We start from the raw sequence: 72,089 nt of genomic DNA, 5'->3' as shown, positions 1-72,089 counted from the left end.
TGGTCATCATTAACATAACCTATATCTAACATTGCAAGCTTAACAAAAAGGGAAGACAACATAGCAAAAATGTATGAAGGAGGTGAATCCAATGAAAGCCAAAAGATTCCGATGCTAGACAAATTTAAGATGTAACTAACTAAATCTCGTTAGAGCAAACTCAGAGAATCCTAAGAATTCATATTAATATAGGATCCATATAAGCCTGTGATTCTAACACAAGTCACCAATGAATCTTGTGACAGAGAAATAATTAAAAAGAAAAAAATTACCATGGAAGTGGAGAGGGATGCACCATAGATCAAGCAAGTGGTGTTGAACCAAGGCTTGGAAGCGAAGAGGGCATAGAGATTAAGAAGAGAAAGGGGCCATAGAAACAGAAGCTCGAGCCAAACCAAGCCAACAAAGAAGTGAGGTTTCTCAGAAACAAGGTAATCACCATATTCATGGGTGTACCATTGCTTAAGCTGGACGAGAAATTCAGGGAAGTAAGTGAGAGGAAGACATGTTTGTCCATCAATGAGGGGTGCAGCGAATGCTATTAACAGGAAGAACAGGAACAGAACAAAGTCTATCAGATTCAATGCAAACCCCATTTTCTTTCTTACTTTCTTTCTTTTAGGTTTTCTTTGATAGGAAGGGGATCTTGGAGCCCTTTCAAACTTTAACTATACTGGACATTTTCGTGCTTCAGTTTTCACCTTTTTTTTACAAATATAAGAAATAAATTTATATTTTTTTTAGTTTTTAGTTACTTAGTTTTGAGGTTTTTTAGTTGTTTTGTGGTAAAAAAAAATAAAATAATAATCATAGTATAGTTATTATTATAAATTAAAATATACTGTTATACTAAATTTGATTATTTTAGTAACTAAAAGAAAAATTTGAAATAACATGTAGGGTGGCAAATGGGCCTAAATCTGTCGGACCGACCTGCATAACCCACCAAAAAAAGCTAGTTGAGTGGGAAAATTAAGACCGTCAAATAGCAAAAGCCTGCCTAACTTGCACCGCTTAAATCGCGGACTTTGGCGGGGTGGGGCAGGACGGACTTCTTTGCCGGACTTGGTCTTTTTTAGTGAGGGGGTTATTTTTGCAATTTTTTTTGCCAAAATCTAACTTCTCTAAACCTAACTTACAAGAATATGAAGATAAAAATTGAGTGTTTTGAATTATATTTATATTATTTTGGAGATAATATTTATAATTATGTTTTGGATTATGTTTATTTTGCTTTGGAGCAAATATTTATACTTATGGTTTGAATGAAAATTTGGTTTATAATTATGTTTATTAGTTATTTATAATTACAAAAACTTTAATGTTTGTGAATATTTTTTATACTTTTAGAAATTATAAATTTATTAATATGGTTGTGAAATTATATATATTATTTAGTAATTAATAGTTAAAAAAAGAGAAGTTTTGGTGGGTTTAGCCCGCCAGCTCACAGTTAGGCAAGGCAGAATGGGATTTTAAGACCGCCTCACTAGGCGGGGCGGAGCGGACTAGCCTGCCAAAGAACGGGTTTCTGGCGAGGTGGGGCGGGGCGAACTTCTCCACTTGCCACCCCTATATATAGCATATATATATAAATATATAGTAGTTTTTTTTTTGGAACTTTTTTTAAAAAATTTAGAATAAATAATATGAATTAAATTTTATGTTTCTCAAACTAGCACTTTCTAGTTCCTACTATTCTTAAGCTAAAATACTATTTCATTCCATGAAAGTTAACCCTTTTTTTTTTACAAACTTTATATATTTAAGATAAATTTAAACTAAATATTAAAAAAGAAGAAAATAACTTGATCAATCTTATGTTACATAATCTTATTCTTCTATCACCACTTTTATTCTTCCTAATATAATATATGAATTTTGTTGGTAAAACACATCTATGCAATCTATTTACAAAGTAAATCTCCTTTGGCAGATATTGGTTACTGGTTCTCTTTGTAGTACTGTTCTCCAAACTTTGAGAGTGCTAATTTTCAAACTTTTTTTTAGTTTTGAGTCACATACTCACATTAACATTGTTTTAAAATTCTTTATTTTAGATGCTTTATTAGTATATCTTACATCATTATGATTTGATTCTGGTTCAGGGGATATATAAAGCCAATTCGGGAAATATAGCAGCAAATTCATAGTGGGGCAAATGATATCAAGTTTGATGATTTTGTTGTAGCTCGTGGCAGGTGCTGCTCCACTTGATCAGTTTATCTTTTCCTAAGTTATTTACCATATATTTCTTCTCAATAAGATTCTCTTCTAGATAACTTTATTACTTGTTAGCATATTCTAGTATGCTTAATGCAACCAAGTGAAAACAAATAGCTTTCTGAAAAAGAAGTATATATATGTTCATTGTACATTTTATGAGAGATATCATCAATGGTTATTTAAGTAATCATGTATGTTGGATGTGTAATATGTTGGATTTACTGGATCATCGTTATTTGTTAGGTATATTATGTTGTATTTAACATTTTTTTAGTTATTTAAAAAAACCATAAATCCAATTCAATCTAATCTATTTATTTTGGTAGTGAAACATTATATATTTATCGTTTATGTGCATTTTTATTTTCTTCGCTCATAAATTTTGATATTTGAATTTGTTTGTAAATTTTTAATAATAAATTATAAATAAATTATGATGTGAAATTGTGAAATTTTAGAATTTATTAATATAAAATTATTAAATTTAAATATTTAAAATTATATATTAAATTTTTAATAATTTTATTTTATATTTAATTAAATCTGTTTAACTACAATTTAGCTTTGATTGGATTATTGAATTAGTCACTTGACTGATTTGCTAACCGATTCGATTCTCGCACATTAGTTATGAAAAATTACATCGAACCAACTAGGTTAACTAGATACTCGATTGTTGTTTTTTATTTATCTTTGGCTTCTTATCAAGATTGGTCCAATTCACGACAAAAAATTAATTGCAAACAGGTCAAAAATCGAGATAAAAATAAGTAAATTGGTTGAAGCAATCCGTTTTTAGCGATTCACTAGTTTAGAATAATAAAATACAAATTTGTTTTATATATTCATATATAAACTTATTATTTTATCGATTCAATTTTTAAACCTTTAAACTTTTATTATTTTACTAGTTTAATGATCAACCTTCCAAATCATACGCATTGAAGTTGCTCTTATAATACATGACGATCCACATAAACAAGGGAAACTAGGAAACTATTTATTGAGGAGTTTTTGTAACTACCAGAACATCAAAACAGGGTGAGAAATATAATAGGAAACAAAGGGAGTTTGGAACATGGCTAACTTTCTACTACTGTTAAACATGTCCTTATCTCCTTCTTAAGCCTAAATACAAAATTGGTATCACATTTTCTTTCTTCCTTTGATATCTGATAGGACAATTCCTTCAAGTTGAAACCTTATTAGTCCTCTTCTCCTGTTTCCATTTCTTCTTTCTTACTCACTTTCCCTTTTATTCCTTCCATTGTGAAACCAAACCTCATTGCTGATGATGATTGAGGAATGAGGAGTCTCCTTTGTTTTGAAAAGCTACATGCTTTTGCTTTGACTAAACCTAACAACTCGTTTGCCCCGAGATGCGAACGACAGGCATCTCTGGTTGGCCGGTTGCTCCTGAACTTTTTTTGTTTTAGTTACTGGTTTTTCAAGCTTCAACATTCTATGCATGCTGTTATTATTTACAGTTCTTAGAAATCAATGATAGGCTCCCCAACATTTAGATTTCTCTCCACTGTCCATGGTAGGTCAAAGAGTTTGGCAGTGATGAACTTGAAGATCTTGTTCACATTGATGTTGTAGGTTGCACTTGAAAAGAACAAGGGGGCATTGAGGGCCTTAGCATATGCTCTTGCCTGTTGCAATTTCATCAATATAACAGCACATCACATACATTATTCGTAACTTTAATAATATTCAAATTTGGCTCTATTTGAAAAAGGCTTATAGCATTGCAACATGTGTTGCTTATCTTGCTTTGTAAATAAATAGAGGCATGGGGGTGTGTATGTCCTTGTCTACCTAAGGTTCAATCATCATCAAACATGCACTATCAAAGATGGGGTCCAATTTTACCAAAACTAAAATAGATAGGGACCATACCTATTGAAGATCCACAAATCTGAACAATTATGCAGGTGATTCTATTAATGTTTTCAAGAAGAGAAAAAGTTTATGACTGCATAAAATTTGTGTAAAGCTACACTCCTGTAGCTGAAAATTTTGTACGCTAATATTTGTAACAGTTCATTAAAAATCAAATCATAATAACATTTTAATCCTCAAGATATATATTTCAATTTCCAACAGCTTAATCCACCGTTCATAATTTATGTTTCAAAGTTATTAGGAGTGATGATATTTATTATTAATTACCATACTTCATCCTATTTTTTTACATCACATAAACACAAGCTATTTTGACTCAAATGAAGTCCTAACGTTGCTTCTTCATGACTCAAGGATTAGGATAAATCAAAGTTTGAATCTAACGGTACATGTGAGAGATTGCTAAGCAGTGGATTAGATTGCTACAATTTGCAATCTTTAGAGACTAAAGTGTTATGATTTGATTTTTTGAGAGAGACTGAAGTATATTCTACCCAAAATCATAAGTTTCATGACTAAGCATAGAAACTGTGCAATTAAAATTATCTTTTATGTGCCTATACCCTACAAAGATACTGATAATGTGTCTGCATGTAACATGTTAAGAGCTATTAAAGGTTTCTTTTAATGTTGTCTGCAGTAAGCCCTATTAGTCCCTTTCACTTGAGTTGATGGTTTAACCGAAAACAACAATTAAATCATAAGAGCTAAGAAACAAGGAAGGGAGGCTTCATATTGAAGCATTGACTAAAACCTTTCTTAGTCCTTATTCAACTTCATCAAGAAATCATGTACAAAATTGATTCCTCTTCCTCTTGTGTGGATCATTCCGTAGACTTCCATAACTTTCTTTTGACTATTAGATTCTTAAACTGGTTAAATTGAAGGAAAACGTGGTTATTGATAAGTTTTAACTAATTATATTTTTTATTTTAAATCTAAAGTGTGATTAGGAATAAAATTGAATGTGACAGTCAATAAGGAAAATCATTTTCAGTTCTCTGCTGGTTTAAGAAACATCCACCAACATGTTTTTTATTGCAATATAATTTTACTATTTTTTTAAGAATAAAAATTTTTAATATCATATTGAATCCTTCTTTAGAACTTGATTCAAGAATATCACTTTTTTAGGCTTAGCATTTTGGAATTAATTTCTATTTACCAACAGTATTTTATACTGTCAGCCAATGAAATTTAGCAAGAAATGTGCCAAATTAACATATATAGCTATCTATTATAATAACTACTCACTATGATTTTTCACTTGAACTTCTTGGCTAACAGTCTAAACCTTATTTTATACTATGGATAGAAATTAACCTCTTATCAATTTTTTCAGAAATTCATATTTAGTGGTTGATAAAATAAAATAAAATAAAATGGTGAAATTGAAAATATTTACCTCACTAGCAATGGTCCATTGCATATCAATAGGGAGCTGAATGAAATCATCAAATTTGGTTCCTATCAACACTGGAATTGCAGTCTACCAAAAATTGAGCAACGACAACATCATCAACACTTAAAATTCTTAAATTCCTCTGTTATCAATCAATCAACATTGCACAACAATTAACTAAAGATAAGCAGACGGATTAATTATATACCTGGTTCCATTTCCTGGCTTCTGTGTACCATCCTAGAACACTGAATCCAAAACACCCACCACACCATAAAAAAAAAAAGAAAAGTAGCAGAAAATTTTTCTGAGATTAGCAAAGATTATTTAGCTACCCAAAAGCTAGTCTCTTCCCTGATTTAATTTATGAGTTACTAATATAAAGAAAGCACCTGTTTAATGTGAATCTGCTTGTTAGATCAAACATGATTAAGATTGCCACAGAGTCCGTACATGCCACTGGAATTTGCTCTATTGATTTTGAATCACCTGCACAAATATACAGATTATTAATAATTAAGTAATCATAAGTTACAATGATTAACAAAGGAATCATCTTTTTTTTTTTGTAATAATCACTACTTAACCTTGAACTTCCCAGATTGAATACGAAATACGTGCCCCTCTAACATCCAAAGTTTTGTCCATCGGATTCAACCCTTTACCCTGTTGCCCATTCTCATCCCCAACATATTTCACCTTACAAAACCAACAAATTAATTAATAATTAATAATAATTACTTAAGTTGTGGTTTGCAATTGCAACGTTGCTGATGCAGAATTGTTCCTCATTAGTCACATTATTATTTTCACGAGTTTTAATTTCGAAAAATTCGTAAAATCACAATTTAAAACAGAGCAATAATAAGGAAACCTAATCAATCAACAAATAAGACTCACCAAGAAGCTGGTTTTTCCAATTTGAGAATCACCTAACAAAGTGATCTTCAAAGAAACCAAATCGGGATCCAACTCATGAGCATGAAACTTTGGTGGCGAAGCCGCTTCATCCAACAGCCGAGGAGATGGCAATGCCGCCGCATCGGCCGGAAGTACGTGGTACGTGGCGGCATTGGCTGGCTTCGTGTTCTTTCCGCCGGAGCACGTGATGAAGTGGTGGAGCACACGGAGGAAGCACCGCCGTAGAACCACAACGCGCTTCTCGATCCGCCGCCGCAGCGTCGTAGATTGCTCAATTTTCCGGCGTAACTGTGGCATGCTAACAAAAAACGAAAAACACTTCTCTGATCTTTTTCCTTTTTAGTTTATCTGTTCTGTAATTTTTGGATTTTTCAGAGAAATTAAGAAAAAGTTGGAAGTGTTTGAAAGTGTTTTTGTTTATTATTATATTTTTTTAATTTATTTTCTGTTGTTGATGATGGCCTCAAACTCAAGTGCAAGAAGTGAGCCTCTCAGCCATGAAAATGAAAGACGAGGTTGTGTGTTGTTTCATATTTTGAAAGCCCCAGGGGCATTTCGGGAAATAAATCCCTCATTTTTCTAATTTGATTAAATAATAATAATAAATAATAATAATTATAATAAAAAATTATAATTATTATTATTTATTATTATTATTATTATTATTCTGAAGTGTTTATTAGTGTTTTCACTTTTCGGTTACAACTTACAACGACTTTTTTGCTATGAGACGTTACTAGTCCCACTACTTTAACGCTACCGTTGACCGTTAAAGTATGGACACTATGCTTTTCCTCGTTTTTTTTTTTTTTTAAATCATTTTTAGTGGTTATGAATTTTTCTTCTTTCGGTTTACTCTAGAGTCTAGACACATGCTCCAAAGGAATTTATATTCGGAAAAGAAAAAGGGTTTGTTGTGAAATTTGAAAAAGTTGTCTTGAAGTGTATGCGGTATGCTTAAATAGATCCGTGAGAGTGGCTACCGAAGAAAAGAAAAACTGAGATAAAGAGGAGTTTTCCGGAAAGGAGTGACATCAAAAAAGTTATACTAAAATAAAAAATAGAAAAATTATAACTTCAATAGGGTATGTTTATTATTTACCTCTCATAATGTTTTCACTCTGCAATTTGTTTACAACTTTAGTTTAGATGAGTGTCAAAAAAAATTCAGGTTATATGTAAATGTAAGACTAGAAATGAATTAAGTCAATTTGAATTTGATTTGTTAACGATTTGATAAGTTGAATTTATGAATTTGTGAGCCAAATTTTAATTTAGATAAACTCAATTTATTAATTTATGAATTTAATTAATCAATTATTATATATATTATAATATACAATTTTATGTAACAGATTTATATCCATAATTATGGGAGCAAATATTCCAGGGAATTAAAATTTTTTTTTAAATAATATATAGTAATAAAATTTATTTGTTCTTACTATATAATTAAATTTAACTCTAAAATGTTATTGAACATTACCCATCAATTTTAATTATATAAAAACAAATAATAATTCGAAATTCAAATGAATTTATTATAATAATCTTTAAAAAAGTAAAATAATTATAAATTTATTATTTTACAATTGTAACTAATAAATAAATTTAAAGCTTGAAAAACTTAATTATATACTTAGTAAATATTACTATTATGCCGTGTACATAAATTTGGTTATTTATTTAAAATAGAGTTAATTATGAATTTGGTACCCAAAAAATTTAAATGTTGACAAAAAGGTCCATAATAAAAGTTATTAACAAAATAGTCATCGAATAATTTGAAAATACGACAAAAACAACTAATAAATATTATATTTATTATAAATGATAAAAAAATTTTATATTTAACAAACGACTTATTCATTTAATTTAAATTTCGTGCCAACGCTTAAATAAATATTTAGAAGATGTACACAACAAATTTAGACCAAAATTTAATCTCAAGATTTTTTTTATTTTTTAAAAAAGTTTAGTTATTCACAATTAAAAAATTTTACTTGACACAAAATTATAAAATTTTCAGAATAGAAAAATCTTTTTTAATGATAATTGTAAAAAATGACATCAAAATATGATTTCTAAAGTCTTTTTTAGTGTATATATTTAAGATATATCTAATTCTTTTTATTGTATTTTTAAATATTTTAGAAACTTATTTATTATTAACATCTCTTTAAGGTTATTTTTATCAGTGATGTAAATTTTCGAATACTATTTTAATAATTTATTCATTTAAAATAATATATTTTAAAATATCATTCTCTTTTTTATAAATTATCACTAGATTAACATCTTAATTTTAAAATAACAAAAATATTTAATAATCAACAAAATTTAGTCCAATATTTAACTAGATCTTACTACAAATATATAAAATTGTTGTGTTAACTTAATTTTAAATTAAATAAAATAATCTTATTAAAATAATTTTAATATTAAATTAAAAATGACTAATAAAAATATCAATCCTATATTTTATAATAACAAAATATAATTATAAAAATTATTATCATATTATATTATATATATTTTGTCTTAACTTACAATATTTTTTAAATTTGTTACTGTGTATAGACGTATATAATATATAATTTTGTATATACATACGTAATTTTTTATATATAATTATGATAGCGTAAAAAATTATAATCAATAATAGACAACATATATAGTTTATAATTTTTTATATATATAAAATTGTAAATTATATTTATATTATTTGAAATAACTCATAAATTTGAGTCAATTTGTGAATTTTTAGTGAGTAAAATTTGAACTTTATAATTTTTAATTTTTTATATTAAATTCACTTTTGTTCATAGTTATGTATAGTATATGTAAATAAAAAATATATAAATATTCGGGTTATTATTTGACTTAATGCATCATTTAATTGTAAATATTTGATTGATGTGACATCAATACTAACCATTTAAATCCTAATAATGGGAAAAAAAATGTGTGGTTCTTACTAGCTGTGCTGGACTGCTGGTTGTTGCATGTTATTAGTTTTATATAACTGTATCTCCCCCCAACAAAAATATCTTGCTACGCAAACTTACAAGACGAAGCGGCATTATTTTGTAGGTGAATATTCTAATAAAAAATTTATAATTATCTGTATGTGAAAATATTTTTTTAATTACAAATAATAAATTGTAAAATTTAATTTTAATATATTATAAAAATATTATTTTTTATTTAAAATATAACTAAACAAATAAGTTATAGTTAATAAAAAAAATACTTTTAGTATTTTTATTAAAATAGGTATCTATTTTAAAACACAAGTTTAATTCATTCAATTATTTGGAATTAATTATGTCCTTCGTCTCAAAGTAATAAGATAGAATAAAAAAAATCAAAATTTAAATTTTTGTCATAAAAATTTTAAACTGTTAAACAAAAACAATCATAAATAATTGTAGAATTAGCCTACTAAAAAATAATAAACTTTTATATAATTATTTTTATATAAAATTAATAATTAAAAATTATTAAATATAAATTTTACATAAAAATAATTGAATATAAATTTTTACCGAAATATTATTACGAAGCGATTTAATAACCTGGATGGTTTTGTGATTGCCTGGCTATTAGTTGAATTTTGAGTGATTTTGATAGTGACGGTTGAATTACCGTTGCCAAGTGGCATTAGCACGTACATAGATGCATATATTCTTTCCACAAAAACGGTAATTGTGTTTGTGCCACGCATGTAACTTATCTTGATTCCTTAACACATGTCCATTAGAGAAAGCTTTTCATTTCTCCGAGAACTCTTGGTTGCAATTTCAGTTGACTAAAGCCAAGTTTTAAATTGAAGAAAACAAAACAAACAAAATAGTGAGTGAAGTCATTTACCAATAAAGTGATTAAGTGAGGGTTCCATTTTAAGCTTCCTTTATTAAGCAGTAAAATAATCCTGAGATACAAGACATGAACATGCATAATGCTCACATATGATGAACACGTGTTGCCATGGATAACATGCTCAATGGTCCTATATTATTGAGCGGAGCCGCAATGAAACATTTTCAATTTTATTGGTTTATGAAAATATTTTATTGAGATTTGTAGTTATCGCAGATTCATAATGCAATAATGCATAATTATAGATAGAATCAAAATATAGCAAGTTAAAATGGTAACAAATTCCTTCTTCTTCTTTTATTTTTTTTAAATTTGAGATATTAGGTTAATTTTGATTTTAACTATGACATTGGGAAAGAGTTATACCCTTTATAAAACTTTAACATGGCAATAGAATTATCTCTAATAAAGTATATTTATATTCTATAAAATAAATATTTTATTTTTGTACATATCAACAAAAAAAAATTATATGTATCCAATTAAATAGTATTATATTAATAAAAATAATTATTTTTATATTAAATATATAAATAATTATTTAAAAAATAGATATAATTAATGACGGTATAAACTATTTACCTTGATAACGTATTAAAAATAAATTCTAAAATAAAAATATATGAAAGGAAGTTACACAAGAAAATGACTGAAATACGTTTACTTAAGCCAAGTTAAAATTTATATTATTAGATCATAATACACCAAAATGATCTAATAATATAGTTAAAATCTATATTATTAGATCATTTTGGTGTATTATGATGCACAATTTATTTTATTGTATAATATAATAATTATGTAGTAGGGTGGCAATATATATTATATCCGTGGATATTCAATTCAATTCAATCTGATTGAATAGAGTTGTCAATTCGATCTGCATTGAGTAGGATTTTCGTGGAGGTTGAATATAATGCGAGTTGAACCTTAACTATTCGACCAACCTACTCTTTATGTATATACAGAAACGGATTTACTTACAAGGATGTGGGAGCAATTGCCCCCATCAAATTTTTATAAATAAATAATAAATATATACATAAGTATAAAATATCCCTTTAAAATAATAAGTTTGCCCCATGTTTATTTTTTTTAAATATATTTGTGAAAATTCTAGATTATTAAATAACAACATAATGATAAAAATTATCAAATTATATAAATTTAATCTATTTATATTAAAAAAATAAATATGCTTGATTAAATAATAATAATTTAATTAGTTAATTATCCAAAATTAAATTTAGTTTCTCAAATAAAAATGAGACGGTTAATATTTAATAATTTTTTAATTTAATTGAGATAATATATATTACATATCGTTTATTTATTTTTACTATTTATTTAATTTAGTTTTGGTATTATGTATAATAATTATTTTCATCAAAAAAAATTTTACCATGAATATTATAGAGTGTCAAGTGTCAACTGTGCAATTAAATGGCAAAAAAAATTAAATAATTACTTGATAGAAAAAAAAGACATTATTTAAATTTATATATAAAAAATGTGATTGTTTGAGTTTAATTTTTATTTTTTTGTAATTATTTGTGTTTCTTTCTTGAATCTTATATATTTTTTTATAGATTTTTTAATTATTGAGCTATAATATTTTTGTATTATATAAAAAAATCAATAAAATATGAGTTGATGGATATAGAAGATATTTGATAAAAAAAACTTTTAAATTAATATACTTTTTTATGTGTTAATTAAATTATTTAAATTTTTACTAATATATTTTAAATTTTTAATATCTAAATATATTTATGTTAAATTTTTTAATTATTTTTATATATTATTTTTGCCCCACTACTAAAATTTTTTGCATCCGTCACTATATATATATATATATATATATATATATATATATATATATATAATATTTCAATTAGATGTTGAACAAAAAATTCTTAGTCATTAAGAGAATAACATTAGTTAATAATTTAAATATTTTTATATATAAAAGTCAATTCTATTTTAAATTTTCATCAAATTATATAATAATATTTTATCTTTTTTATAATTTACGGATAGAATCGGACAGATTAAAAATGTGTAAGATTAAAGGTGAAATATTCTCAATTTATGAGTAAAATAAAATTAAGTTTATATAAAAATCTCAATTTATAGATAGGATTAGAGCATACCTTACTCTACCTTATACTACTCCTAAGTAGGCTAACTTTTTTTCTTTTTATATTTTTTCAAAAAAAAAAATTAACAAAAATGGGAGTTATATACTTGTGATGGCTGGCTGGTTGCATTGGATCACATCACCAGATAATTAAGCTTGAAATTGCCGCATTCTTTTCATTCTTTTAAAACACAGAACAGTTTGTTTATGACATATAATAAGGCCGGTACAAACCATCTTCCTCGGAGTGGCATGCATCATCCTATTACTCTTTTCTTAAATAAGCACAAATAATATTTTATTGACATGTTTAGTGGTCAGAGGTTATTTGAGTAAACTTCTACAAAAATAGTTTTATATTTAGATATTTTATATAAAAATATTTTTTATTTATTAATTATATTTAGATATAATAATATAAATTTTTTTATTTTTTAGTATTTTTATTTTTACTATTAAAATTTTTTAAATTCACTAAAACTAAAATTTTTTTTAACAACTTAATAACACTTAACCAAACTCATAATACTTTTATTTTTATTATTAAAATTTTGTTAAATACACTAAAAATTAAAAAAAATTCTAATAATTTAATTGCACCCACACAAGTTCTTAATCTTGTTACAAATATAATAAAAAATGTTTAATCATGTCATTATCATGATACTTAGTACTTATTATTGTCGTAGATACTTAATCTCTCGCATCACAGCTAAATTTATGATAGCACGTTACATCAACACTTAAATATTTTATATTCAAAAAATATTGTTTATACAGCACATATTCCTAGCACTTGTATGAAAATACAATTGTTATTAATTAATTAATTGCGTATCTAAAAAATTTTTTATTTAACAAAATAAGTATTAACTGTTAAGTAAATATGGATATTAAAATAGTATCTATTATTAAGAGCGTAATCACAGTACAAATGATTTATTTATATTTGTGTCTAAAGTCTAAACTAGTGCATATTGACATCACAGATTCACAGTCATGAACCATAGTTGATCAAATGTTTATGCAAATTTTTTATTTGTTAAATACATATAGTATATTTAGTTCGAAAATAAAACTGAGATTTTTGTTGTTTCTTTAAACTGTGTTAGTTACAATCTTACTACAGTTACAATTTCTTTGCAAGAAGGTAGAAAATTTTCACTCTGGTGTATAGACTAATATTCTGTGTGTGTGAGACAACATTCTAGTAATATGAACATGGTAGCAAAATAAAGACATAAAATTTCACCAACCAAAATGGTTTACTTAGACTGGTGAATTTGAGTTATCATCTAAACTTTTGCTGCGCTGCCTCTTTCTACTCTTCTGTCTCAGTATCTCTTTAATTTCTGCTTCTCTTTTATCTACAAAAACAATCAATTCCTTGAAGCTAGGAGTTTTGGTTGCCCTTCTACGCCGCCGGACCGGTTGTTGAATCTCCTCGTCGGCTTCTTCGTGCTCTGGGATGAACTTTGTGTATTGACAGAACACTCTAACAAAGAATACAATCAGTGCAAGGAAACAAGTAATGCCACACACAAGGAAGAGGCCCCAGAAGCTTTTCAAAGATAGTTTGTTTGAATCAGCATCATTGCTTGCACATTCCTTCTTATTAAGCCATTTGTCATGAATCCTTTGCAGGTCCCCATTCTCCGAGAGTTCAAGAATCGCCGTTGACATGTCAACGGCGAGGGGAGAGTCCCTCTGGAATGCCTGTAACCAAATGAAACAAAATTGAGTACACAATTTCCACCAATCCCCAACCATATTGACGTCTAAATACAGGAGTAAATTACCATTTCTACCCATGAACATTTTAGAATGCTAACAAATTTAACCATAAATGAACGAAACTAGTTTTGTATCCACGAAAGATGATTTATGTGTAACAAAGTAGCCAAACATTAATTTTATTCATGGTTAGATTTGTCAGCGTGGTACAAAGTTAGTTTTATTTATTCGTGGATAGATAACTTGTATAGATAGTAATGGTAGTTTACTCTAAATTCGGAAATACTTACAAATCCCCAGCCACTTTTAGTGAACTCCTGGCCAACAGTTGTAAACTTGCACTCAGTATTGGCCATCAAGATCTCAATATAAGGAAGTTCATCAACAACCGCCACAACCCCTCCATTGCTCGGCCCACGCTGAAGAGCATCGATATAAGCCTCCATGTTTTTCAATGTAACTATCCTAGATTCTGCTATGTGGAGTTCATCTGTCAGATACTTCTTCACAAATGACCCGTCTTGAATTCCGATTGGTTGACTACTAGAGATCAAGCTATCAATTCCTTCGATTTGTGTCGATAACTGCTGCACGGTTAGGATTGATGTCAAGCTAGCTGTGTAGCTTGAATTGATAATCAACACCACAAATAGCCATATGATTAGCACCAGTCTCCCGAGAGCACTCACAGTGTTCTCTCCTGTGACAAGTCAAAGAAGCAAACATGAAAGAATTTTAAGGATTGTCATACATAAAACTATAAAAAGGGAGTAAATGAGAATCTGAGGTACATACTGTGTGAGAAGAACATTGTTGACAAACTAAACCTGCAAAAAGAGATTTTCATTTGATCAAATTATGTGAGGTACCGTTGAAGTAAGCCATGCAACAACTAAAGCTTAAAAAAGGAGAATAAGGCATAGTTCTATGAGTTTAATTTTGATTCATAATTCTAAAAAGTCTTGCATTCTCTCCAATTAAATTCTTTCTTTTGAACAACCATAAGTAGAGAGTGTGCAAAGTAATTACTTTTGCTGACATGACAATACATAATTAGGAAGGATTTCAAATGGCAAAAAGGTACTAACCAAAAGACTGTTATTAGTTGCTTCCTTGGTGGACCGCGGAACTCGTGATTGAGCCGGTGCTCGAGGATCCACACAACGGTTCCCACGAAAAGAAAGAAAGCACCAGTAACACACCACATTTGAGCTGTGAATGGCTTAAGGAAAGACCAGGGGCTTGACTTCTCCTCCTTGACAGGAACAACAACAACAAGCCCTGATTCCATAAAAGGCTGAGTAAAATCCACAAACCTTGTTCTGTTCATGACAATTGTGACATCTCCAACAGCTGCATCAAAGTTCTGAACATGGAAATCACCAAAATTAACTATCACAATTAAACATGTAGCAGGGTCCCAAATGTCCTTGATCTACTTAAGGAAATCAAATTTTATATTTAAGTTGATCTTCTAGATACTAACATTCATAATTAAGATTTAGAGACTCACATTTTGTGCAACTTGATCTACAAGATCATTGTAGCTAGGATTCCTTTCACCATTTCCATACAATATATATTGTCGTGGGACGGGATAAGCCAACAAGTTCAACGCCGCTTCAAAGACATCAATGCAATAGCCTTGTACTCCTGTAGGACTCTTGTCTTTGGCAACGAGCTCCTTGTAGCTTACTCGATTCGGCACTGCTATCCGCAATGGCTTTCCATTGTTGGGGAATACCCATCCTTTTGGTGTAGTTTTAGCATCTCCCGGCCATATCACACTATAAAGCTGTTGAGTGCTTTTAGAAGAATGGTTGGATGATTTTGCATATGAAATATCAGGAGCTACAACTGACAAACTAGAGTGATTAGACCAGTAACCAATTCTACGCAATCCAGATCCGACAATATTCAGAATATCATATGCCGGACGGATTAAATTCCTATCTGTATCAAACCCAATTCGACCACTCGAACCAGTGAAGTTTGTTCTTAAAATAGTTTGCAGATACTGAGGGCCACTATCAAAAGTGCGAAGTGATTCTAAATGCAAGGTGCTTCCATTATTGTCATGCAATCTAGGGTCACTGGAGAAAGATATATTCCCACCTTCATTGAGAAAAATGTCAAGGGCATAAGCTGCTAACCAGACAGAATCATATGCATAGAATGCATAGGAATTGAAGCTTGAAGTCTGCTTGTCCTTTCGACGTTTCAATTTAGTGATCAAACTCTTCTTCATATCAGTATCAGGAATGTGATTGCGAAAAGCCACAACACCTTCTAGAACATTCATTGTGTCACTGTCTGGTGTCTCGGATGAATCCAGAACCGAAGGAAGCCAATCTGTTGCAATCCAAACATAGCCATTGCTCATCATTCCTAGCTGCTTCGCAACACGAAAGATTGACAAACCAGAACCAGGATTAACATGTAGAACATAGATTCTTGATTCCATTAAGTTCACTTCACTCAACAAGTCACTGACATCACTTCTGTTGGCCCCAAGAGGGAGTGCAGCCTTATAAGAGATCTTGGCACGCTTCGTTGACAATGCATCACCCAACACAGAAATTCCATTCTTTCCATTATCATCATCTACAAAAATGGCAATTACCTCCCTCCATCTGAAATATTCGACAAAGTCAGCGATCGCATACATCTGATAGTAGTCACTGTGAGTGGTTCGGACGAAATATGGATACTGAAGTGCAGATAGAGTAGGATCAGTTGCAGCAAATGATAGAAGAGGTACATGAAGTTCATTAGCCACATGGGAGACGACATGAGCTATTGAAGAAGACTGTGGTCCAATTGTGGCGACGACATCATTCTCCATCAACTGCAGAGCTACATGATCAGCCAGATTAATCAAGCAATAATCGGAGATTAATTACTAATGAAGCAAAATGTTGTTGGCTCACTAAAAGTATTAACAAGATTCATGGTTTTTGCATACTAATTGAAGAACTAAAATCAATAATTTATTATAAAATTGTTTTGAAAAATACCATTATTTAATAACTAAGTATTGAACCAGAGGGAGTACCTTCCATTGTTCCAAGAAACCCGTTGCAATTTGTGTCGTGAAAAATAACCTGAAGCTCAATGCCAGGGAGAATGCTTCTATTGGAGTTAATATCTTCTATGGCAGCCATAACAGCAGGTTTAGCAGATCTTCCAATGATGGAATCCAAAGTAAACAAGACTCCAATCTTCACAACCTTTGGTCTTGAAGAAGAAACAGTGGAATTCACAGTGGTATTAGGTGAAGGTCCTGTTATTCCCACTCCTTCATTGCGGAAAATCCACAAACACAAAGCAAGCATAAACAAAAACCACCTTGTTCCAATAACCATGTCTCCAACAACAGAACCTTCCTTTTTAAGAAAACCTTGAAAATCCTTCCAAGTTCTTCAGCTTACACCAACATCATCAAAACACAAGAACTAAGAACCTTCTGTGAAATGCCAAAAAAATCCTCTCAAAGAATTCAGCTCAACCCCAGAAAACTGAACTGAGCACTCAACATAAAGAAATCTTACAACCAATTGTGGCTAGAAAATCTTATTCTAAAATTAGATACCCACTCTTAAGTCTTACCCATATGGAAATAAAACAAAAAATATATACTTTTTCACATGAGAGTATCCATACTTTTGTCTAAATATGTTCCAATCAAGGTAAGCAGCAACAAAAAGAAGCCACTGAATTTATTTAAATAAGGGTTGGTAGGTTTTTACTTTCTAGTTGAAACTGAAACCCACATGACTAATTTATTAATACATATTAGGTTATGAAAACACAAACAATATTATAATATCAATAATCTCATAATCTAATCTAACAAAATCCTAAGAACAAATTATGAGGGGTTAAGAAGAGGGTGTCTAAGATTTTACCTCAAGACCAGGTTTTGTTGCCAAAAAGCTAGGAACAATTCTGGTCTGGAACAAAGTGGCACCTAGTTACTGTTTCTTAAGTTGAAGAAAAGAATCACTTACTCTAACATTTGAGGCACATTCATTATAATATTAATAAATTTGAGCCATGTGCCAAGACAATATTTTTTAATTATTGTTTTTGGTTTCAATTGTGGAATCATTGGAGAAATGATGCTAGTTTAGTGGAAATTACCATAATGTGCATATGATGGTAGTTTCAATTGTGCATTGCCCCTCATATTTTGTATGATTGTGTTTGTCACATTGTACGGTTGAATTCAAGCCACCAGAAGAAGAAAGGTAGATAGTGTTTTGTAATGTTCCCGGGATTGGCTTGGATTTGCCATCTTTTAGAACTATGCAGATGTCAGACAGAAATAACTTAAGTGGGACCCACAAAGAGTGTTCAAAACTTAAAACACGTGGATTTTGTTTTCTTGTTTTCTTTTGTCTTTTCTCTTTAAAAATATTAAGTTTAAATTTTACATTTTATTTAGACAGATGATAGAAAATAAAAAAATGAGAAGAAAAAAATTAAAAAAAAGAAAAATAAAAAATAGATTGTTTTATGTATTATTTGGATTAAAAAAATGAATAGAATTTGAATAAAAAAATAAATAAAATGAGGAAAAAATATAATAGAAAACAAATTATATTAATATCTTTATATTTTTTATTTTATTAATTAATCAAAAGATGAATTAATAATGTTACACATTTTTCTTTTATTTTATTTTTATCTTTGGGGAAAAAATTTAATGTGTCTCACATTATTTTTTTTATTTTTTTTTCTTCTTCATTCAAATAACAAAAAAAATCATATTTTTATTTATTTTCTTTTTTTTCATATTTTCTTAATTCAAACAATGTGTTAAAGAATGAAAGACACTAGACATCGAAAATATTTTAATATGACAAGGTAGGCCCAAAATTAAAGAAATAAATTTATAATACTAAAAAAGATGTAGCGATGGTTTGACTTGTCGATGTTGTTAATATAGTTGCAATATTATCAAAGTGTATTCTGTATGATTTGTATGGTTAATGCGGTGGTTGTGGTATTTAAAGAATTTTAACATTTAAAATCATAACGAGGATAATTTACATGAATAAAAGATTGGGGACACATATTATATAATTGTCTTATTTGGGATTTGCATACATATATGTCCTTTTCATTTTATGTAATTTGTTGCAACTAAAATCGATTTTCCAATTTACATCTATGGGTTTGGCAACTACCCTAGAACAGGAAAAATATGTTACAACTCTTTGAAAATTTTAATTTTTGATTTGTCTAATTTTTTTTCTACAAACATAAAAGTAATTTTGTTACAAAATTACGTTTACAAAAAGTAATAATTTTAATTTTTTGTATTGCACTAACTATTTTTTAGCCATTAACATTTAACATTTATTTTTCTTTTATCAACTTTATTTTTTATACATATTATTATATTATTTATAGAATTCTTATTATTTTTCTTTATATGAGTTCTTTTTTTTATTATTTATTATTTATATTTTTTATTAATTTTTTATTTGACATTATATATTTTTATAATAGTAATTTTTGTGTATTATATTTATTATTATCTTTTATAATATAATTTATTGATCCTATTAGGTAAAATAAATTAAACAAAAAAATTAACTATAAATAATAATAATAGTAAAAAATTATAGCGTACTAAAAAATAATACTAAAAATATACTATATAAAAACATATAAAAAAATTAAACATATATAAAAAAATACATTATAATTTAATGTCATGTCCTTTTTAATAATTTTCTATCTAAAAATGATTTTAACTAATATTATCTAAACAATATTTATTTTATCAAAATTAATTTTAGTATAAAATTATCAAACATAAACTGTATTAATACAAATTTACTTCTACCCAAAATCAATTCTATAAAATCATTTTGTTTAAACTCTAATTTGACAAACCACAGTCCAAACCGTTTAAGTCACGTTGTGTACCAATTTTGCAAATTTCTACTTTATCACAATGATTTGTGGAGGAGACAGCACAATTCGGTTTGAATTCTACGATTTTGTATTTTAGTAATTTGATATAAGTAAAATTAAAATAATATAAATTAAGAATAATGAGGTTAATGAAAACGATAAATAATTATATTTGATATATTTTATTATCAATAAAGATTTTTATATTTCAAAAATCACAACTTTTTCTTTAATTTAAGTGTTATTTAGATGGATACAAATTTTTTTACACTAAGATGATCATTTATTTTGTTTGGCCATTATATATCTCAATTCAACCGTTTAATAATGAATTCGTCGTGAATTTGAATTCTATTATAATAATTTATTTGGTTAGATAACTAACTATACCAAATTATACCAAAGTTAAGAGAAAAAATATTATACCAATATATTTAGGTCTGTTTTGAAATTTTAAAAGTAATTTTTTGAGTTTTAAATTTATGAAAAATAGTAGTTTTAATATTTAGTATAATTTTTAAAATTAAATTGTAATTTTTTAAAAAAATTATTTAAGTGTTTATAAAAAAATTAAAAAAATAATTTCTGTTATAATAAAAAACTTTGTTAAATTTGAAGAACTAAATATAATTTAAAGATGATGACTAAAACATTATAAATTGGATTAATAGCAAAATTATTTGTGTGATTTGTTGTGTTTAGTGTGCAGAAAATAAATTAATCACATTTGACTTAAAAAGCATGAAAAATAAGCTTATATTGTATCTAATCCAATATTAATTCAAACAAAGCACTTATATCATATGATAAATGACAATAAAAACAAGCAATTTGAACAATAATAATAAAAAAATCTAGCCCAAAATCAAACCTAAGTCCAATTGATGGTCCACACTCAAATCCATTCACTTCACTTAGTTACTAACTAGGTAATTCAATTTTATTTGAAACACACCACACCTCACCCACCAAACCAAACTCTCTCTTCTCTCTCTTTTTCTTTCACATCACATCACGTAAACTCTGAAGCAAAAGAAAGAAAAAGAAAGCCCTAAGTTTGGGTACAATTGAAGAACAAAAAGAAAATTTTTAAATCCAAGCAAAGAAGAGAAGGTCAAAGGGACTATAGCAAAAGGAAAGATCACATCAAAAAAGTAAATCACAAAATGAGGTTTCTACATTTGTGCTTCATTGAAGATTGCTGAAGAAATCTTCTGTGTTACGAGCATCAATCTGAAAAAATGAAGAAAGTAAACATGATGGTACTCTACTATGAATCAATGCTCAAAAATTAAACTTGGGGCCAAAATAAGAAAAAATGGTCCAGATTCAAGAGGCAAGATAAAAAAGGTTAAAAGAGAAGATTGAAGGTATGGTTGCATGTCTGATTTGGTCACTGCTTCTACTCTCTCTCTCTCTCCTCTGTGAACGCCCTACTACGTCTGATTTTGGAGAAGAAATCAAATAAGGCGCTGAAGCAAGTTTCAAGCCCAGAAAGCTTCATCCCTCTATTAAAGGGATGAATGGCCAATAACTGAAGCAAGGAGTAGGAGCACAACATTTGGGTTTTCATAACTTACTGAGCTGTTTATTCTTCTCCTTCATGATTTTCATTGAGTATATTTTTTTTTTCAATTTAGTCTTTCTGTGTTTCAATGTTAAAAAGTAAATTGGTGAGGTTCATATGAAAAATTCATTGAGTGGGAAAATGCAGAGAGTTAGACTTGGAGAAAAAATTATAGTTATCCCAAAAATTCTTTGTAAGTTTTTCTGTTTTATTGTCATGATCTTGAGGGGATTCCCTTACAAGTTGGGTTAGTACTTTGCGGTTGAAAAGCTAGGGTGAGTTCCTAGTAAAATTAGTTTGGGTTAGAAACTGAATTTGTCTAGGATAGGATTGGATAGAATCGTAGTGAGCAAGGTAGTGAACTCGTAGTTTTTACCTCGACTCGTTAAGCTAACTCAAAATCGTAATTCATTGAATCGTAAGACGGAACGTAAATATGACTCGTAAATTATAAAAATTTAGAAAATTTAATAGCAAAAACTAATTTTACAGAAAATAAAATAAATTTTAAATAATAAACTAAATTACCCATAGAATTATAACTAATATATATATACCATAACAAGTCAAAAGTCACAATTCAACACAAATTCACAAATCAAAACACAAATTCACAACTCACAAGTTCACACGACACTAAAATAAATTCAAGTAGCAAATAAACTAACCAAACTACTAGAATAAACAACTAATTAACTAAAATCTAAACAAGTTATTTAATAATCATTCTATTCTTCATCAGTCATAAAATTTTCACGAGTTTCACAAACTTTTGCATTACCATCTTCATCATTATCAGGAGCAGGAGGAAGAGGTCCTTGGAAAAGTTCTTCAAACTCATCATCATCAAGATAAGGAATTGTCAAAGGATCTTTAGATGCACCAACAACTCTATTACCACTTGTTTCATCATTTAAATCAGGATCTGGAATTAGAGCATCTAAATCTTCTTCTTCTCCATCTTCGTCAGCAACAATCCACTTTTCATCAGAGTCCAACTCATCAAGACTATAGTCATAATCAAGACTTCTTCTAGTTTGTTTTTTCTTTGTTAATCTTGAGTTTGTCATCACAAACACAACATCATTCATGGTTTTAGCTTTTAAACGGTTTCTCTTTTTTGTGTGAACCTTTCAAAAATAGATAAAAAATATTATTCAAACAACAAAATAGAATTGAAGAATTAACAACCAAATTTATAAAAGTAAAATGCAACTTATATTTAATTACTAACCATCTCAAAAGCGCTCCAATTACGTTCACATCCAGATGAATTACATGTCAAATTCAAGACACGAATTGCAAATTGTTGGAGCTCTGGATGCTGATCTCCATAAGAATCCCACCATTGAGCTGGAGTTTTATTATAAATTGTATTTTGAGCAACTTTACTACCAAAAAACTCTTTTCGAGTCTTAAAATCTTCAAGTTGAGCATCCATCTTAGTAATTTAATCTGGATTTTCTGTCATCCTTTCCATACAAACATAAAACTGCTTCTTAAGCTCATAAGCAATTTTAAAACCAGAGCTATAATGAATTTGAGGATTCAAATAATAGCCTACAGCATGCAATGGCCTATGAAGTTGGTTGTCCCATCTTGCATCAATAATATCCCAAATAGGTATATAACTAAAACATAAAAAAATTAATAAATTATTTACAAAATAAACAATATTTTCAGAATTGCATTAATTAAAATAATAAAATAAATAAAAAATAAAATAATTAGACACTTTACTTTGTCTCAACTCCTTGAAATGCATCTCGTATTTTCTCCTTTGCACTTGTCATTTCTTTATAAATAAATTCCATTGCCGGCTTTTCTTCTGAATCCACCATACGAAGCACATGAAGAAGAGGGTAGGCAGCCCTCAAGCAAATTACCATTTCTTTCCAAAACACATTATTTAACACCACACTTGCAATTATCTTTCCATCTTTTGTCTTTGCAAATTTACTAGAAGTCCATTGATTAGAAAGAAATATTTTTATTAAGGAACCTTTGTTGTCATTGAGACATTCCAAAGCAAGGTAAGAAGTTGCAAAACGGGTCATACCCGACCTCACCAAATCTTTTCCCTTAGTGTGGATGTGTAGTAGTGCAATAAGAGCAGTTCTAGCATATATGTAAGTAGTAATCTTTCTACCTTTGTAAATTGTGTCCTTGTGAAGTGTTACTTTTTTTTCCAAGTCTTCTAACATTAAATCAATGCAATGTGCTGCACAAGGCGTCCAAAACAACTTTTTCCTCTTTTTCATTAACTTCTCCTGCAGCTTTGTAGTTAGCCGTATTGTTGGTGACAACTTGAATGACATTTTTTTCACCAACCTCTTCAACTACATCATCTATCATTTTAAATATTTTATCAGCTATCTTAGTAATATGAGAGGCATCAATAGATTTTAGAAAAACAATCCCTTTAGGACTATTAACCAAAAAATTTAGGATGGTCCGTCTTCTCTTATCTATCCAACCATCAGTCATTATTGTGCAACCAACCTGCTTCCAATATACTCTATGTTTCTCTAGTGATTGTTGAACAAGCTCCACGTGTTTCTTCAAAAGAGGCACCCTTAATTCATGGTAGGATGGTGGCTTGAATCCTTGTCCATATCTTATAGCTTTCTCAAACATTCTACTATATTCCTCGCTCCTTGAAATATTAAAGGGGATGCCATTGTTGTAGAAAAAAGCACTAATGTCTAAACATACTTCCTCTCTCAAATTCTTCTTAAATATATTGTTGATTATTGTTTGAGTACTAATGCGAGTTTTCTTGAATATGTTGCCATCTAGTTCTTTTCCCTTTCTTTTTTCACCGGTAGTGTCAACTTCTTTAGCAGCTTTCCCTGAACTTACCCCACCCATGCTTGTTTTTTTCATCAAATTCACTTGCAACCCACTCACAACATCTCACATTTGCTTCTTAACTTCATCACTAATAGTTGTACAAGCCCCAACATCTTTTTGAGTTCCTGCTAAGTGGTGTTTCAATCTATAAACTCCTCCTGAAAAAATTTTATGACAATATTTACATTGTATCTTCTTTCCATCTTCTCCAACAGATATCCCGTGCTCCTATCCTACATCAGTTCTATTTCCAAGAGCATTCTTAGAAACTTTTCTTTTACTAGCAATTCCAGCTGTACTTCCTGACTGAGAAGCTAGAATGTTAGTCAGATTTTCACTTGCATTAGCTTGAGTCGATGCCATTCCTGTTCAGAAAAAAAAACTGAAAACAATAAATATTCAATGAATCAATTCAACAAAAAATTAATAATCCAATTTAAATAAAAATTACCAACATAACAAAAATTCAAGAATTATATTCAATGCCACAAGTCCACAACAACAATTCAGAGATATAGATAGTTATCAAATTATTGGGATAATATAAGTGACAAATAATGAAGACATTAAGATATAAATAGTTATAACATGCATGAACTAAATATTATTGCAACAAAACCATAAAGCTCAAATAATGAATGTACACATACAATTTAATTTTATGCGTTATATAGATACATAGATAGATAGCCTTTTTCAATAAATATTATTGCATACAAACCCCACAACAATATAGTGTAGTAGTGTTTATTGTTGCACAACTATTAGTACTGTCATAGTTGCTTATGGTGAAGAATTAAAAATGAAACACATTACAATTCAGCAACTTGGTATAAGCAATTCATTGAAATGCATCAGTTGGAATGGAAGTACAATAATAACACAAGCAAGGCTTCTGAGTTGTGAAAAATAATAAGGCCAGCCATCTTGTTCTTGTCAGGGTTTATTTAAGTGAAAACACCACCACATACATGCTTTATATCTTGAGGTAAATCAACATAAGGCCAAAGATTTAATCGTGCTAGAAATTTATAACTCAACACTTATTTAATTATTGTTATAGTTTATTTTATCTGATAGAGAACAAAGATTATATAAGCATCACTTGGATATCTAATTCAACCAATCATAAAATATGTATGTGCTAATGGTGGATGAATTTAAAATTCTGAGTTAAATCAAATTTAAACATTTATCTATATGCTTAATTATTATACAACAGGCACATAATCTAATATCCCTTATTTATACAAATAAATATACACCAAAATAAGATAAATAAGAAATTCACAAGTACAGGACAATAAACAAGATTAATTAATGGTTAACAAATCTTATCAAAAATAGGTTAATAGATTGAGTTGGTTGAGAGTTGAAATATGTAAAGTTCTTTGTCTTGTCCTCCATAATGCACTAAACCAATGTTGTGAAAGTTATGGTCCCTAACTGAATTTGTGACTTCTAACCTCTAACGGCAAGGTTATATACCACATTGTCAATGGAATATGGGTTATCACTTATCATCACACAAAACTTTAACCCGATATACAAGCCTGAACATTTATAAGAAAGACCTCACTTTTCAGAGAACATGACTATCCAACTATGCAACAACATTCAAGAAGAAAGCATAGCAACACCAGACCAGATCAGACCACTACTTCAACTTTTTCAAACTAGGAAAAATCAAATTCAAAACAGCAGAAATCAAGAGGTCTAAACAAGCATAACATAGGCAACCTATATTGATCTAAATCTCTACACTTAAATACACAATCTGAATTTAAGAGGTCTCTAATTATGTTATAACAATGAGATAATTTTATCATTCTAATCTTCTGCAGCATCATCAATTTCCTCATCCTTAGGCACAGCACGAAGGTAGAGAACATTGTTACATCTAGAAATAAAAAAATAAAACAAAACATACTTATTTTCATTCAAGAAGTTTAGTCAAACACAAATCAAACAGGCCACAACAAATTAGGATAAAATTAGGATGAAATTTTGTCACATATTAACATAGAACCACAGAAGTAGCGTTTAATTATATTACTAGAGTGAGGAAGTGATATGCTTCTTCTTAACTTACCTGATGAACTAGCAGCAAAGGGGAGGGGAAGAGCAGTGACCAGCGATCCAGATTCTAATCCAAATTCCAGAGCCAGAGACAGAGAGGCAGAGTCGCTGAGCCAAAGAGTCTCAATGTGTTGCAATCGTAAAGTGACGCTCACGGCCTCACACAGCCCAACCACCACCAGTCCGAGTCGATAACACCAGCGACAAACCTCACGGAGTCACGGTGAGTCGGCGATGCTCCAAATTGGGGTTTTCGGTCGCGCGAAATTCAAATTTCAGAGGGAAAGAGAGATAGAGTCAGAGATTGAGACTTGAGAGAGGTGGACATTTGAAATTTTGGCCATGGAGAATTGAAGATAAACTGTAAAAGTAAGAGAGATTAAGAGATTAGAGACGGTTACTCTGCTAGGGCTCTTTTTCCATGGTCTTCTATTTAGACTGGGCCATTGGATTGGGTTGGGCTGCAATCAGAGGGCTCAGGGCCAAGGAAAAGAACTTCTTCAACCTGAAACACAACCACGCAGCAGAAGCTACGATTCCGGCGACTCTGCGATTTTCAACGGCGATTTCACACAAAGCAGCATGATTCTGAACGAGAAGCAGAACCGCAACGGAAAGATGAAGTAGAAGCGCATAATCATGCGTTTCCACGAGTTTACACGCGATTCTTACTACCTTGGTAGGGAGAATTGGTGATTGTAATCTATTAAAAGATAGTGAAATTTTATCGCAATTGTGATGGAAACTGGATGTAAGCTACATTGCACTAAGTAGCTGAAATTAAGATATATTTGTGTGTTATTATTCTTTCTATTTTCTGTTTCTAATTTTGCATTAACGAAGACAAAACAAAAATATCTCTTGATTCTACTATCATGCACCTCTTTTTTATTACTCTCTTTGTGCGTTACTCAGTTTTGGCTTCTACCCATCAAGAGACAAAATCACATTTTTTTTAGTTTTCAGTTCATTGTATCTCAACTAAATTTAAAGTTAAAAGCAAAATTAAAAAGAGATTAAAAGTCAATCCTCTTTTTCTTAGTTTTTGATAACAATCAAATTTTTTTTTACATTTTTTAAAATAAGTATTTTTAAAATTAAAAAATCAAATATAAAATAATTTATTTATAATCTATTTTTAATATAAATATTTATTATTTAAATTATTTTTTAAAAAATTTAATCAAACTATTTATTCAAACTGATCTTATAATATGAAAATAAAGTTTAACGTTAATCGAGATATGTCATACAAATTTTTTTTATTTTTATTGGCACATATTGAAATTATTGTTAGTAAAATATTTAAACTTTTTTAATGAACTTATAGCATATAAATTAAAATTTAAAATTTTATATTTTTATAGATTTTTTATTAATAATGTTAACATATGTACTTAGTTAATCCATTTTTTAACAGCTGAATTGACATGAAAAGCTTTAATTCTCATCGATCTCGATGGACAATAATGGTGAGTGTAGCAACTAGCAAGTAGGGACACTGGTGGAATGCATAGACATAATATTAGGAGAGGAGATCTTCTTCGGTGAAAAAACTTAAATACTGTCAAGTATTTAATTTAATTATTTATTATTTTTTTTATTTAATTTTAGTTTCACTTCTAGAATTAAAAGTGAGAGATTACATCTTATTATATCAAATATTTTTTTTATTGAAGAAGATTGATTTCCCTTCTACTACTATAGTAGTTTCTTCCACATGAATAGTTTGGGATATTTTGCATAGTTGAGGCCATTTTCGCACAAATTCTGTTCTTTGGCACCAAAGTCTTCACTCTGAAACTCGTAATTAATAATGGAGCACATGTCCGTAGGACCCTCCAGCTGATTTAGGATCATGACTTGAGCATTAATTATTATAATTATAATAAAATAATAATGAGATATTTATGAACTTATGAAAAAATATTTACTTAAAATTTTACTTTTAATATTTAAAAAAAAATCACAAATAAATCTTTAAAAATTTATACTTCAAATAAATTAATTCTTATAAAAAAATAAAATAACAAATATAAATATATTATTTATAAATTAGTTTTTATACAAAACAACAATAACAACAACAAAGCCTTATCCCACTAAGTGGGGTCGGCTACATGAATCAAACGACGCTATTGTGCTCTGTCATGTATCATGTCTACAGAGAGACCGTTTACATGTAAATTTCGTTTGACCACCTCATGGATGATCTTCTTAGGTCTTCCCCTGCCTTTCACCCTTTGTCCATCTTCCATCTCATCCACCCTCCTGACTGGATGTTCTATCGGTCTTCTTCTCACGTGTCCAAACCACCTGAGACACGATTCAACCATCTTTTCCACAATGAGTGCTACTCCAACTCTCTCCCTTATATCTTCATTCCTTATTTTATCCAATCGCGTATGACCACTCATCCATCTCAACATCTTCATCTCTGCCACACTCAGCTTATGTTCGTGCTCCCCTTTAGCCGCCCAACACTCCGTACCATACAGCATAGCCGGTCTTATAGCGGTGCGATAGAATTTACCTTTTAAGTTTTAAAGGCACTTTTTTGTCGCATATAAAACCATATGCACTCCGCCATTTTGACCAACCTGCTTGGATCCTATGATTTACATCCTGTTCAATCTCTCCATTATCCTGTATGATGCACCCAAGATACTTAAAACTTTTAACTTTTTCTAGGATGTTTTCTCCAATCTTCACCTCTATATTGGGATTTTTCCTTCTCAGACTGAACTTACATTCCATATATTCCGTCTTGCTACGGCTTATGCGCAGAACATACACTTCTAAAGCTTCTCTCCATAACTCTAACTTCTTATTTAGGTCTTCCCTTGACTCTCCCATAAGGACGATATCATCGGCAAAAAGCATGCACCATGGCACAGGCTCTTGAATGTGCTCTGTGAGTACTTCCAAGACTAATGTAAAAAGGTATTGACTTAAGGATGATCCCTGGTGTAATCCTATACCAATAGAGAATTCCTCCGTCACACCACCTTGAGTCTTCACACTAGTTGTGGCCCCATCATACATGTCTTTAATTGTCCGAATATATGCGATCCTTACTCTCCTCTTTTCTAAAACCTTTCATAAGACCTCCCTTGGTACCCTATCATACGCTTTTTCCAAATCAATAAACACCATATGTAGATCCCTTTTATTACTACGATACATCTCCATCATCCTTCTTAATAGGTATATCGCTTCAGTGGTAGATCTTCCTGGCATAAATCCAAATTGGTTCTCTATTACTTGTGTCTCTTTTCTCAACCTACGTTCTATCACCCTTTCCCATAACTTCATAGTATGACTCATAAGCTTAATCCCTCTATAGTTTCCGCAACTTTGTATATCCCCTTTATTCTTGTAGATAGGTACCAAGGTGCTCTTTCTCCACTCATCAGGCATCTTCTTTAACCTTAAAATCTCATTAAAAAGCTTGGTTAACCAGCTGATGCCTTTTTCTCCAAGACCCTTCCAAACCTCAATCGGGATATTATCAGGTCCTACTGCCCTGCCATTTTTCATCTGTTTTAGAGCCTTTTTTACCTCGAAGTCCCGAATCCTTCGATAGTAGTCAAAGTTTTGATCTTCTTCCCTTGTGCATAATCGACCAAGGCTTGGAAGAGTCTTCTGTCCCTCATTAAATAACTCGTAGAAGTAGCTCTTCCACCTTTCATTAATCTTCTCCTCTTGAGCCAACACCTCTCCATCATTATCCTTTATGCACTTAACCTGATCCAAATCTCTCGTTCTTCTTTCCCGACTCTTTGCGATTCTATATATACCTTTTTCTCCTTCTTTCGTGTCCAAAGACTGGTAGAGACCCTCATATGCTCTTGTTTTTGCTTCACTTACAGCCACTTTTGTCTCTTTCTTAGCCGCCTTATATTTTTCCCAGTTATCTGTATTGCGGCATAAAGACCACTCTTTAAAGCATTCCCTTTTTATCTTTATCTTTTCTTGTATACTCGCATTCCACCACCAGGACTCCTTGTCTTTTGGTCCTATTCCTTTAGATTCACCAAAACTTTGTTTTGCTGTTCTTCTAATGACTTCTGCCATCTCCCTCCACATCTCTTCCGCGCTTCCATTTCCATCCCACTTTGCCTCTTCTCCTACCCGCCTTAGGAAGCTTCTTTGTTCCTCACCTTTCATCCCGCCACCACCTCGTCCTTGGGTTCTTCGTATGATGTCTTTTCCTCAACTTTTGCTCAACGCGAAAATCTATGACGAGCACCCTATGTTGTGTTGTCAAACTCTCTCCCGGAATAATTTTACAATTAATGCAAAATTTTCGGTCGACTCTCCTCAACAAGAAGAAGTCGATTTGAGAGCTTGTCATGCCACTCTTATAGGTTATAAGATGTTCGTTTCTCTTTTTAAAACATGTATTTGCGATGAGAAGATCAAAGGTTGAGGAAAAGTCCAAAATAGTTTTACCCTCGGCATTGATCACCCCGAAACCATGGCCTCCGTGAATACTCCCATATCCAGTCACTTCTCTCCCAACATGGCCATTTAAATCTCCTCCTAAGAAAATCTTATCTCCCAAAGGTATGCCTTGAACCAAACTCTCTAGATCCTCCCAAAACCTTATTTTGTGTTGTTCGTCCGAACCCACTTGCGGTGCATAGGCGCTAATCACATGGAAAGCACCTCCCTCCACCACAAGTTTGATAGAGATGATTCGATCTCCCACCCTCTTGACATCCACTACGTCCTTCTTCCACTGCTTATCCACAATTATTCCAACCCCATTCCTATTCTTCACCTTTCCTATATACCAAAGTTTGAAACCAGAAGTATCCAACTCCCTAGCCTTTGCACCAACCCATTTCGTTTCTTGTAGGCACATAATGTTAATCTTCCTCCTTGTCATGGTGTCCACCACCTCCATAGACTTTCCTGTTAGAGTGCCTATGTTCCATGTCCTAAATATCAACCTTCTGTCGCTTCGACCTTTACCTTTTACTTTGTGAACTAGCTTATTTACCCTCATCCGTTCACAAAAACGTGAGAACTCTTGCTCATTTAACACTACATCCGGGTACCGATGCAGCGGCTCTTGCTTTGACACCGTACTCGAGCCATACGGCGCGTTGCTTCCGGACAACGACGTAGCTTTAGCGCAATAATGTCTTTGATTCATGTCATGGGAGTTCGACTATATTTTTATGTTGGTTGCCGAAGACCTAACATAACCCTCCTCCTTTATCCGGGTTTGGGACTGGCTATGTACCACAAGTGTAACATAGATGGAGTTTATAAATTAGTTTTTATAATTAGAATAAAAAGTTTTAATTTAAATTAATTTGTCTATGTTTGTTATTTTAAAATTTTTTTATTAATATTCCTTTTAAGATTCATATATGAAATATAAATTTTTTAAGGTTTATTTATTATTTTACTCCATATTTTATTAATGCAATCACTTATTATTGTTTTTTTGACTAATCTTTGTTTAAAAAATTTATCTATTTATACAATTCTACTATTCAAGCTTACACAATTGCTTGTTGCTGTAAGAATAAAATTTTCTCGAAGCATAATTCTTTTTTATTTCAATTTAACTAGATGACCCGAACTAAGTCAAGTAAACCTTAACTAAATCTGATTGGTTTGGTTTGAATTTGTTTAAAAACAAAAATTGTACAGTGTGAAAAACATTACTTAAAATAAAAAGTTAGTTCAATATATAGATGAATTAGAATGAATTAAAATTATTCTGTCGATCTGTCAAATCAGTCAAAATAGATAGATTAAACTTAAAATTTTAAATTCGCCAAATTTACACTGTTAAACCTATGAATTTTAATGGAATGTGAATGGTCAACTCAATGAATAAACTTGCTTTACTTTCGCGAGCTAGTCCGTTCCTCCTCGTTTTAGGTCGAGCTTTGACAGGTACGATGGGATAACTTGTTTTACCATCTCTAATTGATATATATTTATTTTAAAATTAATTTTTTTTACCTTACACAACACACACTATTATAAGTTCTATATTTCATTTTTCCAGTTTATGAACTCTTTTATTATTTTTTTTGTCAAATAAATTAGACAACTTTTAATTTTAGATATTACAAATGAACCTTTTCAATTTTTGTTAAGTATTTATTATCTTATGATCCAATTTCTAATTTTGCATATCACCTCCTATTATTTGCAGAAGTCTTAGAAAATCAAATCAAAAAAATTATAAGGGTTCTCCAAATTTTTAGTGAAGCATCAAGTCTCATCACAAGTAAGGAGAAAAATGTCTATTCTATTCTCCAAAAATGTGAAAAGAGATACGAAAAACAAAGTTATGAGAACATGTAGTTACAGAGAGGTTCCATGCCTAGAATGATACCTAGGAACCCTACTAACCAATAGCAAAAAGAATAAGGACAACTATAGTAACATCATTGAAAGGATGCACAACAGACTAAAGGACTGAAAAATCAGTTGTCTCTCCCTAGCTAGTCGTATCATCCTTGCACAGTCAATCATTAATTCAGATCTAAATTTCAATATGCAACATGGAAAAATTCCTGTTGGAGTGTGTAAAGAAATTGAAATTTGCCAAAAAAATCTTACTTGGGAGGAAAGAACAAAATACTAGAAAGATTCAAAAATTATTTTTGTTATGGAAAGGTGGTTGGTGTTTTGAGAGATTATTGGGAAGTAGGGTGATATACCGGGAGTGGAGGTAGCAGCCACCACGCAGGGGCGTGCTGTCCAAGCAGCCACGCCGCGTGTCATCGCCCAAGCACCACGCAGGGGGCGTGGTGACGCGGCACGCCTGCAAAAAGCTGACACCACGGGGGGGGGGAGCGTGGTGGAGGTGGCAGCGCAGAGTTCCAACGTGTCATCGCCCAGGCACGACGCAGGGGGCGTGGTGACGCGGCACGCCTGCAGAAAGCTGACATCACGGAGGGGGGATGTGGTGGAGGTGGCAGCGCAAAGTTCCAAGGCGGTCTTCACCACCGGGAGGGCGTGTTGACTGTCCTTCCATACAGGAGACAGCCTTCCACCTCGGGAAACAGCAAGCAGAGAGTAGTGGCTCTTTATAAGGAGCCTCTCGGTTGCTGAAGTGTGTTGTGTTATGGAGAGTAGAAGGGAGGCTGAAGTGTGTTCCAACCACGAGAGAGATTGGTGATCAACAAAGAGGAAAAGGAGGGTTTTAGTGGAAAAAAGAGGAAGATTGGAAAATAGGAGAAAAAATTAGATTTTTGTATTTATTTTGAAAAATGGTTTGTAATTATTATGCTCCGGAGGAACATATTATAAATTATTTGGATCATTCAATTTATGTAAGTTGGTACATTATATTTTTATTGTGTTTTAATTTTCTGTTATTTTTTGTTATTTAACATAATATAATATATTTTTATTTTTTTTGTTATTTTTAGATTAATTTTATGTTATAAAAAGACTATAATATAATAAAATGTATATTATATGATGTAATAAAAATTTTACAATAAAATATATTCTTTTTACAATAAAATATAAAAATGTTATAGTAAAATAAATATATATTCAGTAAATAAATAAATATGTATGTTGCAAATATTCAAAATTTTAATATATAAGTGTTAAGATAATAAATAAATAAATAAATACGTATGAGAAAATAATATATGCATTGTTCTTAAAAAGTAGAAAAATATTAGTTTTTGATGCAGGAGTAAAAAAAATCGCTCATTTATATCAATTTAAAAATATAATAATAACAATAATAATAATAATAATAATAATAATAATATACAAATAATAACAATATAATATAATATATACATATATCTATTTACGATTTGTATACTAATAAATATATGCATAAATTTTTTAAATAGTAAATATTTTAAATTTTTTAACATAAATATGCGTATGTTAATAAATAAATAATATTATAATAAATTAAATAAGTAAGGCGTATAAAATATATTTAATAAATAAATATTATAATAAATAAAGAATTTAAATTTTTAATAAATAAATAAATAAATAGATAAGTTATGTTGAATATTTTAATAAATAAGATATTAAAATAAATATGTGAATGTTTATTAATATATTTATAAGGATTATTATTTAATTAATGTAACAGATATCTTTGTTGATGCAGTTTAACCGAAATTTATTGGTGCGTAAACTGGATCCGCCACAAACGTGGAATCCGATGGTGGAGAACTACTTACGTGCCACAGGATTCTACCACGTCTCTAGAATTGGAGTCATAAGAGGATTTCACCTCATGTTAGCTGCTCTGGTTGAAAGGTGGAGACCTGAAACACACACCTTTGTATTGCTGATCGGTGAGGTTACAGTGACATTAGAGGATGTCGCTCATATATTCGGCCTACTACCCATTGATGGAGAGCCTGTCAGTGGATGGACAGATAGTAGTAGCGAGTTCGTTCAAAGTCAGGGCATAGTGATATTCGGTCGTGAGCCATCAGTTAGTGGTAATGCGAAGTCCTATATAAAGTTGGGATGGGTTCGACGTATCAGAGACGCAGAGCCGTTGGACACTGACGAGTCTATCAGGAGATACGTCAGATGTCATATCTTTTGTTTGTTAGGGTCGACCCTATTCACGGACAAGTCGACTGCATATGCCCATGCGAAATATCTACCGTTGCTTCGCGATTTCGAGCGGATCCATACTTATAGTTGGGGGTCAGCATGTCTCGCCCATCTTTACAGAGCACTATGCCGTGCATCACGATATGATACAAAGGAGATGGATGGCCTTCTAAATCTCTTGTATGTTTGGGCATGGGAGCGAATGCTGTGTCTTGCTCCCGTACCGAGACAAACTGGTGCACGAAATTGCAATCACTCTCTTGCAATTCCGCATAACTAACAGCAAGTGCACCGGATCGTCCAAGTAATACCTTACGTGAGTAAGGGTCGATCCCACGGAGATTGTCGGCTTGAAACAAGCTATGGTTATCTTGTAACTCTTAGTCAGGATATCAATAATTCTCAGGTTTAATTGTGAAGAGTAAAAGAATATGAAATAAATACTTGTTTTGCAGTAATGGAGAACAGGTTGAGGTTTTGGAGATGTTCTATCTTCTGAATCTCTGCTTTCCTACTGTCTTCTTCTTCATGCACGCAAGGCTCCTTCCATGGCAAGCTGTATGTAGGGTTTCACCGTTGTCAATGGCTACCTCCCATCCTCTCAGTGAAAATGTTCAACGCGCTCTGTCACAGCACAACTAATCATCTATCGGTTCTCAATCAGGTTGGAATAGAATCCAGTGATTCTTTTGCGTCTGTCACTAACGCCCAGCCCTCAGGAGTTTGAAGCTCGTCACAGTCATTCAATCCTTGAATCCTACTCAGAATACCACAGACAAGGTTTAGACCTTCCGGATTCTCTTAAATGACGCCATCAATTCTAGCTTATACCACGAAGATTCTGATTAAGGAATCCAAGAGATATTCACTCAATCTAAAGTAGAACGGAGGTGGTTGTCAGGCACACGTTCATAGGTGAGAATGATGATGAGTGTCACGGATCATCACATTCATCAAGTTGAAGAACAAGTGATATCTTAGAATAGAAGCAAGCGTGATTGAATGAAAAATAGTAGTAATTGCATTAATCCATCAAGACACAGCAGAGCTCCTTACCCCAACCATGGGGTTTAGAGGCTCATGCTGTAGAAGATACAATAAGAAATGTGTAATGTGTCATCCGCTAAAGATACAATGTCAAAATATCCTATTTATAGTGAACTATTTCCGGGGTCCACTTAGTGTGTGCTTGGGCTGAGCATTGAAGCTTTCATGTGTAGAGACTTTTTCTGGAGTTAAACGCCAGCTTTTGTGCCAGTTTGGGCGTTTAACTCCAATTTTTGTGCCAGTTCCGGTGTTAAACACCGGGAATTCTGAAGCTGATTTGCAACGCCGGTTTGGGCCATCAAATCTCGGGCAATGTATGGACTATTATACATTGCTGGAAAGCCCAGAATGTCTACTTTCTAACGCAATTAAGAGCGCGGTAATTGGGCTTCTGTAGCTCCAGAAAATCTATTTCGAGTGCAGGGAGGTCAGAATCCAACAGCATCTGCAGTCCTTTTTCAGCCTCTGAATCAGATTTTTGCTCAGGTCCCTCAATTTCAGCCAGAAATTACGTGAACTCACAGAAAAATACACAAACTTATAGTAAAGCCCAGAAAAGTGAATTTTACATAAAAACTAATAAAAACATACTAAAAACTAACTAAAATGTACTAAAAACATATTAAAAACATTGCCAAAAAGCGTATAAATTATCCGCCCATCACAACACCAAACTTAAATTGTTGCTTGTCCCCAAGCAACTGAAAATCAAATAGGATAAAAAGAAGAGAATATACTATAGACTCCAAAATATCAATGAAACTTAGCTCCAATTAGATGAGCGAGATTAGTAGCTTTTTGCCTCTGAATAGTTCTGGAATCTCACTTTATCTTTTGAAGTTTAGAATGATTGGCATCTATAGGAACTCAGAATTAAGATAGTGTTATTGATTCTCCTAGTTAAGTATGATGATTCTTGAACACAGTTACTTTATGAGTCTTGGCTGTGGCCCAAAGCACTCTGTCTTCCAGTATTACCACTGGATACATACATGCCACAGACACATAACTGGGTAAACCTTTTCAGATTGTGACTCAGCTTTGCTAGAGTCCCCAATTAGAGGTGTCCAAGGTTCTTAAGCACACTCTTTTTGCCTTGGATCACTTTTTATCTCTCTCATTTTTTTTTTCGTTTTTTTCTTTTTTTTTGAATTCACTGCTTTTTTTTCTTGCTTCAAGAATCAATTTGATGATTTTTCAGATCCTCAATAACATTTCTTCTTTTCCATCATTCTTTCAAGAGCCAACAAGTTTAACATTCTTTAATCAACAAATTCAAAAGACATATGCACTGTTCAGGCATTCATTCAGAAAACAAAAAGTATTGTCACCACATCAAGCTAATTCAACTAGTTTCAAAGATGAATTCGAAATCCTGCACTTCTTGTTCTTTTGTGATTAAAGCATTTTTCATTTAAGAGAGGTGATGGATTCATAGGACATTCATAGCTTTAAGGCATAGACATTAAATTTTATTAATCATGAATTAAAAACAAGACTCAAAGATAAACATAAGATAAGACTAATAGTAATAGAAAACAAAAATTTAAATGACTCTAAAATAGACTCCTAATGATAGAGGTTATCACAGAGTTAGGACTCAACAACCTTGATCTTGAGAAGTGGATGCTCCCTCAACTTGTGGGGTATTTGACCCTTCAAGGGAGAGCTTCTGGCGTTTCAGCTCCTGTAGCTCACGCCCCTGCTTCTCTTGTTCCCTTAGCAATTTGCAGAGCATGCAGTTTTGATTCTGCTGTTCTTCCTTAATTTGTTCCATAGCTTCTTACTGCTTGGCAACAGATGCTTCTAGACGGGCCCAGTAGTCAATTTCAGGGAGTTCAGGGAGGAACTCCTGCGCCCTCCTTTTGATAGAATTATCTTGCATTTGTCATTCCATTGACTTCTTGATGATTGGATGTTCAAATGGGATGAATTCATCTACTCCCATCCTCACCCCAGCATCTTTACATAGCAAGGAGATTAAGCTTGGGTAAGCCAGTTTGGCTTCAGTGGAATTCTTGTTTGCAATTGTGTAAATCTCACAAGCAATCAGATGATGAACCTCCACTTCTTTTCCCAGCATAATACAATGAATCATCACTGCTCTCTTGATAGTGACCTCAGAACGGTTGCTAGTGGGCAATATGGAACGCCCAATGAAGTCTAGCCAACCTCTTGCAATTGGTTTCAGATCTCCCCTCTTGAGTTGGTTTGGGACACCTTTTGAATTGGTTGTCCACTTAGTTCCAGGGAGGCATATGTCCTCTAGAACTTGATCCAACCCCTTATCTGCTCTCACCATTCTCCTATTAAAGGATTCAGGATCATCTTGCAGTTGAGGTAATTTGAAGACCTCTCTTATTTTGTCCAGATGGAAGTAAATAATTCTCCCTCTGACCATGATTCTGTAGGTATGAAAAGCAGTTCCAGTCATTCTCTGCTTATCTGTCAGCCACAGATTTGAGTAGAATTCCTGAACCATGTTTCTTCCAACCTTTGTCTCAGGGTTGGTTAGAACTTCCCATCCTCTGTTTCGAATTTGCTCTTGGATCTCCGGATATTCATCTTCTTTCAGATCGAATTTAACTTCCGGGATCACTGACCTTAGACCCATTATTTTGTGGTAATGGTCTGCATGTTCTTTGGTTAAGAACCTCTCTTGACTCCAAAGATCCTTTGGAGCATTCTCTTTCTTGCCTCTAGAATTGGTTTGTTTTCCTTTGGGAGCCATGATCTTGATGAGCCTTAGCTTAGTGATCACAGAAAAACACACCAAACTTAGAGGGTTGCTTGTCCTCAAGCAAAAGAAAAGAAAGAGGAGAGAGAGGAGAAGAGCAAATTCGAATGGTGGGGAAAGGGGGATGGCCGAACGTATATTTATAAGGGAGGGGGGAGAGATTTCAAAAATTTTGAAGGAGATTTGAGAAGATATGGAAAGAATTTGAGAGATATTTGAGTTTTTTGAAGAAGATTTGGAAAGGATTTGAAAGAGATTTGAAAAATGATTTTAATTTTTAAGAATTGAAGGTGAATGATGAAAGTTTGAAATGTGTTTATGCAGAAGATTATGGATCAAAACAAGAAAGTTTGAAAAAATTTGAAGTGGAAAGCAAAATCTCTATCCCCCACCTATCTGGCGTTAAACGCCCAGAATGGTATCCATTCTGGCGTTTAACGCCCAAATGTTGGCCATTATGGGCGTTTAACGCCCAGCCAGGTGCCCTGGCTGGCGTTAAACGCCAGAAACCCCTTTATCACTGGGCGTTTTGCTAAACGCCCAGGATGCTGCACACCTGGCGTTAAACGCCCAGAATGGTGCCCATTCTGGCGTTTAACGCCCAAAATGGTACATTTACTGACGTTAAACGCCCAAAATGGTATCCATTCTGGCGTTTAACGCCTAGAGTACCCCTTACTGGCGTTTTTTCGCCAGCAAGCTCCTTTTCTCTGCTTTTTGCATTGAATCATTCTGTAACTCTGTGAATTCATTCAATTTTGATGATTGCCCTTTGAGAATATGTATCAAACTTTTATTAAATAGAACAGATAACCTGCTAATAACTGGGTTGCCTCCCAGCAAGCGCTTTTTTATTGTCTTTAGCTGGACCTTTTTCTGAGATTCATTCAAGCCTCAGTTTTGAGCATTCTTGCTCAAAATTGCTTTCAAGATAATGTTTGATCCTCTGTCCATTAACAATGAACTTTTTGTCAGAATCAATATCCTGAAGCTCAACATATCCATATGGTGAGACCCCTGTAATCACATACGAACCCCTCCACCGGGATTTAAGTTTTCCTGGCAATAGTCTGAGCCTAGAGTTGAAGAGTAGAACTTTTTGTCCTGGCTCAAAGACTCTGGATGACAACTTCTTGTCATGCCACTTCTTTGCCTTTTCCTTATAAATTTTTGCATTTTCAAAGGCATTGAGTCTGAACTCCTCTAGCTCATTTAGCTGGAGCAATCTTTTTTCACCAGCTAACTTAGCATCCATGTTTAGAAATCTGGTTGCCCAGTAGGCTTTATGTTCCAGTTCCACGGGCAGATGACAAGCCTTCCCATACACAAGTTGGTATGGAGAGGTTCCTATAGGAGTCTTGAAGGCTGTTCTGTATGCCCACAGAGCATCATCCAAGCTCCTTGCCCAATCCTTTCTACGGGCAATAACAATCCGTTCCAGGATTCTTTTTAGCTCTCTATTAGAGACTTCAGCTTGCCCATTTGTCTGTGGGTGATATGGAGTTGCCACTTTATGGGTAATTCCATATCAGACCATAGCAGAGTACAGCTGTTTATTGCAGAAATGAGTGCCCCCATCACTGATTAGTACTCTGGGAACACCAAACCTGCTGAAGATGTGTTTCTGTAGAAATTTCAGTACGGTCTTGGTATCATTATTGGGTGTGGCAATTGCTTCTACCCATTTAGACACATAGTCTACTGCCACTAAAATATAAGTGTTTGAGTATGATGGTGGGAAGGGACCCATGAAGTCAATTCCCCATACATCAAACAATTCAATCTCTAGGATCCCTTGTTGAGGCATGGCGTAACCATGAGGCAAGTTACCAGCTCTTTGGCAACTGTCACAGTTACGCACAAACTCCCGGGCATCCCTATAGATAGTAGGCCAGTAGAATCCGCATTGGAGGACCTTAGTGGCTGTTCGCTCACCTCCAAAACGTCCCCCATACTGTTATCCATGGCAATGCCACAGGATCCTTTGTGCTTCCTCTCTAGGTACACATCTGCGGATTATTCCGTCTGTACATCTCTTAAAGAGATATGGCTCATCCCATAGGTAGTACTTGGCATCTGAAATTAATTTTTTTCTTTGCACCCTGCTGTACTCCTGTGGTATGAACCTCACAGCTTTATAATTTGTAATATCTGCAAACCATGGTTCTTCCTGGATGGCAAAGAGTTGCTCATCCGGAAAAGTTTCAGAGATCTCAGTAGAAGGGAGGGACGCCCCAGCTACTGGTTCAATTCGGGACAGATGATCAGCTACCTGGTTCTCTGTCCATTTTCTGTCTCTTATTTCTATATCAAACTCCTGCAGAAGCAATACCCACCTTATGAGCCTGGGTTTTGAATCCTGCTTTGTGAGTAAGTATTTAAGAGCAGCATGGTCAGTGTACACAATCACTTTTGACCCCACTAAGTAGGATCTAAACTTGTCAATGGCATAAACCACTGCAAGTAACTCTTTTTCTGTGGTTGTGTAATTCTTCTGTGCATCATTTAGAACACGGCTAGCATAATAAATGACATGCAGAAGCTTGTTATGCCTCTGTCCCAACACTGCACCAATGGCATGGTCACTAGCATCACACATTAGTTCAAATGGTAATGTCCAGTCTGGTGCAGAGATGACTGGTGCTGTGACCAGCTTGGCTTTTAGGGTCTCAAATGCCTGCAGACACTGTGTGTCAAACACAAATGGTGTGTCAGCAGCTAGCAGGTTACTTAGAGGTTTTGCAATTTTTGAAAAATCCTTTATAAACCTTTTGTAGAATCCTGCATGTCCCAGAAAGCTTCTGATTGCCTTAACATTGGTAGGTGGTGGTAATTTTTCAATTACCTCTACCTTTGCTTGATCCACCTCTATTCCTTTACTTGAAATTTTATGCCCAAGGACAATCCCCTCAGTCACCATGAAGTGAGATTTTTTTCAGTTTAAAACTAGGTTGGTCTCTTGGCATCTTTCAAAACAAGTGCTAGATGGTTAAGGCAGGAGTTGAATGAGTCTCCAAATACTGAAAAGTCATCCATGAAGACTTCCAGAAATTTCTCTACCATATCTGAGAAGATAGAGAGCATGCACCTCTGAAAGGTTGCAGTTGCATTGCACATACCAAAAGGCATCTTTCTGTAGGCAAATACTCCAGAAGGACATGTAAATGCTGTTTTCTCTTGGTCTTGAGGACCTACTGCAATTTGGTTGTAACCTGAATAGCCATCCAAAAAGCAATAATATTCATGACCTGCTAGTCTCTCTAGCATCTGGTCTATGAATGGTAAAGGAAAATGATCCTTTCTGGTGGCTGTATTGAGCCTTCTGTAGTCAATACACATATGCCATCCTGTAACTGTTCTTGTGGGAACCAGTTCATTTTTTTCATTATGAACCACTGTCAGGCCTCCCTTCTTGGGGACAACTTGGACAGGGCTCACCCAGGGGCTATCAGAAATAGGATAAATAATCCCAACCTCTAGTAACTTAGTGACCTTTTCTGCACCACCTCTTTCATGGCTGGATTTAGCCGCCTTTGTGGTTGAACCACTGTCTTGGCATTATCTTCCAATAGGATCTTGTGCATGCATCTTGCTGGGCTAATGCCTTTAAGATCACTTATGGACCACCCAAGAGCTGTCTTATGTGTCTTTAGTACTTGAATTAGTGCTTCCTCTTCCTGTGAGTTTAAAGCAGAGCTTATAATCACTGGAAAAGTGTCACCTTCTCCCAGAAATGCGTACTTTAGGGATGGTGGTAGTGGCTTGAGCTCGGGTTTAGGAGGCTTATCCTCTTCCTGAGGAATTTTTAGAGGTTCTTTTATTTCCTCTGGTTCCTCTAGGTCAGACTGAACATCTTTAAAGATATCCTCTAGCTCTGATTCGAGACTCTCAGTCATATTAATCTCTTCCACTAAAGAGTCAATAATATCAGTGCTCATGCAGTCATTTGATGTGTCTGGATGCTGCATAGCTTTGACAGCATTCAACTTGAACTCATCCTCATTGACTCTCAGGGTCACTTTCCCTTTTTGTACATCAATGAGAGTTTGTCCAGTTGCTAGGAAGGGTCTTCCTAGGATGAGAGTTGCACTCTTGTGCTCCTCCATTTCCAGCACTACAAAGTTAGTTGGGAAGGCGAATGGCCCAACCTTGACAATCATGTCCTCAATTATGCCTGATGGGTGTTTAATGGAGCCATCAGCAAGTTGAAGGCATATCCGGGTTGGTTTGACTTCTTCAGTCAGCCCAAGCTTTCTGATAGTGGATGCGGGTATTAGATTGATACTTGCTCCAAGGTCACATAGGGCTGTCTTGGTACAAGCACCTTCTAATGTGCATGGTATCATAAAGCTTCCTGGATCTTGAAGTTTCTCTGGTAAGCTCTTCAGAATGACTGCACTACATTCTTCAGTGAGAAACACTTTTTCAGTTTCTCTCCAATCCTTCTTATGACTTAAGATCTCTTTCATGAACTTAGCATAAGAAGGTATTTGCTCAAGTGCTTCTGCAAATGGAATCTTTATTTCAAGAGTCCTGAGATAGTCTGCAAAGCGGGCAAATTGCTTATCCTGTTCCGCTTGGCGGAGTTTCTGAGGATAAGGCATCTTGGCTTTATACTCTTCAACCTTAGTTGCTGTAGGTTTATTTCCTACAGAAGTGGTTGGAGAAGCCTTCTTAGAGGGGTTACTATCAGCACTCTCAGGTGTCTGATTCCTCATTGGCGTTTAAACGCCAGGATTGGGTGAGGAATCGGCGTTTAACACCAACTTTTCCCCCCTTGCTGGCATTTGAACGCCAGAACTGGGCAGGGAATGGGAGTTTAACGCCAACTTTTCCCCCCTTTCTGGCGTGTGAACGCTAGAAGTATTCCTCTCTGGGCTCTTACTGTCCTCAGAGGGATTTTGGACAGTGATTTGGTTATCCTCTGTCAGTTGTTCCTTTCTTAGCTTTCTGCTACTTTGAGTTGATACATTCAATGTTTTCCCACTCCTTAATTTAACAGCTTGGCATTCTTCTGTTATCTGTTTAGATAGTTGCTATCTTGTCTGATTTAATTGTGCTTCTATATTCTTGTTAGCAATTTTAGTTTCTTGGAGCATCTCTTTAAATTCTGCTAACTGTTTTGTCATCATGAGTAATTGCTGATTAAGCTCAACCATCTGTTCTTGAGGGTTAGGATCAGCAGTTACTGCCATAGCTTCTTCTTTTATAGAGGACTCACTGCTTGAGTATAAATGTTGATTTCTAGCAACTGTATCTATGAGCTCTTGAGCCTCTTCAATCGTCTTCCGCATGTGTATAGATCCACCAGCTGAGTGGTCTAAAGACATCTGAGCTTTTTCTGTGAGCCCATAATAGAAGATGTCTAACTGTACCCCACTCTGAAAATATTTCAGAGGGGCATTTTCTTAGCATACCTCTGTACCTCTCCCAGGCATTATAAAGGGATTCATTGTCCTCTTGTTTAAAGCCTTGGGTGTCCAGCCTTAGCTGTGTCATCCTTTTTGGAGGGTAAAATTGATTCAGGAATTTGTCTGATAACTGTCTCCATGTTTTTATGCTTGCTGTGGGTTGGTTATTTAACCACCTCTTAGCTTGATCTTTTATAGCAAATGGAAATAGTAATAATCTGTAGACATCTTGATCCACCTATTTATCACGTACGGTGTCAGCAATTTGTAAGAACTGTGCCAGAAACTCAGTAGGTTCTTCCTGTGGAAGACCGGAATATTGGCAGTTTTGCTGCAACATGATAATGAGTTGAGGGTTTAGCTCAAAGCTGCTTGCTTTAATGGGAGGTATATAGATGCTACTCCCATATGCAGCTGTGATGGGGTTAGTATATGACCCCAGAGTCCTTCTGGATTGCTCAATTCCACTTAGGTCCATGATGGAGAAAGGGAGATGATGTGGATATTATTATATATTTTTTTCGTTTTTAATTAAAATTGACCGAAAATAATAAAATAAATGGAAAAGAAAATAAAGTAAAATTTCGAAAACTAAAAGAAAATAAAATCAAAGCAAATTGAAAACTAAATCAATTAATTAATTAAAAAGATTTTGGAATTAGCAATTAAAAAGATATGATTGAAAATTATTTTGAAAAAGATTTGATTTTTAAAATGAGGAAAGAGAAAAACAACAAAATGACACCAAACTTAAAATTTTTAGAAAATCAAATACAATTTTTTGAAAATTTAAAGAAAAACACAAAGAAGACACCAAACTTAGAATTTTTTAAAGATCAAGAAGGGACTAAGAACATGCAAATTCGAAAAATTAAAAGAAAACAAAAACATGCAATTGACACCAAACTTAAAATATGAAACTAAACTCAAATAAAAGACTCTAAACCAACAAAAATAAAACAGTCCTAATCTAAGCAACAAGATACACCGTCAGTTGTCCAAACTCGAACAATCCCCGGCAACGGCGCCAAAAACTTGGTGCACGAAATTGCAATCACTCTCTTGTAATTCCGCACAACTAACAGCAAGTGCACTGGGTCGTCCAAGTAATACCTTACGTGAGTAAGGGTCGATCCCACGGAGATTATCGGCTTAAAGCAAGCTATGGTTATCTTGTAACTCTTAGTCAGGATATCAATAATTTTCAGGTTTAATTGTGAAGAGTAAAAGAACATGAAATAAATACTTGTTTTGCAGTAATGGAGAACAGGTTGAGGTTTTGGAGATGCTCTATCTTCTGAATCTCTGCTTTCCTACTGTCTTCTTCTTCATGCACACAAGGCTCCTTCCATGGCAAGCTGTATGTAGGGTTTCACTGTTGTCAATGGCTACCTCCCATCCTCTCAGTGAAAATGTTCAACGTGCTCTGTCACAGCACGACTAATCATCTATCGGTTCTCAATCAGGTTGGAATAGAATCCAGTGATTCTTTTGCGTCTGTCACTAACGCCCAGCCCTCAGGAGTTTGAAGCTCGTCACAGTCATTCAATCCTTGAATCCTACTCAGAATACCACAGACAAGGTTTAGACCTTCCGGATTCTCTTAAATGCCGCCATCAATTCTAGCTTATACCACGAAGATTCTGATTAAGGAATCCAAGAGATATTCACTCAATTTAAAGTAGAACGGAGGTGGTTGTCAGGCACACGTTCATAAGTGAGAATGATGATGAGTGTCACGGATCATCACATTCATCAAGTTGAAGAACAAGTGATATCTTAGAATAGAAGCAAGCGTGATTGAATGAAAAACAGTAGTAATTGCATTAATCCATCAAGATACAGCAGAGCTCCTCACCCCAACCATGGGGTTTAGAGGCTCATGCTGTAGAAGATACAATAAGAAATGTGTAATGTGTCATCCGCTAAAGATACAATGTCAAAATATCCTATTTATAGTGAACTAGTAACCTAGGATATACAGAAATGAGTAAATGACGTAAAAATCCACTTCCGGGGTCCACTTGGTGTATGCTTGACTGAGCATTGAAGCTTTCATGTGTAGAGACTTTTTCTGGAGTTAAACGCCAGCTTTTGTGCAAGTTTGGGCGTTTAACTCCAATTTTTGTGCCAGTTCCGGCGTTATAAACGCTGGGAATTCTGAAGTTGATTTGCAACGCCGATTTGGGCCATCAAATCTCGGACAAAGTATAGACTATTATACATTTCTCGAAATCCCAGGATGTCTACTTTCCAACGCAATTGAGAGCGCGCTAATTGGGCTTCTGTAGCTCCAGAAAATCCACTTCGAGTGCAGGGAGGTCAGAATCCAACAGCATCTGCAGTCCTTTTTTAGCCTCTGAATCAGATTTTTGCTCAGATCCCTCAATTTCAGCCAGAAATTACCTGAAATCACAGAAAAACACAGAAACTCATAGTAAAGCCCAGAAAAGTAAATTTTAAATAAAAACTAATAAAAACATACTAAAAACAGTGCCAAAAAGCGTATAAATTATCCGCTCATCACAAACGCTTCCACCGGCCGTGATACCAGTTGCCATGAGGTAATAAGTCTTATTTTAGTTATGTGTTATATTCATGATGCATGTTTGACATATGATGAGTTATTTAAATTTTTTCAATTAACAATGTTTCAGGTGGAGTCATTCGGAACGGACCACAGCGTGGTCATCGAAGACCGTGGAAACATTCAGGCATGATATAGATTACATGCAGGAGGTAAATAGTTATGGTTCTTCTAATCCGTTTTTTGAACCATTATTGTTAGGGTTCTAATATACCAATAATACTGTTGCAGTTTGAGTGGCGGCCGTATGACGGGTTATTCGTCCCCGACGACTTGCATCCCCATCTTGAGGTGTGTGACATCGTTGCTCCGTTGTTGTTGTTCGAGTGTGTCGAGTGGCACCCTGCGGACCAAGTGATGCGTCAGTTTGGATATGTACATCCTCCTCCGGGGGTACCAAGGGATATTCCAGTTGACCAGCATTGCATTGTTCTACGCGGAGTGCAGCTTCATGACTGGACAGTTTTGCATGGGCCATGGATAGTAGAGTGGGCCAACAGGCGACACAGCCGACTGCGAGACCTGCACCCCCTTCCAACCTGGGATTTTTTACCGACGGCTGAGTACCGGAATTGGTACATGCGCTCCTATGGACATCTGTTGAGATTGACTGGGTACGTTCCTCATCATCCACAGCCACCTGCCCCACCGCCACCTCCCCCTTAGCCACCTCAGCATGCAGTGTTTGAGCCGTTTCTTTATTATATACCACAGCCACCGGCCTACAGTCATGGTAGCCATCACACTCAGGGCAGCCACCACTCTCAGCAGTCTCATTACAGCCACCACTCTCAGCAGTCCTAGCATAGCCACCATTCTCAGCAGTCCCAGCATAGCCACCACTCTCAGCATCATGATCCCGTACTTACCATTCCTTCCGGTCATGATTGGTTTGACTTCTCCAGCGACGGATCCGGAGATCAGCTACTACAGCATTGGACTACGCCCCCCACGTGCTGACTCATCACGCTCCCACGTGCTGCACCTCCTGGCCAACCAATTTCTGCCACGTCAGTACGCCCCCTGCGTGCTGACTCAGCACGCCCCCTGTGTGCTGCCTAGGTGACTCAACCACAGCATGCCACCTAGCCTCCACGCCCCCACGTGTTGAAGGCACCACGCCCCCTGCGTGTTACCCCTTCATCTGACACGTCCATCTATTTGTAATACACACAGTTACTCCATTTTCACCCAATACACCAACATGTTTTCCATATTTAAATTAATGAGCCAGAAAGATTCATGTCATAAACTGAAAAACATTCTGTCATCGCAAATTACAGAGAGAATTGGGATTTAGGAAAATAACAATCATGAATGAAGCGTTCCTCATGAAATTATTATGGAGGATCATCACCTAGCCAGATGCATTATGTGCCAAGTTCTCAAAAGCAAGTATGTAAGAGGTGAGAATTTCCTCTTTGGGGTGACATCCAAAAGCACAAATTCTAGGCTCTAGAAAAGTATCGCAGCTATTACAGAAACAGTGTAGCAGAATCTCACAGTTTCGGTGGACAATGGTAAAAATACTTCGTTCTGGTTCGATGAACCCCCTCTTTTTACTAGTGGGACGCAGAACATGAATCCAAGCATTTTAGAGTGAAAAGTTACTGACCTCACACTTGGAGAAGGGAGCTAGAACTTGAACAGACTCCAAAATTATTTGAAAGAAGTCAAAATCAGAAAAATAACAACCACTCATCCCCCTAATGAAGAGTTTGGTGAACATCGTCTGCTTTGGAGATTGACACATGATAGTAATTTCTCCATATCCAGTGCATACAAGTTGTTGGCAAATCAAGACCAGATTAGGAATGAAATCTGGGAAATCATTTGGAAATAGAAAGGAACACAAAAGATTAAAATCTTCATGTGGCTAGTTGTTCACAAAAGGCTCATGACATTAGATTGAAGAAATCGAATATTTGGAGCCAACCCAAACTGTCATATGTGCGCCCAATTCATCGAAACTATCCTTCATACCTTTAAGGATTGCCTAGCTGCCTCCAGGATATGGTCACAACTCATAAATCCGGTACACATACTAGAGCTCTTTAGAGCTCCCTTCGAGACCTGGAACCGATGGAATCTAACCGTGGAAGTAGGTTCAGATTCCAAAACCCAATAAAAAAATCATCTTTATGGTTACTTGCTGGTGGATATGATTCTGGAGAAATAAGGAAATTTTTGTCTCCTCCTTTTAGAAGGCTACCCAAAGCAGAACGCATCATTATAGATTATATCCAAAAGTTGGATAAAGCATTCAAGAAAAAAAATTTCATCCAAAACGTAAGAAAGAGGGAGATTCTAATAAGCTTGTCTCCTCCCCCTGAACCCTGGATAAAGATTAATGTGGACAGCGCTGTCTACGTAACCACTCGAAGGGCCGGCTGTGGATGCATTATTCGAAATCATCAAAAAAGATGGCTAGTAGCATACATGATGAATATTGGAACCTGTTCAGCTTTTAAAGCAGAACTTTAAGGCGTGCTCCAGAAACTTAACATGGCATGGGACCTGGAATTCAAAAAAGCTATTTAAGAGACAGATTTTAGAATAGTGCTGTAAATTTTGTAGAAAAATGAAGAAACCTAGAATCATGCAGAGGGTTTAGTCAGAAATATCAATCATATCGTGAAGAGAGATTGGCAGTTGAACATAAAAAATGTCTATAGAAAAGCCAATAGAAGTACAAATTGACTTGCTAAGAACAACCTAAAATCTTTTTCAGAATTTTATTTCATTGACCTTCTCCCACTTGAATTAAGGCACATCATTAAGTATTAACGATGATAGCAGAGAGATTTTATTACCCCATATGATCTCTATTCTCTTAGTTTGAAGTTTTAGTTTTTTTGTTTTTGGTGGGCTCTAAATTTCCTTGTAGACCAAAAAAAAAAGCTCGTTGACCCATAAAAAGAAATTGGAGTCAGAATAGATTCTACCCAAACACTATTCATCTTTTACAATATTATTGCACCCTTGATTCTCTAATGAATTGGTTTGGCTTTCAATACAAAAACTAAAAATAAAAATAAAGTTACAAGGTCTCCTCCAGCTTCACTTATATGGAGCTATGGACCAACCACAATATTAAGAGTTTAAAACTACTACTATATATGCCATTCAGTTCTTCAGAAGTGGCTCCTTATTGTCGTCCCACTTATTCAACCTCTTTGATGCTTCTTCAACCTTCAATCAATAAAGTTTCCATCATTAACTAGAAATAAATTAATCACAAAAATTTTCATTTATATATTAGGTGTAAACCTATTTCTCATACTTATATCTTAAAATAATTTTGTATAGATATACATATCAATTTAACCATTGGATTTAAAGTATAATAATATAATACAAAATAAAGTAATAACATTAGATAACATTTAATTTGGCTATCAAAGTAATATGAAATGTAATTAAATAGTTGGAAAAATTGACGAAATAATTAATTATATATATAATTAAAAGCATTAAATAATCATTGCATTAGGCATTTTAATAATTTTACTTTTACCTCTCTAGTCCAATCCGTTCGAAATGTGACCCACATCAAAATAAGTGTTTGCAAAACCGTGCCACCTAGCATCCCAATCCATATTCCCTACACACATATACACATTCAATATCAATATACAGAATATAAGCATGCAAAAATTTCTAATTAAGGGCAACATCTTTGGGTGAGAATACAAATAATTGACCTCATTAGTGGAACATTATTTACCTTGGCACTGAGCTTAAAATAGAAACCAAGAACCGAGCCCAATGGTATGCCAACTCCATAGTAGCAACCAACGTTTACATATGCAACGAAAGTTTGCCATCCACATCCAACAGCCACCCCTATAGTTATAATTCATTCAAATATTTTCAGTCACATTAAAGTATATTTTTTATTTTTAATATTTAATTTTATTCCAAATATTTTTTATTTGCATTAAAATTACCTTTAAACATTATAATTTGTTTCTAAAATTTTAGATAAAATTAACATTTAGAGATAATTTTAGCACAAAAAAATATTAGAATAAAATTGAATAAAATTAAATGATAAAAATATTTTTTATAAAAAAGGTAAAATATCTTTCTTATTTCTAATATTAGGATTTTTTTTAAATATTCTTAATATTTGGTTGTATTATTCAATTTTATTTCTAATATTTTTTTATTTTTATTCAAAATTATTTTTAGATGTTAACTCCATGTAAAATATTAAAGACAAAATAAAAAAAAAATTGATAACGCTACAAATAAAATTGAATTATTCAATATGAAAAATATATTTTTTTTAAATTATAAACATTAAAGACAAAAAAGCATATTTTACTCTTACGAAAATCACAAACCTGAAGAAAAAAAAACATATATCCTTTGAATGAGTAGAATATTTGAAAGACATAAATATTGATGGTTGAATGCGTACCGGATAAGACGGGCTGAATGCCGTTGAGGACAATGGAAAGAGCGAGGAGAGGGCAGAGATCAGAGACAGCAGCAGCAACCTCTTCTCCTTCGGTGAAGACATAGCTTATTACATCCCTTAATAATAGAACCACTATTGCTATTATCACTGATAACACGAATGATATCACTGTCACTACCACCACTGAGAATGATGCTGATCTTGGATTCCTAGCTCCTAGCTCGTTGCTCACTCTCACACTGCATCCATCATATCATAATATTAAATCATTATGGAATAATTTCCATAATGCCAAACAAAGGGTATGAAAAAATAAAAAAAGTTAGTCTAACCTTGCAGCAGCGTTAAATCCTACTGAGATCATGAACACCCATCCAGACACCGTGGTACTGCAATAAAATAAACAAGCCTTTTAAATAAGGAGTACTTTCGTTTTTTGGTTCATATATTCAATGGTTTATTTTTGTTATTTAATTTTGATCCTGTACAATTTTAGCATACTATTTATTTTTTATGAACAATACTACATAACTAATAAAAAGATTTTTATGTTAAATTTTAAATCATAAATTCTAAATTTTAATAGTATAAAAATATAATATTAGCCTAAAATATTGATTAATACTAATAAAAAGTATTCATGCATTAATATTTATGATTATTATTTGAGCAAAAATATTTGACTCAACTATCGCACATATTTTGTATTTAAGAGACAGTTCCATACAAACATATGAAATTATTAGTTTCTCATATTTGTTATGTAATACTTAATGATTTTTTTCCCTCGATAGATAACAAAGTAGTTTTAAAGCCACACGAAAAGACGCACAATAAAAAACATATGAAAATGTTAGCCCGGCCCGTATTAAACATATATAAATAAAAGCTAGTTTAATGAAACAGCATAGGATAAGACTGGATTAATTAATATGAAAAGAAATTGCTATGCTCGTTGCATTACAAAAGTTAGAAGTAGGCTTCTACAATTCGATTTTGACATAAAGGTTAGGATTTAGGAATAACTATATAAGAATACAAAAATGCTATGTAAGCTACAAAATAGTATATATACTGTTTATAAAGCAGGCCTAACTTTAGTGGACGAAATGGTTAAGAACAAAATTTTGTAAAGACCCACAACTTGTTTCTAGAATCTATATGTTGAAGTTTAAAAATATGGTAATTTTCATGACAAAAAAAATGGTAATTTGATTTTGAAACGCAACATTGGCATTTAGGAGAGGAAGACAGAGAAAAACAATAGACAATTAGATATTATGATACACATCAATTTTGTTTTGGTTATCTATCGTTGAGTAACTTTATTTGAATGTTGCCTATACCCTTTAAAGAATTCAGAACTTATCTTAATCGTTGAAATTCGAAGTCCGTGCTTGAACAATACTCTTTAAACATTATTGATGATGGATTCAGTGACATAAGGGAATGAGAATTGGATCTATATGCTTTATAACGACAGGTATATATAATGGATCACTGTTCTTTTCCATCAGCACCGTAAATGCCAAAATTATGCCATCATGTGTATTATGTGACATCAATAGAAAAAAAAGAGAGTACATTATTCTTTAGCATGTAGCTTTCTCTGAAAATGACCACTACTTTTTTTCTAGGTTACTGTTATATTTCAATATGATGTTGAGATAGCGAGTAATTAAAAACAACATTTTATTAATATAATAACGTACAGTTAAATAATGTAACAATAAATATTTTAGTGAGGAAGAATTTTTTTTAGAAATAAATATAAAAATAATAAAAATAGTCAATAATAAACTAATATTATTTTTATTATTTCAAATGCATTATTATTGATATGAAAATAATTTTCTGCTTGTCATAGAGAAAAGTAAGATTTTATTTTAGATAACGAACTTGTTTGGGCGTTATTATTTTGATAAAAAAAGATTTTTTTTATGAAAAAAGAATTTTTTTTTTATCTTTTATCGTGTTTAGAAAATTTCTAATAGTAAAAATAAAAGTATTAGAAAAATAAAAATATATTTTTTTAAGAAAAGATATTTTTAAGTAATAAATAAATAAAAAATACTTTTATATTATTATATCCAAACATACTTGATAGATAAAAAAATTTTTTGCATGAGATATCCAAATATAAAATTACTTTTATTTTTTCACAAAATCTTTTAAAAAAATATATTTTCTTTAAAAATTCACGCAAACCCAACATATCATATTAGGATGTTAATCACTTTTGATTACTGCACTTGATTGCATATTAGTGTACTATTAATTTCTTTTATAAGAATAACAACAGCATGCAGAAATTTAGTTTTATTTTAAAACATAATTATGTTTTTAATTAATTATAAAATATAATAAATGAAGAAATTATGTGGGCTTGTGTGTGGCATGTGGCATGGCAGTGAGCCGCCATGAGGTTGTGTGTTTGTTGGCTGATAAGTGTTGGTGACGGAGTCTTTCTAAATCTAAAAAAGAAAATAATTTTAATGTATTGACTCTCTGTATAAAATAATTTTATATATTTATTTAATTATATAATATTATTAATAAAAATAATTATTTTTATATTAAATAGTATAAATAATGGGTGCATACAAATTAAAGATAAGAAATTAGAGAGTAAAGAGTTACCAAATAGAAAGGGAATCAAGGGCCAACTCAGGGTGAGGCAACAAGCCAGCAAGCAGAACAAGAATCTGAAAGTACCACGTCTCAAGACACAGCATCACAGCCGAAGCAGCAGACAGCTTAAAAAACTCCGGCAGCCCGGAAAACGCTTGAACGCTAAACCCCCGCCACGTGTCCTTACACCTCTCGCTCTTCACAATGTACACAAACTGCGCCACCACTATCACCCACCACGAAAAGCTCAACACCAACGACGCTCCTAACAAACCCAACCCCACCTTGTACACCACCAACCAACTCAACAGCACGTGAATCGCCAACGTCGCGGTTGAGATGTACGCGCTCGGTGCCACTATGCTTTGTGCCTGTAGAAACTTCTGGATTGGGAAGTTTACGGCGTACGCAAATATTTGTGGGATTAGGCCGTACACGAAAAGTGCTGCTGCCGATGCGATTCTTGGGGATTCTCCTAAAAACACCAAAATGGGCTCCGAGAATATGTAGATGAATGTTAGGACTATACCTGCTATTGATAAAAGGATTGTTGATCTTTGTAGGTATACTCCAAGCATTTCGAATTTTTGTGCCCCATACGCTTGTCCACATAATGTCTCTACAGCACTACCCATCCCCAACTGTTCATCACACATCAAAATTAGCTTGAGTGGCACACTTGCGAACAGAAGCAATAAGGCAGAGTAGTGGTCATATACTCATATGTGCCCGAACAAAAATGCGATTTGCTTACAAGAAATCAGTTATCAAATTAGTTATTATATATTTGTATATAAATATATATTATTTAACTTATTTTTTAGTATATTTTGTATTATAATATATTTTTATATGATCGACTGATTTAATAATTTTATGTACAACTAGTATGACTCGTAAATGACTCGTCAGAGGGCAAGACGAAAATGATTCATTCACACTCTTATACAGACAATACACCGCTATAAAAGAAGAAAGCAGTTATAACTGCCATAACAGAAGACTAGTTCTCAAGTAACTAACTCTACCAATCTGTTACTATTACTCTTATCAGTGGCAAACTACCGTTGGAATTTCAACAGAAAGATATATCCTTATTTACTGATATATATATATATATATATATATATATATATATATATATATATATATATATCAAAAAGAATTATCTCCCATGGATGTTCTTTTCAAAAAAATTTCAAAAAGGGAAAGGAAAGAAAAATAGAAGCATGGCATACTAAGATGGTTTTCAAATCTTGAACAAAATTGTCTCTAACAAAAAATATTTAGGATTGAATTCGAAAAAAAAAAAAGGGGGGGGGGGGGAATTGTAAATACCATGAGGCCGTAGGCAAAGACTTGGATGCCAGTGTTTCCAAGGGAAGCAGCAGCAAGCTCAAGATTACCAAGATGACCAGAGAATATTTGTGTGGACATGGACATAACATAGTTAATGAGATACACTATAACTGCAGGGGCAGCAAGGTAAAATAGTAACTTTAACTCAATCCATGTTGCTGCTCCAACTCTCTTTGAAAGAGGAACACTTGTGTCTGACAGTATCCTCTCAAGTTCACCAGTATTTGATGATTCATCATGCTTCGAACTAAATGATAAATTTTGCAGAGGTGGTGGTGGTGTTGAAGGAGTTAGCAAAGGTTCATCAACATCATCGACATGGTTTGAAGGAGGAGAACCCATGTTACTGGTGTTATACTGTTATGCTAATCGAACCTTTGCTTGAGGCTGATGGAGGGTACAGGGTAGCATCTCTCTCTATATATATATATGCAGGGGAACAAATACGACTTGGCTACTAGGACTATAGAATATAGACTAAATAGTAAATTTGCTTCAATTTCGTAATCTATGTACAATGTTGGAGGCTGGTGACAATGACCTTTTTAGTTGAAAAATATTTGAGAAAGTATAGGGGATAATGTTTAATTGTTTATACTAAATAACGTAAACAATAGGATAAAAACAGAATGTTTAATTAATTTTAAAAATTATATTTTTAATAATTATAATCAAAACTTAACTTAATTCTATTTCATTCCTATTCACCTTATAAATCCTAATTTCTCTCCGTTCGTTGCGTTTCTACCCAAATTTTTTTCTTTTTCTTTTTCTTTCCTCCTTAATGCCGGTATTGCTTCTTGCTGTCTTATGTTGCCGTCCTCCATTGCAAAAAAAAAAAAAAATATCCACCTAAAATAAAAAAACATCCAATCCATCATTAAAGAAATATTCAAAAACATAAAAAGCAACAGCCATTATCACCACGGGACAGATGAGCAGCTGCGTTGATTATTCAGATGGCACAATGCAAGGAGGGTTCAAGATGATCGGCAGCGTTGCAAACGCAGGGGGAGAAGAAGACCAACTTATTCGTTCGGAACGCGCGGTGCGATACATGGGAGAAGAAGGTGCAGCGGCGACGACAAAAGCAGGGGTGACGCGACTCAAAGAAGAAGGTGCAACGGCGGCATCGGTTACAGGGAGCACAGGGGAGGTACGATGCATGGGAGAAGAAGGTGAAGTGGCTGCGGCACGTTGCTTCTTTAGACGGTGGCGGTGGCAGTGAGGTGCATTCGTGACAACGCAACAGAAAAGGGAGAGTGAAGCAGCTATGCTAAAAGGAAAGAAATGTGAAACTGCGAAAGGTGAGAGGTTAGGCTTATGGTGGGTGTAAATGGGTGAGATGTTTTTTGTTTTAATGGGTTTAAAGTGCAGCCTGTTGTTTAAGTTATTTACATCCCGTTATCTACCTAGCAGAACTATTCAATTTATGTGTAAATTCTCTTGTGACTATTAGGAGTTTAGAAAATTTTAAGTGTTTTTTGTTTTTTTGTATAGAATGAATCTCTTGTTCTAATTTATTTATTGTTTTAATTTTGTTGTTTAAATGAATGTAGGTCATTATTAAACAAAAATAGATTACACTAAGGACTTTTTTTTTTGCCATAACACTATAAAAAAACTTTGATTAAAATGGTTGTTTCTTTGGATAATTATGGCAATTTTAACCGTCAAGATTATCAAGAACTACATTTAAAAAAAACGACATAATTTTAAGTTCTATTTTAGAAGTTTAACCGGATAAAATAATTCTATTATTACTCTTTTTTTATAAGAACACAACAACGAACATGTGCACATAAAACCATCTTTTTGAAAATCAAATTGGATCGGTTGATTCGATCGAATTAATAAAAAATTGGTCATCTAATTGGTTCGGTTGACATTGAGAATCACCTGACAAAAAATCAATTTGAAAATCGATCGAACTGACAGTTAACTCATGAATCAATAGAATCGGTCAGATTTTTTGAGGATTACCAGTTCGGTGGTATACCCTCAAAATAGTGTCGTTTTGATTTAAAATAAAAACAAATATGATTTTAGAGGATTGAGATACACCAATTTCCACCACTATTTTCATTACTTTGAAAAGTATATATGATCATAAAGAAGACTCGCAAGCATTGATGATGGATAAATTTTTTGCTTCTCATAAATTAGCCAAAAGTGCTAATAGGAAGATTGTTAGTTTAATTGCCTTGGATAATAAATTTTGGCAAGATTGTGTTATTACTGTGAAAATTATTGATCCTCTTATTAAGTTGTTGAAGATTGTTGATGCTGATGAGAAACCCTCTTTGAGATACGCGTGTATGAAGATATGCAAAGAGCCAAAAATTCTATCAAGACAATGTTTAAAAATCGAAAAGTTGTATACACACGTTACAAGTATCTTGAAAATGCATGAGATAAGCATTTGAAGTGTAAATATTTTAAAGCCTTTACTTGAATCCAACTTTTTTTCTGTAGTGAAGATTTTGTTGAGAATGTAAATATTTTAAAGCCTTTACTTGATTTAGTTGATGTTGATAACTTTACGATGACTCGATTAATGCAATGCAAGAGATACAATTGTATTGATAGCGTGAAAAGAGTTTTAAGAGGGAATGTGCTTTGAGAGCACAAAGAGATAGACTCGAACATGGTAAGTAATTTTATTTCTAATTTCAATTTACTTTGAATATTTTTTAAATATTGTGTGATAAACGATATTTGATTTTTATATCGATTAGGTGAATGGTGGAGGCTACACAGTTGGAGTGCTTCTAATTTATAAAAAATGGCGATCCATCTTCTTCATTAAACACCTTCTTTATTTGGATGTGAAAGGAACTGGAGTATTTTTGAACCAATCCATTCAATCTATAATCTAAACCTAAGTGACATTATTTATGTGACCCATAATCTAAGCCTTCAATCTAGGTTGCATCGAAAGAAGAGAAATTTTGATCAAACTGACATTCAAAGTATTGATACGACAGATTTTTGGGTAATGGCATATGAAGATGGTCCTGGGTTTACAGTGTTAACTTTGAATTCTTCTTGACATTTTATTCTATTTTATTAGATGGAGGAGATATGAAAGTTGATGTGGATATACCATATGTTGAAATTGATTTCTCAAATGCGACTTATTTTGGTGGTACTTCTAAAGATGTGGTTTTGGATTACATACTTATGATGGAGATATTGGAACACTTAATAATGATTATGATTTGTGATGAATAATGCCTTTGATTAGTTAAAAATTTATTTGTTAATATTGTTTTTTTGTTAATAGAACATTATGTATTTGTCATTTATATACGTTTTGATTTTTTTTTAGTTATAAATTTTGATATTTAAAATTGTTTGTAAACTTTTAATATTAAATTATGGATAATTTATTATATAAAAATATAAAATTTTAAATTTTATTAGTTTAGAAATAATTAAATTTAAATATTTAAAATTATAAATAAAATTTTTAATATTTTTGTTTTATATTTAATTAAACTAGTTAAACTCTGATGGTATTTGACTGGTTTGGTTTTTGTAACCTTGCATAAAACCTCAATTCATGACCTAAAAATAAATTGAAGTAGTGGCAATTACTATAGAATTAAACAAAAGTAGTAATAATTAGTATAGAATAATTACCATAGTGAACGAATATTATGACAGTTTTATAAAACTGCCGTAACGTTGATGCAGTGGCAATTATCATAGAATTAAACAAAAGTAGTAATAATTAGCATAGAACAATTACCATAGTGAACTAAATATTATGACAGTATTATAAAACTGCCGTAACGTTGATGTAATTTTATAAATTTTGTTTTGTAGTGTAAAATTGCGTACGTAAGATTTTTTTTTATGTCATTGTCAAATCAATTGAAGGGGTTTTCTCCATTTAATTAATTGGTAGTATTTATGTATTTGTTAATATAAAATTATGTATATGGAACAAACTAATAATCAGTCAAGAATGGAACAACATAATTCATTATAATTAGTTTTATTAATTTATAATTTAATTTGTTTGTTAAATTATTGTTGACCACGTTCAAAACATGAGGGAAGATACGCTAGTGTTAGGAGAGAATCACGGAACAGATGCTTTGATCATTCATTAGTTGGTTCAATATAATTAATTATGTTTTATTAATGCGTAACACATGAAACATATAAATCATATCCAAAACCATTCAATTTACAAGAAAAAGAAACATTCGTGTGCCTATCAGTAGCAACATCCGGTTAAAGTCACCGTATCTCTGATTTACCAGTTGGCTGATTCTTGGCTTATATAAAGTTAGTTTCTAGCATTGTTGTAAAATTATTTATTCATATTTAATCGATTGTTATCGTATATGTAGATACTAACTTTCATATTTATTATCTCAAAATGAAATAACTTTTTATGAAGTTACGCGTTTAAACTGCAGATTAAGTTGTTACTTTACTTGATTATTTGCAATATGTTAGATTATCTATATTGCATCATTAGATTACTAGTGGCACAACCATAATTCTAACACTCCATCCACTACTCGTATACTACTGGCTAATTCTATGAATATTAATCATATTGGGGCTTAGGATAAATACCTTGGTTTGCCTTCTACAGTCTCTAAATCGAAAAAGGCTTCTTTTAGTATGATCAAAGAAAAGATTCAGAAAAGAATCTAAGGGTGGAAGCGTAATCTTCTATCGTCAGGTGGTAGACACGTATTGCTTAAGACAGTGGGAGAAGCTATTTCTATTTATACATTATCTTGCTTCAAGTTGCCTGATGGTTTAATCTCAGAAATTCACTCTCTACTTTCTCAGTTCTGGTGGGGACAAAAAGGTTCTGAAAGGCGGATGGCTTGGATTAGCTGGGACACTATGACTCGCCCACGAAAAGAAGGAGGCCTTGGATTTAAAGATCTCAGAATCCAAAATCTGGCGCTTTTAGGCAAACAGTTTTGGCGACTTGTAACACAACCTACTTCCTTATTATCCAAAATCCTAAGAGGTAAATACTTTAGCAATGGTAATGCTATAACGGCAGAAATTGGAGTCTTACCTTCTTGGGGATGGAGGAGTATACTGGAAGGCTGAAAGATTGTTGAAAAAGGTCTTAATTGTGCTGTGGGTATTGGAGAGAATATCCGAACCTTTGAGGATCCTTGGCTGCCTCCTCCGTATCCTTTAATGATTTCTGACATGCCAAATAGACAAGCTATTGCTGAGTTGGTTCCAAGAGTTAAAGATCTAATTACTGAAGATAGGAATTGGAATAAGAATCTTATTCAAGAATTATTTCCCCAAGACGTTGCAAACAGGATTTTGTCAGTTAAAATTCAGCAGAGTAGGGACAAATTGCAATAGAATTTGAACAAATCCAAACAATATGATACAGCTTCAGGTTACAGAATTGGCTATTTATTTTACCATCTGCCTCTGGAGCTTTGCCCTAATTATATGCAACAGAAAAAGCCGTGGATTGATCTATGGAAGTTGAACTTGCCTCACAAAATTAAGCTATTTATCTGGAAAGCTCTCCATGGCCGGCTCCCGGTGCTTGCTCAGATTCATCACCGCATCCCATCTATATCACCAATATGCCCCTACTGTCATGAAGCCACCGAAACAGTCACTCATTGTTTGATCGATTGCTCTAGAATTAAAGATGTATGGTCTCAGAGTTATCTTCGTGACTGTCTTCCCCCTCAGAGTCCTAACGACTTTTGGACATGGTGGATTGCATCAACAGAGATGCTTAACCTGTTGAAGAATGATGACCGTAATCCTCAATTGCTTGCCATCATTTGCTGGAACTGCTGGAAAGCTCGCAACCAGTTGATTTTTGAAGGTTCTACTTCAATGCCGTCTGGCATTCTAGCAAGCTCTGTCAAGTTGCTCCGTGAAATCCAAAGAACTCCCAGTTTAGGTCGTCATCTCCATGAGGCAAGCTCTTAGTTGCATTCAATTTGATTTATCATTCTTTCTTCTTTAAGATTTTTTTTGTTTTTCGACCTTGCACCGTTGGATGAATACCTTCAGTGTAGTGTTTTTGGGAAATCCCCACTTTTCATTATGCTGTCCTGCTTTTGGACATCTTTGTATTTCATTTTTCAATAATTAATGAAATATAACCTACTATCTTTGGAAAAAAAAAACCATAATTCTAACACTAAGAGGGTTAAGATTAAAAATAAAGTATAATTAATCTTATTTTTTTTCAAAATCTAATAATATTTTAAACTTTATCTTTACTATGATTAAGTTATTAGTATTTATAAATTTTTTGTTTGAAAAATAAAAATAAATAAATTCACATAAAAAATTGTTTAAAAAATGCTTATCTAAAAAAAATCTCAAAATAAATTATATTTGACACATATTTTTTACACGATAGCAAATTCTATTAAGAAAGGAAAAACTATATTTACATTTTTTTTTTACATTTTTAAGTGCACTCCTTTTTTTATGGTATCCTGAACCTTTTGTTAATTAGATATATATTGCAAACTTAAAATGTATCAAGTGAGTAAATATACATATTACATTATAGTAATATAAGGTCATTACTCTTTTTAATTAACATCAGCTCACTTATTTAAAATTATTTTATTTATTTTAAATTATAATTTTTTTATCTTAAATCTTAAATTATGAATCTAACTTTTAAAATTAACTTATTAGAATATAATTAGGATCAATTAGTATTATTTAGTATATCTGAATAATACTAATTGATCCAACTAAAAATTGATTCTCTATACTTTTTTATTATATTATTGCATTAAAAATAATAATTGTTTTTGAAACAACTAATAATTTCTCTAAGATCAAATAGGCAAGAAAGAAAATTCCATTTCTATATTGAGAAGTATCTCCCTTATTTAGTTTGTTTAATTTCTTTCTTAAAAGGTAACACCCGAACAAAAATGAAAATATTGAAAGAAGATGAAGACATGCATTAATTAACTCATGGTCCCGCGCCATGCATGCAGTCTTCGTTTCTCGTTTCCAAATTACAAATGCATTGAGGGAGAAAAGACCTACCTGACCATGCGGAACTCGTGGTCTAATTTTTTTTTTCTCCCTAAACATAGAGAGATTTAAATTCGCGATCTCTTAAATAAATATGAAAAAAATATATCATTTAAATTATAACTCATTATTATTGACTTCGTGGTCCAATATTTTGTTAGAAAAATATATACTATTTAATCTCTAAAATTATATTTATGAGTTTGATGATACTTAAAAAAAAAGCTAACAAGAAGTCAACAACAACATTTAAGCTAGCAAGAAGTCCACAATAACATTTAGATCTTAAAATTAGGTAAAAATTCAGGTGCATTTGACTTTATATAAAGTCGATAGTTGAAAATCGTTAGACGAAAATTTAGTCAAATCAATCAAATTATCTAACAACCCTCAATTATCAACTTCACATGAAACTGACTGCACCCAAATTTTTATCTTAAAATTATTAATTTTTACTCAAAATTTCTGGCTATAACTTATTTTATATATATCTTTTTACCAGGTAAATTTCCTTTCCTTTTTTTGTCTGTTTTTCTTCTTTATAATTATTTCATTCATCTCTTTTTTATTTAATATATTTTTTTCTTTTTTTTTTCTCTTCGACCACATTCTCTATTATTTATGTTGTCTCGTTTCCTTTACAATCCATTCATTTATTTTTTCTTCATATTCATTTTTTTCCCTTCATTATTTTCATGTTCGTGCATATTCATTCAGTTCTGTTTATCTTCAAAAACGTAATGCATATTAAATGTTTTTATTTTTTAGGAATTCAATTAAGAAACCAACTTCATTATTTTCATGTAATGCATATTAATTATTATCCTTTTCATTTTAAATTTTTGAGTTCTAAATCATGAATGCTAAATTTTAATAAATCTCAAAAAATAAAAGTTTTTACAATTAAAAAATGGCCAATGTTAATTAATTAAAAGTTAATTCTTTAGACTAATTCTTTTTTGTTAATCATGCCTCTTTGTTTCTTTCTACGGTGCATGTTTACTTTTTTAATCAATAGAAAAATAATTTGTTAAAGGGTATTTTAGAAAATAAAATTTAATCACAAAAAATAAAATTTTTGTTAAAAGATATTTTTATAAAAAAATAATTTATTTTTTTTGAAAAATAAATAAAATTAACATTAGTTAATCCAAAAAATTTAAAATAGATTAAATATGAGATTTTTTAAAAATTATAAAGGAGAAAAGTGTATATTTTACAAATAGAGAAAAAGAAAAGTATCATTTTAACATCTCTTAAGATAAAAAAGTAAAATCTTTTCTAAAATTAAACTATATATATTCATATTTTTGCTATATAGTATATATAACTATAATAATTATAATGACTATATATACAATTTAGTAATATTTAAAGAGATATGCTATACGACTACCAAAATTTATTATTTTTTATCATTACTTTTAAACTTTTAGTTATTAATTAATTTAATTTTTTTACTCTAATAATTTAACAACATACTTTATCCCGCACTTTTATACAAGTCGTATATAATATTCCTCGTATTTAAAAAGTATTACGTCTTTTAACTTATAAAAAAATATATATTTTTAAATGTAAAAAATTGCAAACTTTAAATTTTAGCAATATTTTTTTAAATGTTAATTAAAATTATATAATATGCAATTATAGACAGGGTAGTCATCATAAGCATGATAGACATAGCCATATGTGTGTGTGCAAAAAAATGAAAAAGGAAAAAAATGTATTACCATGAGACCATAAGCAAAGATTTGGATGCCATTGTTTCCAAGGGAAGAGGCAGCAAGCTCAAGATTACCAAGATGGCCCGAGAAAATTTGTGTTGACATAGACATAACATAGTTGATGACATACACTATAACTGCAGGGGCAGCAAGGTAAAATAGTAACTTTAACTCAATCCACGTGGCCGCTCCAAGTCTCTTTGAACGAGGAACACTTGTGTCCGACAGAATCCTCTCAAGTTCACCATTATTTGATTCATCAAAATCATGCTTTGAAGAACTAAATGATGATAAACATGGTGATGGTGGTGTTGAAGGGAGATTTTCTGAAGCAGAACCCATATATAATGATTGAACTTTGAACCCACAGCAACAATAATTGTTTGTGTTATGGAGATGGAAGCTTTTTCTTTTATATATGGACAAAGCTATGATAGGCTTCAAACCCTTTTATTATTCTTTGGGCAGAAGGAGACAAATTATAAAAACACAAAAGAATTATAATAAAAAATGAAAACTGTCTATTTGATCTGTACTTAGAAGCCATGGCTGTATCTACGTGTGGTACAGGGACTCGAATACGATCGATAGTTGAATCATGCATACAATTATTTGTGTGTAAAGTAAAGTTGGTGCTGGGTGTTTATGGATTTAATACTCAGTTTTGGTCCATAAAATTTGAAGTTGAATTTAATTTAATTTTTAAAATTTTAATAGGCTCAAATTTGATTTCAAAATTTATAATCATAATTTATATTGGTTTTTGAACTAATTTCTGTTAATAACATGTTGATTTAGTATATTAATTTGTTGTGATTTAGATTTGAGATCTCACTCAGGTTTTATGTGATCAAGATTTATTAGAACTCGAAAAATTTGATAGTTGCTCCTAAAGTCACAAAACTTTTAAATTGAACTTGTTATTATTATTGTCTTCATGAAGGATATTAGAGAGCCAATCAAGTTTCTAGGAGATTTAGTAGGTCTTAGTCACATAGAATCTAGGTGAGGAGCAGTCAAAATTTTAGCAAGTTAACATGCAAAATCAATACGTTATTTAGAGAAATTAGCTCAAGGGCTAACATGAGTTATTGTTGTAAATTTTAGGGACCGAAAAGAGTCAATTATAATTTTAAGGATTAATTTGAGTCCGACCTCAAATTTCAGGAGTCAAATTGAGTATTAATTCGGTTATATAGAGGTATAGAAGATGCAGAGATATTTGAAACCACATAGTAATATAATTTACAATAAAACTCTACATCCAAGTTATATGAGCAACCAAGTAATTTAGAGTCACACACACTTACGCGCACGTGTTTACACGCTCTTAACAAACATTTAACTAAACGCTTCTTTGCTACATAAAGCTTCTTTTTTTGGTATTTTTTCTGTAAATTTTCTCGTTTTTTTTAGATTTCTCTAATTTCTCTACGAATTTTCCCTCTTTTTCTCTACAGGTTTTGATCCGCATTGTTTTTCAATTAAAGTTTGCGTTTCTTTTAAAATTCAACACTGCAATCAAATTCCTATAGGTTTTGCGTATTCGAAATAATGAATAATTTAAGTTTAGATAAGTTGAACCAAGACGAATTAGATTATTCTTCTGAATCGAATTAAGTGGACGAGGTTTGGTTCATTCCTAATTTATGTAGTTTCATTCTTCAACAATTTGAATTGAATGGAATGGAATCGAATGCAATTGAATCAAATGATAATGAATAATTTCATTTTTCTTTGTGAAAATCAGTATTATTTCTGAATTTGAATTTGGATGGAAGGTAGTAGTTTCAGAATTTTTAGATGAATATATTTGGTATTATATGGGACATTTTTCAGTTTATTTTTATTTGTGTTTAATATTGTTGGTTCTTATACTATGTATTCGGTCTTAAATGGAATTAATTATTTTTTTTTAACTTTTGTGTGATTTCAACCTACAATGACTTGATGAAATCTTTTTATTACAAATATGAAATTTTCTGCTATACGATCGGTTTATTTGTTTTTATGTAATGGTGTCGTGCTTATAATATTTCGGTTCGTTTTTAGTATTTATGTATTGTCGATAAATAATTTATCTCAAAGATTGATATGATTTTCAAGACACTTAAAATAGCAAATGAAAAAAATTTGAATTAATTTGGCATCACTATTGGATTAATCTGACATAATGAAATCCATTTTAAGTGAAACGGTGCTTTTAGGTTTTTTGAATTACTGTAAATCCAACAGTAATATTTGACACCAAGTTATTTACTTTTGTAGTACTTATTTGTGACAGAATTATTATTAATTTATTCCGACAGTAATACACATTTTTCTAACAGTGAATAGTATAATTCAATAGTTAACATATAATTAATATAAAGAAAAATAAAAGAAACTAACTAGCCAAATATAATCTTTTTTTTTCAGGGAAGAAAAGTAAAATAGAATTGTTGACTAAAATGTTGTTAGTAACCTATTTTTTTTTATTTTATAAAAATTAGTATTTAATTATACGACTTTGTAGACCTTTTTAATATTCATAGCAATTAAAGTAAAAAATAATTGAAGAAAGTGACATAAATGGACGTAATAGACTTGTCGCAAAGCAAAAAATAACAAAAAAATGAATTATGAATGGAGGCTAATGTTTCGTGGTTCCATGTTTAAGTGAAAGGACAAGAGAGATTGTGGCACTTGATTCAAGTGGCTGAGATACGATTAAGGCAAGGACCATTTTGTGTTTCGTCGTATTCACCCCCATGTAATGTTTGCATCATTTATATGTTTGTATTTTATACGGTATCAATATTCATCATCAATCACTATACTATACAATTAATTTGACATGTACAATCATAACCTTCATTCAAACTTATCATCAAATTGCTTAGGCTTAGTAATGAGAAATTAAAATTGATACATCCTCATGAATAAGTACGCTAGATATTTTGGAATATGTACGTAGAATAATATTAGATGTAGTAATTACCATTAATAAGATTAGCACTATCTGAATACAATAAAATTAGCGATCCTCACCACTATTCCGTATAGAGATACAAACTGACCTATACTGTTTTTAAAAATACAAATTAAATCAAATTTATGTTTATAATCATATTTTATAAATAATATAATTAAATTAAAACAAGCATGTATTATATATATATATATATATATATATATATATATATATATATATATATATATATATATATATATATATAGGGTAAATACTCTTTCCGGCCCCTGAACATTTTAAATTGGGACATGTCGCACCTTTATCATCTAGAAACCTCAACCAGGTCCTCAACCATCAACATTAGTGGACGTATCGATCCCTGTGACCGGTTGCCAACAGGTTGCCTGGATGACGTGTCAGGTGGAGGCTGAGTTATCAAATGTAGGTGCCACGTGTCACTAGAAATTGTTGCAGAGACTAAAAACCCCCTCCTTGCCCAAACTGTTCTCAGCCCCACCGGCAACACCCTCCACTCACCACCCCTCCCTAGCACTCCTCCACCACCGCCACCGCCGCCACCACTACAACTGCCTCACAACCTTCGCAAATCATGCGAATCCTCCACCTTTTCTTCTTCCTCCACAACCTCCCAAAGCTTCACCCAATGGAGGTTCTCTCTCCCGACAACACCTTCCACCACCACCATCACTACTCTTCCGCCACAACAACCACCACTAACACCACCACCGCTTCTACTTCCCAACAATCTCGAAGAACTTTTTCACCTCTCCAAGCTTCAACTCACTACCACCGCCTCACAACCTTCCCAACAATATTTTTTTGTTAGAGTAATATTGGTTCAACTCTTGCAGCATTGGAAATTCATGCTGCTCAAATGTGGGGCCATTTAAAGAGGGATGATGAAAAGTTTGAGGAGTTTACAAAGGAGAATAGGTTAATGGAGGTTCTATATTCTAACAATAGGGAAAGTAGAGTTAAATGGAATACACTTGCCTTTCATGTTCTTTCATTGCTGCCTATTACTGAGTTCTTGTTTTCCAATGTTGGTTTTGTGAAAGAGGTTGTGGAGTGAACTATGCCTTGTTTGAATAAAGATGGTGTTTTAGAAAAATTGAAGTGGTTGGTTTATGCAATGGAAGGAATTTATGATAATGAAGGTGCATTGAAGAAGATTAGGGAGTTGACAATTTTTTATGATGAAGGGAACTCATTGAGTAATCTGTTATGGTGGCTGCACAGCAGAAGAGGCCATGGAGAGTCATTGCAAGAGCAGCAAGGTTGGCTCTAATGGCTGAAGAAGTTGGCTTTATTGATGTGATCTCTCTAATGGCTGAAGAAGTTAGCTTTATTGTTGGGAAGTAGAAGCGGTGGTGGCGTTGGTGGTGGTTGTTGTGGCGGAGGAGTAGTGGTGGTGGTGGTGGAAGGTGTTGTCGGGAGAGAGAACCTCCATTGGGTGAAGCTTTGGGAGGTTATGGAGGAAGAAGAAGAGGTGGAGGATTCGCATGAGTTGCGAAGGTTGTGAGGCGGTTGTAGTGGTGGCGGCGGTGGCGGTGGTGGAGGAGTGCTGGGGAGGGGTGGTGGGTAGAGGGTGTTGCCGGTGGGGCTGAGAACAGTTTGGGCAGGGAGGGGGGTTTTTAGTCCCTGCAACAATTTCTAGTGACACGTGACACATACATTTGACAACTCAGCCTCCACCTGACACGTCATCCAAGCAACCTGTTGGCAACCGGTCACAGGGGTCGATACGTCCACTAATGTTGATGGTTGAGGACCTGGTTTAGGTTTTTGGGTGATAAAGGTGCGACATGTCCCAATTTAAAATGCTCAGGGGCCGGAAAGGGTATTTACCCTTTTTTATATTAATAGCTAATTTTAGTAGTTTAAAATATTTTTTAACAAAATGGAATTTTTTTTACGGTCACTAATTTTTAACAAATAATAGTGTTTTTATTGGCCACAATATGATTTGATTAATACAATAATTTTTGTACAATTATTTGATCGTTAAACATGTCTTTGAAGACTTTTCGTTTAAAGAATATTAACCATAAAAAAATTTACTTTTACAATGCCGTGAAGAATGATAATTTTATTTTTTATCCTTAATGTCTGTAAATTTTTTTAAAATATTTCTAATGTCTAGTTATATATTCAATTTTATTCCTAATTTTTTTATTTATAACAAATTATTCATGGATGTTAATTCTATGTAAAATATTAGGGACAAAATAAAAAATTTCTACAAATTTTGACACAAATAAAAAATATTAAGAACAAAATTAAATGAGTAAAAAACATTAGGGACAAACTTAAATAAAATTAAACATAAGGGATGTTTTTGAAAAAAAAAAACAAAATGTTAGAAATAAAAGGTATACTTTACCTTTTTTCTAACAATGAAAACTATTGTAGAGTTTAAAATATCATTGTCGATAAGATTTGTTTAGGATTTATTTAAGCTATATAAGTATATGGTGGATTTTAGTATGATTATATTATGATGGCTATGCAAATGTGTCCCTAAAAAAAAATTGGCTTTTTTTACGTTAAAAAATAAACGTGCCAAAAAGTGGAAAAAACGTAGCCACAGAAACAGGCCATGTTTTTTGAGCTATAGCCATGCTTTTGCAAGGGTCATGTGTTCGACCGTGGCTATTGCTTTATCGCCACACTTCTATTGAGCTATGACCACGCTTATTTTGTTGCCACGCTTTAAAAGTATGATAGTATGTATAACTCTATAGCCACGTTTTATAAGTGTGCCCTCTGGTGGACATACAACTACACTTTCTTAAAGGGGCCAAATGGCCAATTGGTAACAATTGAAAAGCATGCCAATAGTTCAAGATATGTGGCTACGCTTTTGAAGCGTGCCAATTTTTTTACTATGGCCACGTTTTTGGAGTGTGGCCGTTGAAGACTACTGTACAATATGGCTATCCTTTTTAAGTGTGGCTATAAGTTAGCTCCAAAACCCTATGGCTACACTTTTTTAATAATCTTCCTAATAAAACCTTGTAAAATTGATATATAATTTTAAATCATAATTTAAAAAACTACTTTAAACAATGACAAAAAATTATATTATATATATATATATAATTTTAAATCAACCAATTCAATATACATGAACTTTCATCACATTATCACAAAAAAAAGTCTTTGATCACATGTCAACATTCTAACAAAGTACTAAAAATAAAAAATCATCATAGTAACTACCCATGAACTCCTAATACATGAATTAATTCCAACAATTATCACATGTCTACTTTTTTTACATATTTTATTACAAAATATCAAACTTTATAATTAATGTGATCATCCATTGCGAGCTCCATTATTTTCACAACTATCCTACATAATTTTAAATGTTGTTGTGTTAATGAATATTATATTTTATCATTGTTTTCAAGAAATACCAAATAAGGTATGATGCAATAAAATAGTTTACCACATTCCTATAAGTAAGACACTAATAAAAACTTTTTAGCTGAAAGACAAAACATTTATAAAAAACACAACAAATTAATAAAAAATAACTGACCAATATTGATAATATAAAATTATCTAAAAACCCATTAAGTTTCTAAACAACTACTTATGAGTTGACATACATTAGAAGTTGCTACTTGAAATTATATAACCAGAAACATTAAGGTGAGGGATAAAAACATCGAGGAGTACCTTCTTGTGTTATATATGGTGAGGGTTGAGTGACAATGAAGGTTACAAGAGAAAGAGTGAGCACCGATGAGAGACGGTTACGGGTTGTTAATGAGAAGCAGCAACGAGTGTTGAACCATGGAGGGAGGAGCGATCACTGAGGGTTCGTGTGCGCGCGCGCGCGCGAGAGAGAGAGAGAGAGAGAGAGAGAGAGAGAGAGAGAGAGAGAGAGTCGACGAAGGGTTTGCGAGAGAGAGTGAGAACCGAGGGAGCGAGGCTTTGTGAGGAGAGAGTGAGCACCAACAGAGGATTACGATTTTACAATGGAGATGGCAAGAGCTCCAACAAAGTTAACGTCGACGGAGGGGTTGCGAGAGAGCATTAGACGAAGGTTGACCAACGAGGGTTGGAGGGAGTGCTGGCGCAATGAGCTTTGTGTTTCCCCGGGTTGAAGTGTTTTTCCCTTAGTGGAGACTGAAGAGGTTGAATGAGAGAAGAGTGAATAAAGAAGGGCTTTTTTCTGTGTGACAAAAAGTGCACTGGAAAAAAAAATTGGAGAAAAATCTAAGTTTTTGTGTGAGAATTTTGTTGCCATGCTTTTTTAGGGGGTCCAAATATTTATAGAAAGCAGGCACGTGCTTTGAAAACATACTCGTAACAAGAAAAACTAGCCACGCTTTAAAAGCGTGCCTGTTTCTCTTTATGTCACGCTTTGGTAAGTGTGACATCTAAAATGTGGTCAAATCTCTAATCAATTGCTACCCTTTTAAAAGCGTGATATTGACCTTTTTCGGCTACGTTTCAAGAGTGGCAATAGAAAAGCATGGTGATAGGACTTTTTTCTTATAGTGTGTTAAAATTAAAGTCTCACTTTTTTATATTTTAGTAACACTTTTTGAAAAGCGTTATTTAATAATAAAAAGCACTACTTTAATTTTAACAACACTTTTTGAAATACTATAATCACTGTAGCCACCTTAGCATAGCAATACTATATATATATATATATATATATATATATATATATATATATATATATATATATATATATATATAATTATTCATATATTTCATCCTATCAATTTAAACTTTTGAGAGAGGTAATTTCATAATATGGTATCAAAATTTCTATAACCAAAAGTTTTACAGTTCGATTTTTGTGAAACCCCAAAAAAAATAATTTTAGCACAAGACAAAACAAGAAAGAAGAAAAAAAGTATGCAAAATTCCTTCAATCCTTCTTCCTAAAAAAAGAGACAATTGCATGAA

At 32.6% G+C, this 72,089-nt stretch overlaps 7 protein-coding genes across 11 annotated transcripts in view; 1 reads left to right on the top strand and 6 right to left on the bottom strand.

The window, feature by feature from the left end:
• The window catches only part of LOC112789612 (uncharacterized), a 1,971-nt gene extending 1,253 nt beyond the window's left edge, over positions 1-718 (bottom strand). Inside the window, exon 1 of the mRNA XM_025831578.2 lies at positions 273-718. Coding sequence (XP_025687363.1) covers positions 273-596 — 324 coding nt within the window. The 5' untranslated portion in view covers positions 597-718. The remainder of the gene's footprint in view (positions 1-272) is intronic.
• A 2,485-nt stretch (positions 719-3,203) lies between these two features.
• On the bottom strand, positions 3,204-7,047 carry LOC112789611 (septum-promoting GTP-binding protein 1). Its single transcript, XM_025831577.3, has 6 exons — positions 6,437-7,047; positions 6,124-6,235; positions 5,929-6,025; positions 5,745-5,784; positions 5,540-5,623; positions 3,204-3,881 (listed from the first exon to the last, which is right to left on the bottom strand). The coding sequence occupies exons 1-6, from the start codon at positions 6,752-6,754 to the stop codon at positions 3,717-3,719; spliced, it is 816 nt and encodes a 271-aa protein (XP_025687362.1). The 5' UTR covers positions 6,755-7,047; the 3' UTR covers positions 3,204-3,716.
• Positions 7,048-13,614: 6,567 nt separating this feature from the next.
• LOC112789610 (glutamate receptor 3.4) lies at positions 13,615-18,488 on the bottom strand. Of its 4 annotated transcripts, none has more exons than XM_025831573.3 (7): positions 18,122-18,376; positions 17,269-17,679; positions 15,727-17,069; positions 15,302-15,579; positions 15,009-15,040; positions 14,504-14,913; positions 13,615-14,195 (listed from the first exon to the last, which is right to left on the bottom strand). In XM_025831573.3, exons 2-7 carry the CDS (start codon positions 17,576-17,578, stop codon positions 13,749-13,751), a joined length of 2,820 nt encoding a protein of 939 aa, XP_025687358.1. In that variant the 5' UTR covers positions 17,579-17,679; positions 18,122-18,376; the 3' UTR covers positions 13,615-13,748. The 4 variants fall into 4 exon arrangements, with proteins under 4 accessions (XP_025687358.1, XP_072088523.1, XP_029151938.1 ...); XM_072232422.1 differs by having other exon boundaries at positions 15,727-17,061; positions 18,122-18,275; XM_029296105.2 differs by having other exon boundaries at positions 17,269-18,488.
• Positions 18,489-22,232: 3,744 nt separating this feature from the next.
• LOC112789609 (uncharacterized) lies at positions 22,233-27,586 on the bottom strand. Its single transcript, XM_029296102.2, has 3 exons — positions 26,654-27,586; positions 22,943-24,926; positions 22,233-22,838 (listed from the first exon to the last, which is right to left on the bottom strand). The coding sequence occupies exons 2-3, from the start codon at positions 23,147-23,149 to the stop codon at positions 22,437-22,439; spliced, it is 609 nt and encodes a 202-aa protein (XP_029151935.1). The 5' UTR covers positions 23,150-24,926; positions 26,654-27,586; the 3' UTR covers positions 22,233-22,436.
• On the bottom strand, positions 23,159-23,912 carry LOC140183200 (uncharacterized). Its single transcript, XM_072231225.1, has 2 exons — positions 23,449-23,912; positions 23,159-23,339 (listed from the first exon to the last, which is right to left on the bottom strand). The coding sequence occupies exons 1-2, from the start codon at positions 23,910-23,912 to the stop codon at positions 23,159-23,161; spliced, it is 645 nt and encodes a 214-aa protein (XP_072087326.1).
• Positions 27,587-34,819: 7,233 nt separating the features above from the next.
• On the top strand, positions 34,820-35,506 carry LOC112773197 (protein MAIN-LIKE 1-like). Its single transcript, XM_025818265.1, has one exon. The coding sequence runs from the start codon at positions 34,820-34,822 to the stop codon at positions 35,504-35,506; it is 687 nt and encodes a 228-aa protein (XP_025674050.1).
• Positions 35,507-49,947: 14,441 nt separating this feature from the next.
• Positions 49,948-64,901, bottom strand: LOC112789608 (protein DETOXIFICATION 40). 2 transcript variants are annotated; one of them, XM_025831571.2, is made up of 7 exons: positions 64,187-64,901; positions 54,075-54,706; positions 51,767-51,823; positions 51,435-51,673; positions 50,736-50,854; positions 50,526-50,612; positions 49,948-50,200 (listed from the first exon to the last, which is right to left on the bottom strand). In XM_025831571.2, the coding sequence occupies exons 1-7, from the start codon at positions 64,520-64,522 to the stop codon at positions 50,135-50,137; spliced, it is 1,536 nt and encodes a 511-aa protein (XP_025687356.1). In that variant the 5' UTR covers positions 64,523-64,901; the 3' UTR covers positions 49,948-50,134. The 2 variants fall into 2 exon arrangements, with proteins under 2 accessions (XP_025687356.1, XP_025687355.1); XM_025831570.3 differs by lacking the exon at positions 64,187-64,901 and adding an exon at positions 55,404-55,986.
• Positions 64,902-72,089: the final 7,188 nt, after the last annotated feature.

The sequence above is a fragment of the Arachis hypogaea genome, chromosome 3 (assembly GCF_003086295.3).
Source record: "Arachis hypogaea cultivar Tifrunner chromosome 3, arahy.Tifrunner.gnm2.J5K5, whole genome shotgun sequence".
NCBI lineage: Eukaryota > Viridiplantae > Streptophyta > Magnoliopsida > Fabales > Fabaceae > Arachis > Arachis hypogaea.
The sequence above is the reverse complement of the archived record's forward strand: the minus strand, read 5'-3'. Positions and strand labels throughout refer to the sequence as shown.

Excerpts from the sequence above, each read along its gene's own strand:
- LOC112789611 (XM_025831577.3), bottom strand. The coding sequence starts at position 6,754 with ATGCCACAGTTACGCCGGAAAATTGAGCAATCTACGACGCTGCGGCGG. Across the intron at positions 6,236-6,436 it reads TTGGAAAAACCAGCTTCTTG|GTGAAATATGTTGGGGATGA; the intron begins GTGAGTCTTATT and ends TGGTTTTGTAAG. Across the intron at positions 5,785-5,928 it reads AGCAGATTCACATTAAACAG|TGTTCTAGGATGGTACACAG; the intron begins GTGCTTTCTTTA and ends TTTTGGATTCAG.
- LOC112789610 (XM_029296105.2), bottom strand. The coding sequence starts at position 17,578 with ATGGTTATTGGAACAAGGTGGTTTTTGTTTATGCTTGCTTTGTGTTTG. Across the intron at positions 15,580-15,726 it reads TAGATCAAGTTGCACAAAAT|AACTTTGATGCAGCTGTTGG; the intron begins GTGAGTCTCTAA and ends TTCCATGTTCAG. Across the intron at positions 14,914-15,008 it reads AACAATGTTCTTCTCACACA|GAGAGAACACTGTGAGTGCT; the intron begins GTATGTACCTCA and ends GACTTGTCACAG.
- LOC112789609 (XM_029296102.2), bottom strand. The coding sequence starts at position 23,149 with ATGGATGCTCAACTTGAAGATTTTAAGACTCGAAAAGAGTTTTTTGGT. Across the intron at positions 22,839-22,942 it reads ATTGGAGCGCTTTTGAGATG|GTTCACACAAAAAAGAGAAA; the intron begins GTTAGTAATTAA and ends TATTTTTGAAAG.
- LOC140183200 (XM_072231225.1), bottom strand. The coding sequence starts at position 23,912 with ATGTTAGAAGACTTGGAAAAAAAAGTAACACTTCACAAGGACACAATT. Across the intron at positions 23,340-23,448 it reads TTTCAAGGAGTTGAGACAAA|TTATATACCTATTTGGGATA; the intron begins GTAAAGTGTCTA and ends TTTATGTTTTAG.
- LOC112773197 (XM_025818265.1), top strand. The coding sequence starts at position 34,820 with ATGGTGGAGAACTACTTACGTGCCACAGGATTCTACCACGTCTCTAGA.
- LOC112789608 (XM_025831570.3), bottom strand. The coding sequence starts at position 55,766 with ATGGGTTCTCCTCCTTCAAACCATGTCGATGATGTTGATGAACCTTTG. Across the intron at positions 51,824-54,074 it reads CTTGATTCCCTTTCTATTTG|TACCACGGTGTCTGGATGGG; the intron begins GTAACTCTTTAC and ends ATTTTATTGCAG. Across the intron at positions 50,855-51,434 it reads CATTCAGCCCGTCTTATCCG|GGGTGGCTGTTGGATGTGGA; the intron begins GTACGCATTCAA and ends TTATAACTATAG.